Source organism: Vitis riparia, chromosome 18, assembly GCF_004353265.1.
Source record: "Vitis riparia cultivar Riparia Gloire de Montpellier isolate 1030 chromosome 18, EGFV_Vit.rip_1.0, whole genome shotgun sequence".
Lineage (NCBI taxonomy): Eukaryota > Viridiplantae > Streptophyta > Magnoliopsida > Vitales > Vitaceae > Vitis > Vitis riparia.
Window position 1 is genome coordinate 28306548 of NC_048448.1, and position 72089 is coordinate 28378636.

Sequence of the window (72089 nt, forward strand, 5' to 3'; positions counted from 1 at the left end):
ACCAATGGAAGACTATTAACATAATGTACAACAGAGTTTGAAAGTTTTTCATAATCTTCTTTAGGATGGTTTTGTTTAAAAGCATTCCAACTAAAGAGTTCAATAGCTTTCTTGTGATCTAATTTCTTAGTCTCAAATGATGCATCTATTCCAGGTACCTCTAATAGATGCTTATCTCTTGTTGTTACAGTAATTCTACTTCCTAAACCAAACCAATTATGATCTCCAGCTAAGGCTTCCAATTGGTTCAAATCATCAACATTATCAAGCACAAGGACTTTTTTAAAGCAAAGCCTGTCTTTTATCATAAGGACCCTTTCATCAAAATTGCTTATAAAGTTCTTCCTTCTTGGTAAGATATCATTAAGGAGTTGTTTTTGTAAAGGAAGTAGGCCCTGACTTTTGGAATCCTCTCCAACATTAGCAAGAAAGCTAGTAATCATGAACTGTGCGGCAATGAAAGGGGAGAAACAGGAGCTATAGAAAGAGGGCATTTTGCTGAAAGTGGGAGATGTCATCCACCTTCAGTAGTCGATTTAGTAAGCTAAGTGTGCTCTATTTCATGTGAATTGTAGAAGAACAGTATTTTTGTTGTGAAGAACATCCTATGAAGGCAAAATTAAGAACATATATCCTATTTGGATTGGTAAATTGGAAGAACTTTAGTTGTCAAATAAGTGAGTTGAATTTGTATCATGCCAATTTTACTATAGAATTTTTTTTGGAAAATTGGGTAAGTCTTATCGGTTACTAGAATTAATAATTTTAGTTTTGAAATTTTATTATAGTGAAAAAAATAAAAGAAAATATGAGATTGAAATTTTGAATTTTAGAAATTGAGTTTTATTGAAAAATGAGAAATATAGTTTAAAAGAAAATGTAATACTTGCAAGTAGATGATAAAAATAAATAAATAAAAAATAAAATTTTGATTTTGGAAACATTGAAATCTATAGTTAGAGGATTTTTTAAAAAATAAATAAATAAAAAATAATAAAAGGAAGGGGAAATAATTAAAGAAAGAAAAAGAAAAAAGGAGGATTAAAAGTGGTTGAAAGCCACTGCCTGAGAACAAATAAATTTTAAAAAAGAAAACAAAAAGGGGATTGAAGTAGCATGAAAGCTACCGGAGGGTAGGGTTAGAAAGGGAAAAAAATGTGAAAAGAGAAGAAACAGGAGCTATAGAAAGAGGGCATTCTGCTCTGTTTCATGTGAAATTTTAAGAGAACGGTCTTTTTGTTGTGAGGAACATCCCTATGGAGTTCAATTTCAGTTTTAACGGTTAAATTTTTCGGTTTGTTGACTTTTAAAGACAAGATAACAATGCTGATTATAACTTTTAAAGGATGCTTGGATACGGAAAAAAAGGTTACATTTACCGATTCTTTAACCACCATCCGGTGATACTCGCCACCATTGTCAACGCTGCCCTCCACCTCTCTATCTTCCTCCTTCCCTCCTCATGGCCTGCGTTTCTTTCATGATCGGCTAAAGCTTCTCCAAAACTCCGAATCTGTCCTCGCACATGCAATGGATCCACGTGGTAGAAAATCGGAAAAACTAATTTTCCCATTTACTCCCTGGAATCCATGATTTTTGTCAGTTCTTCCAAACACCACCTAGAACGGGCATAGTTTTCCGACAGAATTATGAGGCAAATCCTTGACTCTTCAATAGCTTTTAAAAGTTCTGCTGCAATCTCTTCTCTGTTATATTAATATAAATAAATAAATAAATATATATATATATATATTGTTGGTTAAAAATAAAGTGTAAGAAGAGTTACACTTTTGAAAAATAACTTTTGAAAATAAAGTGTAAGAAGGGTTACACTTTTAATGTGTGAATTAAACACATGATTAAGTTTTGGAATGTTACAAAACTTAAGAGGTATTTACACATATGATTAAGTTTTGAAATGTTACAAAACTTGAAAGGTTAAGGAAGACAATGAGTCTTCTCATCTTTGTAACTTTATAAAACTTAAGAGGTTAAGTGTAAGAGAGTTACACATTTGAGATTAAATCATGTTTAATGTGTGAATTAAACATATGATTTAATTTTTTGAATGTTACAAAGATGAAGAGATTGAGGAAGACAATGGGTTTTTTCTCATCCTTGTAACCTTTTTTCAACCCTAAGAGTGCTTTATATGACTTTTCTTCTTTTTGAAATCTTATGCAGAAAAGTGAAAAGGCTTGATCAATCCCAAGACTATTTCCATTAGTTCCCTAAAGATTTCTGGAGGTGGGAGGAAATAGAGTCTTTGGACAAAGTTCCAAGAACTTGTTTGAGCCTTTCTTGTGTTCTTCTTCTTCTTGTTCTTATTTTGTAACTTTGAGAGTTTTATTGTATCAAAGTGAGTGTTTGAGAGTGTTTCTTTTCTCCATTGTATCCAAATTTTTCAAACAATCAAAGACTCTAATTACAATGGAAGGAGAGACTATCAAGATTATGAACCAAGACCTTGTGAGGTTGGATCGTTTTGATGGTTCCAACTTCACTAGGTGGCAAGACAAGGTGAGATTCCTTCTCACAGCACTCAAGATTTTCTACATCCTTGATCCTACCTTGGCACCGTTACCGGAACCAAAGGAAAATGACACACCTCAAGTGGTGGCGGCAAGGAAGAAGAGGGAGGAGGATGAGCTCATATGTAGGGGTCATATTTTGAACGCCTTATCTGATAGGCTATATGATCTCTACACCAACACCAATTCCGCGAGGGAGATTTGGGATAGGTTACTTCAAAGTGTGGGGGTGTCTTGATTATTGCAAGAAAACGGATCCAAATAAAACAAAATTGGGTCCAAGAGCCATTAAGTGTGCATTTGTAGGCTATGCCTCAAATAGCAAAGCTTATAGGCTATTAGACTTGGAGTCTAATGTGATAATTGAATCAAGAGAGGTAGAGTTCTTTGAGAATTTGTTGAGTGATAGCAATTCTCAAGTACCTACTAGTGTTGGAGAGTCTCAAGAGGAGACACCTTCAAAGGTTGTTGAGCAACCCATTGTGCCTCGGAAAAGCCAAAGAGCTAGAAAAGAGAAAGTGTTGGGATGGGATGAGATTGACTCTCAAAGAATTTCCTTTTACTTAGTAGAAGGAAATAGAGAAGATATTATAAGAAAAATTCCTATAGTACTTCAAATAGAGGAGGATCCCAAAACATACAAAGAAGTTATGGCTTCTAGAGATGTTGCTTTTTGGAAAGAGGCTATCAATGATGAAATGGATTCAATTATGTCCAACCAAACATGGGAATTGGTAGACCTTCCACCAGGATCTAAACCAATAGGGTGCAAGTGGGTATTTCGAAGGAAATATCACACCGATGGCATGATTCAAACCTTTAAGGCTAGATTAGTAGCTAAGGGGTTTAAACAAAGAGAAGGTATTGATTATTGCAAGTGGGTATTTCGAAGGAAATATCACACCGATGGCATGATTCAAACCTTTAAGGCTAGATTAGTAGCTAAGGGGTTTAAACAAAGAGAAGGTATTGATTATTTTGATACCTATGCGCCGGTGGCTAGAACAACATCGATTAGGATATTGTTTGCTTTGGCATCAATTCATAATCTATTTGTTCATCAAATGGATGTCAAAACGGCATTCTTGAATGGGGATCTCAATGAGGAGGTCTACATGGAACAACCGGAAGGTTTTGTTCTACTGGGGAATGAAAACAAAGTGTGTAAGCTTGTCAAATCATTATATGGTTTAAAACAAGCTCCCAAACAATGGCACGAAAAATTTGATCATGCTATTCTTTCGGATGGATTTAGACACAACAATGTGGACAAGTGCTTATATTCTAAGACTTGTGATGACTATGTTGCCATAGTGTGTCTATATGTGGATGACATGAAAGGAATAATAGAAACGAAAAGGTTTCTATCCTCAACCTTCAAGATGAAAGATCTTGGAGAAGTTGATACTATATTGGGTATCAAAGTGAAAAGAAATAGTGGGGGTTATGCTTTGAACCAAACCCACTATATTGAGAAAGTAGTTAGAAAATTTAGTCATCTCAAGATTAAAGATGCTAATACTCCATTTGATTCAAGTATAAAACTTGAAAAGAATGATGGTAGATCGGTGGCTCAACTTGAGTATGCAAGTGCAATTGGAAGTCTTATGTATGCTACTCAGTGTACTAGGGCTGACATTTCATTTGCAGTTAGTAAACTAAGTAGGTTTATTGGCAATCCAAGCGTGGAACATTGGAAAGCTATTGGTAGAGTTCTTGGTTACCTAAAGAATACCAAAGAACTAAGCCTCCAATATTCAAAGTTTCCTGCTATACTTGAAGGGTATTCAGATGCAAGCTGGATATCGAGTGTGGGAGATAATTTATCTACCATAGGTTGGGTGTTTACACTTGGTGGTGGGGCTGTCTCTTGGGGATCCAAGAAACAGACTTGTATATCACACTCAACCATGGAGGCAGAGTTTATAGCTCTAGCTGCAACTGGAAAAAAAGCTGAGTGGCTTAGGGATCTCATGATGGACATCCCTTTTACTGCAAATAATGTATCAACAGTGTCGATACATTGTGACAGTCAAGCCACTCTAGCTCGTGCGTACAGTGGAGTGTACAATGGGAAGTCTAGACATATAAGCATTAGACATGAGTATGTAAGACAATTGATTCAAAATGGAATCATCTCAATCTCATTTGTGAGGTCAAGTGGAAACTTGGCGGATCCTTTTACTAAACCTCTTACAAGAGATTTAGTAAGGATAACATCTAAAGGGATGGGACTAAAACTCCTTAAATAAAATTCACCAATGATGGTAACCCAACTTAATACTAAGAAATGATTAGTCTTAAGTTCAATAGGTAAAAACAAGTCATTGATAAGTGGGTTGTGGCAGCATTAGAACATGTGAGTTCCATCTATGATGATTAATGCTGGTTGTTACCGTTGGAGGGTTAAGCTTAAAGCTTTTAATGAAATTCAATCTATGTGTGACAAGCATCTTAAAGGTAACAAGGATGCTGGAAGAATTTCACCCATGTGAACTTAGGGGTGGTGCCGTCTCTCATGAGAGTTGGAGTTTCTTTCAAGAAAGTTCATGAATGGATTGAGCACATGGCCATAAAAGTGCTAAGCAAGAAAATAATGGGCACTCGTGTGGTTAGTGGAAGTGTGTGTGTTGTTACCAGTTTCGTTACAAGGAATAACTGGTTCAATGCTACAAGCAACCTGGGATTTCAACGGAGCTTTGTGACAATTACACTAAGGTAAAATTCAAATCGAAATATATTTTATTTTATGCATTTTCACCGTTAAGGTTATAAGGGTTGATGTTTATTTTTAACCAAGTGGGGGATTGTTATATTAATATAAATATATATATATATATATATATTGTTGGTTAAAAATAAAGTGTAAGAAGAGTTACACTTTTGAAAAATAACTTTTGAAAATAAAGTATAAGAAGGTTTACACTTTTAATGTGTGAATTAAACACATGATTAAGTTTTGGAATGTTACAAAACTTAAGAGGTATTTACACATATGATTAAGTTTTGAAATGTTACAAAACTTGAAAGGTTAAGGAAGACAATGAGTCTTCTCATCTTTGTAACTTTATAAAACTTAAGAGGTTAAGTGTAAGAGAGTTACACATTTGAGATTAAATCATATTTAATGTGTGAATTAAACATATGATTTAATTTTTTGAATGTTACAAAGATGAAGAGATTGAGGAAGACAATGGGTTTTTTCTCATCCTTGTAACCTTTTTTCAACCCTAAGAGTGTTTTATATGACTTTTCTTCTTTTTGAAATCTTATGCAGAAAAGTGAAAAGGCTTGATCAATCCCAAGACTATTTCCATTAGTTCCCTAAAGATTTCTAGAGGTGGGAGGAAATAGAGTCTTTGGACAAAGTTCCAAGAACTTGTTTGAGTCTTTCTTGTGTTCTTCTTTTTCTTGTTCTTATTTTGTAACTTTGAGAGTTTTATTGTATCAAAGTGAGTGTTTGAGAGTGTTTCTTTTCTCCATTGTATCCAAATTTTCCTAACATTCTCCTCTTGGAAGCTCTTCATCATCCCTAAAGGTACGAATCCCTTTCCGACTCAAAGTTCTATAGAGATGATCTGTAAAATTATGGCAGGTATCTTCACCCATAAAGCTCAAGAAAACATCGTAATTCCATCCACGAATAGAAATGGAAGATGAAGAAGAAGACGCTCTTTGACTTTGAGGATTTGCAAAAGCCATCCGCTCCTACTATGAGGACTCACTTTAACTCAGCTTAAATACATGCAATTTCTTCATAAAAAGTGAAAAGAAATTGCAGGAGAACACAGGTTGGTGGAAAGACTGATGGAATCTCCCTTGCAAGGTGGGGGTTGTGTGTGCTACAAATCTTGTCAAAGGTCTCAACTGGATCCGGACTCTTTTCAGTTGTTTACAGATTAGTCTCCATATATAAAAAATAAAAACGGATTTCAATATTTTTAATTATTATTTTATTTTAAATGTAAGAAAGAGGTTTGACTCCAGCCATCCACCCATCCCACCCATCCACCCACACATGTGATGCCCATAATGATTCAGCATGACACGTCTCCGAGGATCAAGGAAAGTAGATGGAATGCCATGAAAATCATTTAATTTAATTTACATCATTAATGATTGATGTGGGAATGGAGAACGAAATTTCGTGTCATTGACCCAAGAAACATTCAAGCCTTTCCTAACATATGAACACTCATGGGATTTAAATAGTAATGAGGGCATCAACACTATGATACCAAGAAATTTCTTCAAGGGAAATTGACTGATTTTTTAAAGGAAGTCATCGAAGAAGTCCAAAAGTTAAAATAAAGCAGTCTTTAACCACCCAAACAATTCCATTCATAGGATTAGCTCTTTCCACTACAACAAGTACATGTTTTGCCATAAATTATTAATTTAGGTTGTTAAAAGAAAGCATTTTATGATAAATATATTAAATTTTATTGCTATCAATTATCAAGAATATTGAAATAAATTTCATCTGTAATCATTGGTAAACAGAGGCTTGAACAAGCAAATCTTTGATAATCTTTTATTAGAATTCTTTGGACGGTTATCTCTCAACAAATTATAAAAGGGACCAATGTAATTAGAGGATTATTTTAACACATACTCCAAATATGTCTTTATCCTAATGGTTGAAAATTCATGCCCTTAGATTCATTTGAAAGTAAAATAAAGCCATAAAAAATTCCTTGATGGTTGAAAAAAGATTTATGATGGCTTAATCATTATTAGCCCTATTATCAATTAAACATTTACTAAAAACCATACATAGTTGAAAGTTTTTATAAGAATTGACATAAATAAAAATAATTAAATTAAGAAAAATTAAGAAAAAAAAACTTTTCTAGAGAGGTGAGAATAATAATAATAAAAAAAATACAAGTCTAAGATCCACCCATTTTCAATCATTGTCTTTTCATTCGTTCTTGACCTATGAAGTCCACTCACTTGGGTGAATGCTGGCATGCCTGAAAATACCATGCCACTGACTATGGAGCATGGAAGGAAACTATATGACGGGCAAGACTATTAATAGGTATGATGGGACTACAAAGACACCTTGGAGCATGGAATGGCTTGTTTCGCAACTGTTCTGAAATTGTTTTGAAAAGCAATTTTTAAGAATAGTTTTTAAAAATTGTATTTGATATTTTGTAAAACAATAGTCTATTTGAAAACATAAAATATATTTAACATGTTTTTAATATTTTTAAAGATGTTTTAAAAATAATTTTTATGTTTAGTGTATTTTTTTCTAATCATTCTATATATTTGTATAATTATTTTTTAAAATAAACCTCAAAAATAAGTGAAAACCATAGGAAGAGTGTAAATAATTTTTATTTTTATTTTTATTTTTGGAAATTACTTTTAATTTATTTTATTTTATTCTACGAGTCTTATATTTTTGGGAAGTGTTCTATTAAGAATTATTTTTTATTATATTTTATTTTATTCTATTAGTGTTATATTTTTTGGAAGAGTCCTATTGGAATTGTGCTAGTGGAATCTTATTCCTTTTATAAGTAGAATCACCTTCCACTTTGTGTCATCTTCTAATTATAAGTAGATTCTTATTGGGACTGTGCTAGTGGCCTATAAAAGCAGGTCACCCCTCTCTATACAAGAATCCCAATTTTTTCCAGAGAATTTTTCAGAGAGTTTTTAGGGAATATTTCCATATATCTATTTGGAGGAATTTATTCAAAACCCGAGCTATACACATCTCGCTTTCAGAGTACACCCAAGGCGAGATCTGGCTATTGAATCCTGAAGGTAGACCATCGGTACCCTAATGCATCGAGTTCGTCTTCGAGGAGGGTGGATCTATTTCAAGGACAGTGCTTGTCACGCCTTAACCGATAAATTTTTCTTTTTATTCATTCTATTCTTTATTTGTGTCTTTTGGACTTGTCTTTGTTTCCATACCCTTAAAATCCAACAAAAACAATATAAAACAACTAAAAGATGTTATTTGAAAACACCTATTTTGTTCTTAAAAAAACAGTTTTTTTGTTATTAAACGTGTTTTCTTGATTTTTTTTTTAATCCTGGATATGTGCATCATATCGATATCCTACCCATTACCCCATTGGGATTAGCCTTGTCAATAAGAAGAAGTTGTTACATACCTTTATCCAAGCAAAAGGCCATGTGTTATATATACAGTGAAACCTTTGTTGGCGGCATATATATATATATATATATATATATATATATATAGCATATAGCATGTGGATATAGTATGTGGATGTGTTGTAGTTTACCAACAGGTTGTGTTATATATGCAAAGGAAAATGAAGTCATTTTATTTCTATTCATTCAAGACAACCAGATCATACATATTTTTAATGCAAATTTAATAATTAATTAATTTATCACTCTATTTTGTTTTTTTTTCTTTTTTGGAAAGATTGTCAAAATCATTTATATATGGACAAAATCTATTATGCCAAGTTGAATTGTTCCATTCCTTTTCAGTCTCTTATAATTGACTAAATATCATGAACTTGACACATGTGGTATGTGTGCAATGTAAGAAGCCCACCTAAAGCTTCCATTAGTGTTTATTTATATAATATAAAAATGCCTAATGGAGATTGTGAAAAATTGTTACAACTATTCTGACAATCTAATTGAATGCAACAAATATAAGAACTGACCTTCCTTGATAGGTTAGGCTTTAAATAAAGCTAGCATCCGGAAGGCCTCCAACGCAGCAATGGGTTGCCCCCCCTCATTCCGTGAGAGTGAAATTAAGAATAAGGAACCACAATTGATTAGCCATGAGTTGCATAACTATATTTTACTTGTTTAACCGCTAAGTTATTTATCATCTTATGATATGAAAGTGAACTCAATTTTATTTGTTACGCCATAGAAATAAAGCCCCCTTATTCATTTCTCACTCCATTATTGAGTAAAAACTTATGAATAGTTTATTGTTCTCTCTCTATCTCTCTAATAGGAAACCTATCTACCAAACTATTCTTTCTTCTTAACTTTTATCATGATTGATCCCTACTCCATCTCTCCTCAGTTTAGGCCCAACAAGATATGATGAACAAGAGTCCTCCTGCAATACTGCCATGGAAGTGGACATGAACAAGGGGAAGGAAAAGACCTTATCTAGCTCTATTGATGATGAAACTGTGATAGTCGCTCTATATTTAGGGCTTCCGAGTCCTAGTTCTACCGATGGCTGACCGCAATGTATAGAATAGATCAAATAGGACTGTCCAAATTGGTTTCCCTGAACAAACACTTTCTTCCCTATAATTGCTCTGTTTTTTTTGTAATGCCTCTGAATTATTTTAGTTTGATTTCTACAACAGCAAGGAATAGCAAGAAGTACTGAAACTAAAAAAACCTAGGAGAAAAACCAATAAAAAACAAACACAAGCATTCATTTTCCTATAGCTTTCTCAGCCACTAAACATGACCTCAAAATCAACTCTAAAAAGCGAAACAAACAAAATCCAGAAATATGAGAAACAATTTCAAGTCTGGGATTCCATTTGAAAAATGAGAAATTGAATGTTACCTCATGGTTGTTCCTAGTAGTGATCTTGACGCCAAGGAAGAGTAATAGTAGCAATGGAGGTTCAGTAGAGGAGAAGCGAGGTTCAAATGTGGAGAAGCAGTGAGATCATGGAGAGCAATGGAGGTTGTGGGTGTGAAGAAGGTTACCAGGGGAAAATAGGGCAAACTGGTAAAATGGAGATATAAAATTAAGAATTAGTAAATCATTTTAACTTATTACTTAAAGTTGTTTTTAACTTTAAGTTGTTATATTAAGTCATTTTACTAAATATGTTGAATTTACTTAATGACTTACATTAAGTTATTAAGATACTTTAAGTTATTAAGTTGATTTACCAGATACTCACTAATTCTAGAATCAAACCCAATTGGCCAATTTCCCAAATGATATCCCAATTAATACTAGATTAATTCACAAACACATTGGCCATAAACAAGGTAGTTTTCAATAGTGCATAAAGGCAAATTTTATTAAACTATTTAAAAGCGTGATAAAATCTTACCAAAATTTACATAATTCATTTCAAATGTCTAATTTTCAGGGAAAAAAATGGCATAATTAAAAAACACAAGGAAGAATTTAAAATTGAACCAAACAATCCCTGACGACATAATAGAGCCGATGCAGTAGGTGCAAAAATGAAAATTTTTTGCTCCTACTTAGGAATCGATTTTTAACAAAAGATGTGTCTAAACTTAAGTTCAGGAAGTGTAGATTAAAGGAAAAAAATATCAATTAAAATTAAAGAAAATGAAAAATAATTTATTTTTACAAAATTAGTAAAAACCAACTTGGTTCTATTCAAAAAATGATTTTTGGTCAAAACAAAATTCAATTGTCAAATTTAAGAAGTTAGGAACATGTTTCAAGCACAAAATAAATAAATAAATAAATAAATAACCTAAGTAATTTGTTTCCTATTATTCAAATCAGAGGTAAGAAATTTTTAAAATGTAGCAATTATTAAGTTCTTGAAAATTGAAGAAAAATATAGGGCTCTCACCAAGTCCCTATTCGTTGTACATGAATTTAATTCATGTATCCTCAACCTCATATGAACATTTATTAATGAGTTCATCAAAGTCAAGAATCATTCCATGTCTATTTGGATTCATGTGTAAAAAAAGAATTCATTTAAAAAAATAAATAAATAACGAAAAGATGCATACCGATTAACATTGGTTGCATTTTCTTTTCTTTTCAAGAGATTTTTTTAATCCTAAACACCTAAGATGATTTTTCTTCAAGAAAAGTTTAAGAATTGAATTTCCTTTTAAAAAATTAATTTTCCCTAGGCAAAAATACATAAAAGACATCAACAAACAACAACTCCAAGAAATGTAGGGTGACATACAACATGACATCTATAATCACTACCAACAAACATGTATAATCAAGGGGTCTTACTTGAGTGAGAATATCCCCACAAAGAATAAGTTGGAACTCTAATCTTAAAAGGAATTAATCAAAAAATAAAAACATATCAATTTCATACAATTATCATAATTTATAAAATAATAGCAAATTAATGTCTTATTATAAAAAATATTCAAGCTAACAATCAAGATCATCAAAATTAATATCTAAAGGTTTTTTTTTCAAAAAAATAAAAATAAATAACTAGCATGAAATAATCAAAACTAACAACTAAAAATTCAAAGAAATAATGAATTAACATCAAGATCAACAAAATTAACATCTAAAGATATTTAAAAAAATGACTAACATGAAATTATTAAAACTAAGAACTAAGGATTCAAAGAAATAATAAATTAACATCAAAATCAACAAAACTAACATCTAAAGATTTTTTAAAAAATAACTAGCATGAGATTGTCAAAACTAACAACTAAAAAATCAAAGAAATACTAAACTACTATCAAACAACTGGAAAAAAAAAAAAAAAAACTTGGAATCAAATAATTGATAATCAATATAATCAATCAAAAGTTCTTAAATCTAAACACCAATTTTCCCTCTAGAATCTTAAATCAATATAATCTAAAGTCTCCTCTAGAATCTTCCCTTTTCCCTTTCAATTTTTCCTTATAAATGCAAAAAGACTTCTAGACAACTCTTACACCTTCCCTCCAAAAATATCAAAATCTTTCAATTTTCCAAAAATGCCCCTTCTAGAATATTCCCTTAAGTTGTCTTCAAGCTCACATAATCTCACATAAAAAATAAAAAAAAAATGCACTAATGATCAAAATGTAGATCACACAATAAAAAATAAAATAAAAGTTAAAGCTAATCACATGTAAAAATAAATCAAGGTTAATTCACATGCAATTCAAAACTAAAAATCAATCTAATACAACCAAAAAATAAATAAATAAATCAAAATCATACAATTAAAAAAAACAAAAATCAATCTCATGCCCACAAAAATTAAAAATCAATTTCATGAAATTAAAAATTAAAAAGTCAATCACATGCATACCTAAAAAATAAAAAATATCAATCACGTATATCAAAATCAAATACGTACTCAATAATCAAAATTGATCATGTAATAAAATCAAAATCAATTCTCATACTAAAAACTAAAAATTAATCATGCCACAAAAATTCAAAATATAAAAAATTAATCATGCACTAAAAAAAAAAATAAATAAAAACAATGATAAAAAAATCAAGAAAATCCTAGAATTTGAGGTCATTGAAAAATCACACTAGAGATCCCTAACAGTCTTCCAAGATGTCTCCAAAGAAAGTCCAAAGTCAATGATTGAAAGAGTCACAATAGACCACTAATGACGACTTAAAAACACGGCCTAGAAGAGGATATAAGTGTACAACAAGATGACAAAGGATATAGGAAGGTAATCTTGGATAGAATGTGCTAAAAAGACAAAATAGAGGGTCTATAGTGACTTTGGCAGCTTCTCGAGTTAGTTTTTAGGTTAGACTTCGCTTAGATTTTTTTTTTTTTTTTTGGCTAGGGTCACTTAGATCTTTTCTAGGATAGGATCACTTAGAAACTTCACTATGGTTAGTTCACTTAGGTTGGTTTTCTTGAGTTTGATTGCTAAGTTTTAGGTTTAGTTGAGCTCGTGAGTACCCATCTTTATTTGTGTGAGTTTGACGTGTTGATTTTTCTTGTTATCTATTGCATAAAGATTAATATTTGGATTTTGACTGTATATGTTTAATTTCTTTTTCTTTTTTCTTTTTTTATTTATTTATTTTAGAAAATTTATGTGAAATTAATGTTATGACTTTTAATTGCTTGAATTGATGCTTGATCTTAGATATGCATATGATTGACCTTTAATTTTTAATTGCATAATTTTAATTCGTTTAAATTTTCAAATTCATGAGTTTTACTAATTTTGAGCTTTATTTTAATTTTGCATGAGATTTGAATGCTCAAATTAAAGATCCCTTGGCGTACACGACTACCCCCATAATAGGATGGAGATCAAGACACTTTGGAGATCATTTTTTGGTTCATTTTAATTAGTTTAGGTACTTTTATAATTTTAGTTCATTAATAAAATTGGTCCCATCTTTGAAAGTTCATGTTTTTAGTTTGCTTTAATTTAATTAAGTTCATTTTAATTAGTTTAGGTACTCTTATAGTTTTTGTTCATTAATAAAATTGATTATATATTTGAAGGTTCATGTTTCTAGTTTAATTTTATTTAATTTAATTCATCTATTTAGTTCAGATACTTTTATAGTTTCCATTCATTAATAAAATTGCTCTCATGTTTGAAAGTTCATGTTTTTAGTTTAGTTTGATTTAATTTAATTCATCTATTAAGTTTAGTCACTTTTATAATTTTTGGTTCATTAATAAAATTAATCTATGTTCGAAAGTTCATGTTTTTAGTTTGGTTTGATTTAGTATGAATCATTTTAATTAGTTTAGGCACTTCTATAATTTTAGTACGTTGATTAATAAAATTGATCCCATATTTGAAAGTTCATGCTTTTAGTTTGTTTTGATTTAATTTGGTTCATTTTAATTAGTTTAGGTACTTTTATAATTTTAGTTCATTAATAAAATTGATTCTATGTTTGAAAGTTCATGTCTTTAGTTTACTTTGATTTAGTTTAATTCATCTATTTAGTTTAGATACATTTATAGTTTTAGTTCATTGGTAAAAGTACTGGTTACATGTTTGAAAGTTCATGTTTTTAGTTTGCTTTGATTTAATTTGGTTCATTTTAGTTAGTTTAGATATTTTTATAGTTTTAGTTCATTAATAAAATTGATCCCATGTTTGAAAGCTTAAGTTTTTTAGTTTGCTTTGATTTAATGGTTCATTTTAATTAGTTTAGGTACTTTTATAGTTTTAGTTCATTAATAAAATTGATTCTATGTTTGAAAGTTCATGTTTTTAGTTTACTCTAATTCAATTTAATTCATCTATTTAGTTTACATACCTTTTATAATTTTAGCTCATTAACAAAATTGATTCCATGTTTGATTCACTACAAGAAAAAAATGAAATAATGACGCTTTTTAAGCGTCAAGAAAGGTAAAAGATGACGCTTCCCTGAAGCGTCATCTCCACCCCTGTCATTAAATGTTACAATTAACAATGACACTTCCAAGAAGCCCCATTAATGCTTTCAATAGCGCTATAAGAAGTGTTATCCTTGAATAATGTCAACAATGACACTTGTGAGAGTGTCATCTTTGAACATTTTAATTGAAATAATTTTTATAAAATTACCCCTCTTGACACTTATGCGAATGCTATCTTTGATTTAATCTTATTAATGACACTTTTAAAAATGTCTTCTTTGTTTCATGTTAACAATGACGCTTATAAAAGCATCATCTTTGAACAGTTTCTATTAAAAATAATATTTTTGATTCCATTATTAAAACAATTGGTTTCTTATATAATTAAATTAAAAAAACAATTACAACTAATAAAATAAAATCAAATTTTATTAATTAAAATATATCCAAATACTAATACACATGAACCTAGTTTAAACAATTAATGTAACCACCTATATATATTAATTACACATAAACTTGTTAATTATATCAAAATATTTCAATAAGAATTTCTAATTCTAACATAAGAACAAACATTGACACTAAGACTACTAAAATAAACCATAATCTTTAAAAGCATAGTTCAACCTCCTAATGAGTTCACTGATGTAATCTTCAGGGTTTTTGACTTCGTCTTCTTTAACACAATGGTTTCTCTTCTTTTAGCAAACAAGTTTCCTTTGCAACCTGTAAATAAAAATAAGGAAGAGTAGAAAACATCTAAATTATATATACATACAATAAATAAATAAATAATAAGCATAAATGAAATATAACCTTCACAAAATTAATTTAGGTTATCAAGTTTGCTCACATGAATCCCCTTAGCCTCTTACATACATGGATTGTGCTCCTTTCAATTCATTATACGAAAAAAAAAAATTATATTATGAAGTGTTTTCAAAATAAAATATAACAGATTATTTTAATGTAGATAAAAAGCTCTCCATTGTCATCTCTAAAAAGCTCTTCAAAAAAGACCTCATAAAAGAATTCATCAAAGTAAAACTAGACATACAAAACATTTCATTAAGGAGACCAATGAGTTGAAACTAAATTATTGTACTCTATCAACAAAATACCGTGAACTACAATTTCAACTACCATATTATGCTTTCCCCAAAATAAGGAAAAAAAATGTACTTAAAATTTTTTAAAAAGTTTGATTTTTTATTCAACAACATAGAAGAAATAAATTCTATTTTTATGGCAGTGAGTCTCATGTTAAACATTTCTTCTATGGTACGTTGTGGTTGGTCCACTTGATTGATTCCTCATGCTATTATGGTTCATAACAATTTCAAGTTAAGTTCTTGGTTGGATTGGTGTAATAGATTAATACTTTGTCCCAACTTGAATAATAAGCTTAAGAGATGTCAAAAAGCTGAAATTATTAAGCACTTCAACAATCAAACACAATGGCTTTAAAAAATAATGATTCAAGTCATTAAGTTAACACTTATATTGCTTTTCTTTTTTCTACTCTTTTACCCATTGTTTGGTTGCTAAGAAAATAGAGGATAAAAAAAAAGAAAAAAAAAATGGATTCTCACAAATTCTGTTTTTTAAAATTCAATCAAATGGAAATATCAATCCAACTAAGCCAAGTATATGTATGGTGTATATATTATACTCAATTAAAGATTTTGATTTCACTCCTTCGCATATATTTCTCAACAATCAAAACAAAGCCTTATATGAAAATCATAACTTTGAGAGATCTATATATACTCCATCCAAATCTTATATTTCCAAACAAAACAAACGTCAAAACACATTAATCATGACATAATAGTCAGTTTGTCTCCAGGAAAATTTGGAGAAAAAAAAATAATAATAATAAAATTTTTCTTCCTCGGATTTTTCATTGCAACGGAGACTAATAAAACAAGCAGAAGACATAAAGATCGATCCAAAAGCTTCATTTCCTTGTCTTTTTTCTTTTCAGCAACCAAATGCACTAAGTAATCTAAAGATTAATTTTAAAGACAATAACACAATGGATTCAGTCATTAATGGATAAATAACAATTTTCATCAAATCTTGATTCTCATATTTCCCACTCCAACTGTTGTAATACTACCACGTCACTCAAATCAATCAAATAACACAAAACACAAAGATTCAAAATTTTCTTTTAAAAGTAAATGAATTATAAAAAGGAAAAAAATGAGATATACAACCATTGACTGTTCAGATACAATTCCCCATCAAATTTCTAGTCCTAGATTTTTCACTCCAACTGTTCCAATTCCACTACATGACCCAATCAACAAAAAAAATTAAAATAGAAATAATTTTTAAAATTCAAAATTTAAAAACACACACACATTGCCACCACAACTACCAATAACAACAATGAGAAATATATATAGTTAATAAAAATAAAATCAATCCTTTGTCAAATCTCTACATGAAAAAAAATAAAATAAAATAAAATATAAAACACACACACAAAACATAAAACACAAATATTCAAAAATAAATAATAAGTAGCAGAGTCATCGATAGATTAAAAAATTCCCCATAAAATGTCAAGTGTCATATTTTTCAACATCCAACTGCTATAATACTCTATGGAATACTCAATCATGAACAAAAATATGAAACACAAAGATTTACAACTTTCTTTTCTCAGCAACTTAACAATAAAGGAAATCAGAGTTAGAACTCTTCCAGGGATCATGTGGAAGAGTCTGTTACAGTCTCAAAAACCTATTCTTCCCAAGAGTATAGCTTTCTCAATATTTATAGCTACTGTTATAGAAATTAGAATAAAACAAAAAACAGAAGCAATTTCACTGATTTTTTTTCCTGCTAATAAATCAATGAAACCCAATTTCCATGTTCTTCAGGATGGAAAAATTGTACATGTGCTATGTAGATTCTCAGTATAGTAGAGTTGATCTCTGTTTCCAGCTGAATCAGAAAAATGTTCAATCAAATAATTGCTCTGGTAGCTGTAGTGAGAAACAAATTAAAATTGAAACCTTAATAGAACAATATTACATCATCTTGACCCAAAACAAAAACACACAGAAAAATGAAATTTTTTTATTACCAGATAAGAACAAAATTCAGAAAAGTTATGGCTGAACTGACTCTGGTTTTATTGACCATTTGGTGAACTAATAAAAGATTTTTATCAGATGGGAATGTATATAAAAGTTGGAACAAGGGAGAAAGATTACAGTAAATGAACGAGACATCAAATGGCAAGATTCAGCAAATCTATTTTTAGTTCAATGAAATAGGTGTTCTGCTTGCAGCAATGAGAAACAAATTAAAACTAAGTAACTTTACGTAACAATATTGGTCCATCTTGACCAAAAATATACACAGAAGAAAAAGATAATTCTTGATTACCAAATAAGAACAATGAAAAAACGTCATGGCTGAGCATATTCTGACTGCCAAAGTCATGATCAGACATAATTCAATCTCTGCATATTGGTCAATGGCACTGCTAGTTCAACAAAAAAGAAAACTTGTTCACTATTTGATCTACCTTGCAAAATTGTCTTCACTTGGCTATATAGAAGTAGGGAGAATGATTACAGAAAGTGAATCAGACATTAAATGACAAGTCTAAGCTTTCATATAATCTATTTGTCGGTTGTTTGTGTATGTATTATCATCCCAATTAGCAGCCAGCCCCAAAAGCATGCTGAACTTTTCATCTTTGGTGATTCATTTTTTAATGCTAGAAATAATAACTTTATCAATACCACCACTGATTATCAGGCAAATTTCTACTACCCCGCTGGAATAATTTCTGATGGCCACATTAATGGATCGAAAACAATTCTCCATCAACATATTATTCTCACTGCAACTGTATCTAAAATCACTACCTGATCCAAAAAATAAAAAAAACACAAAACATGGAGATTCAAAATTTTCTTATTCTCCCAAATATAAAATACTGAGAAATGCAGTTAATAGTTGATCAATAACAGAACAAAATCAAAACTTAGCATTTCATCATGAAAAAAGAATGAATCATAGAACAAAGGAGACTATTGAGTTACTTTTGAAAGAAGTCTTCATCGACGACAACAGCTATGTCGATGAGAAGGTTGCTCGTGTTCAAGAGAATTCCTTTGTAAGCAATTGGTAGTGAGGAGGTTAAGCTTCTGGCACTCCTTGTCAGGAATGAAGATAGTTTTGGTGCGAGGGTAGTGATGGTGGATTTTCGGGAGTCTCTAATGGATTAGGGTTTCATTTCTAAATATTGTCGATAAAGTCCTTGACTAATGGCTGGTGGTCTGTAGTCGTTTACTGGTGGTCACCAGTTGGTTCCTAGTGGTCGCCCATGTGTTCGTCGGTGAAATAGTCTACAGGTAGCTTTCCTATACAAATAGGGGTTTGTCAGGTTGAGATGGTGTTTGTGAAGATGAAATGCTATTTTAGAGAAGGGAAAATATGGGTTGTGTATATATAACGAGAGACAATGACCCTTGTAAAAAGTGCCAAGGAATGACATTATGTATATGCAGGAGACAATGACACTTGCAACAAGCGCCAAGGATGTTCATATTTTACAATGACACATTTTCAAGCGTCATCTTCAATAAAGCGTCATTATTTTATATACGAAAACGCCAATGTTAATTGAATTTCTTCAAGCACCAATGTAAATATTAAGGAAGTGTCATCGTTTAGAAAGCGCCGTTATTGGTTTAATTCATAGACGCTTTTTAAAAAGGTTAAGAAATTAAGCGTCATTATTTAGTATTTTTGTAGTAGTGAAAGTTCATGTTTTTAGTTTACTTTAATTTACTCAAACTCATTTTAATTAGTTTAGGTATTTCTATAATTTTAGTTCCTTAGCTAAATTGATCCCTTTTTTTTTTGGTTTTTGTTTGAAAATCATTAATGTTAGTTACTAATCATCCTTGTCTTAGTTTATATGCTTTTAAAATCCTAATAGTTAGTTCATGAATCGATATCTTGTTAGTTTGTCAATCTAAAATGCTTTGCTTGCTGCTTTAGTGATCCTTCATTTAATTTGATTTGTTTCTAAGGCCTTTGGAAACTCATGAAGATTGACCTCTACTCTCACCTAGTTTGCTTGGTTGCTAGAAAATATTACTTTCTGATTTTATTTTTTCTTGTTTCACTTGGTTTTTTATCCTTGTGTTTTGTGGTTTAAAAATGAAACTTTTCGCTTTTAAAAAGAAAGTATTTTCTCAAAATGTTCTTTATTAAAATCTCCTTCTATAATCATTTTCTTAAAAAATATGCAACCATGTTTTAATTGGTTTACACCTTTCTTTTATTTTCAATAAAAATTCTAATTTTGAGTGGAATATGAATCCAAGTTTGTGATCACAAATGAACGGGATAATTCTCAAATTTGATGAGTTTATCAATACTCATACAAGGTTGGGAATCCATAGCCAGATTTGTGTATATCAAATGAGGATTTTATGAAACCCTACATAAAATTATTTATCAAAAACCTTTTATTGTCAACTTGTTGGATTTGTTGCATCTCAAGAATAAAATTTTGATTTGGATAATTATGATGCTCTTAAAAATTTTTCCCGTGGTCGCATGATATTGTGAACTTTATGAACTTGATTTTAAAAGTTTGTGTGAATCAAAAATCATATTTCAAATGGAAATTATAAATCTTTTGGTAGGTTTAGTTTTTGCCTAATTCTGGATACCCAAACTGTTTTTTGTATTTTTAAATTATTAGATGACTTTGAAAAATTATTCTGACTTTTGTCCTTAATTCTAGACTTCTTGAAATTTATTTTATACACATACAATATTAAAAAAAATGTTTTGCTAATTAGGAAAAATAATTTTCCTTTGTTGTACCCACTGCATTATCCTAATTTTGAATAGAAAGGTTCTTTAATTATTTTTAAAATTTATTTGTACACTTTCTTGCTTTTTTATTATTTTTCTTGTAAATTAGACATTCTGAATATATTGCATGATTTTTATTTTGATTTTATAGCATTTCTGGGTTGGCCAAAAAAATTGATTTATGCATTCTATTAAATTCTATCATATTCTGAACCTTTTGATATATTTTTGTAAATTGGAACTAATTAGGGCTTCTATATATTATTTGGATAGTTGGATATCAAACTAGACATGTAGGAGATGTTCCCTACAAAAATTTTGTAATTAGATTCACATTCTAGATATATATTTTTTTTTTAGGATTCGTCTGTATGCTGAAATTTTTATATAATGTTTCATTTATTATTTAATCTAGAGTTAATTGATTAATCATCACTTGATCTTGGCGTTGGTATTGTATTATAGACATAATGAGGATGTTGTATGCTTTTTGTTCTATGATAAAATAATACTTTTGGACATTTGTTTAGAGTTTTTCAAGTGAATGCAACTATTCTACCTTTTGCTGCGTGCTTTGTCTTATTATCTAATTTTGGTATTTTTAAGCTATCTTGTACATACTTTATCCATAACAATGAGGAGTATGCATGTCCTAGGTGATAGCTGATATTTCTTTGGATTCCTATCATTTCATTTAAGCTATACATATACCATTTTTATTATGATTCACTATCACAATTATTTATTAGAGTAATTGTTCTAACCACCATCTAGCTTTATGGAAATGCCTTGTAAGTTATTTATGCAATATAAGGACGCCCCTCATACTTTTATCCCTTTAATTTTGTAAATAGATATGTTTTGTATGTCAACATCTTCATATTTGATATAGCTTTGTTATGTGCTATGATTGGTGTTTGATTCCTTGAATGAGATAGAACACATGTTGTATTTTGTATTATTTGTCGAACTAACTTTGATGTTTTCATGAAAGTGCTTTAGGTTGCACTTCAGGTATTTTCTTTTTTCATATGATTGATTTATGTGGTTTGATTGTTTTAATGTGAATAGCATTTTGTTTGACCTTAGATATAATCACCTTTGTTATTTTTAGTATCCACGATTTATTGATTAATTGTCATACTTTCCTCAACCTAGTCAATAGAGACCTATTTTTAGGGTTTAGAGGGGTACTACCTTTATGGTACTTTCCCAATAGGTAATCTAGCCTTGATCCATACTTAGACTTGTTTTTTCAAAGAAGCGCATTTTCAAAATTAAGGAGTCATTTTTTAGGGTTTTATTTCTTATTTTATTCTGTCTTTTAAAAATAAATAAAAATAAGTGGCAACTTCAACTTTATAGAAATCAATTTTTCACTAAGAGAACGAGTTTCGTCATCAAGTGGGGATGTGTAGACCCTCAATTTTGTCATCCTAGCACATGTCCTATTAGGTGTCTGTTCGATACTTTACAGCAATTCCCTAGTGCCCCATCACTACTCATGTACTTATCTTTTTTGAGCCACCTCGGAGACCCTGGTTGAGGGATTTATCTGACCCCTTATTGTGACCATTGGCAGTCTTGATTTAAACTTAGGCTTTTCCTTCCTTTTTAAGGTAGCACTTAGGTGCACTTTAGGTTAGACTCATCTAGGTTCATCTAGGCCCACTTAGGTTCACCTTGGCCCACTTAGATTCACCTAGACACCTTCCAGCTTGCACACATTCACCCTAGGTCACTTAGGCACTTTTTCAGAATAGGTCACTTGGACACTTCTTTTGGCATAGTTCACTTAGCCATGTTCTTGATTTTGGTTACTTATTTTTTTAAGATAAGATGAGTATTGGCTTGACTTTTTATTGCATGAAATGAATTTTTTGATTTTTGATGGTTTGAGTTTGACATTTAAATTATTATAATCCAGTGCATTAATTTAATTTTTTGACATTTTTTGATTGCAAACATCTAATATTTACTTTTATACCTTTACCAATTTATTTGTTTATTTACTTACTTATTTATTCATTTTTTAATTCCATGAATTGGCATCTTGGATTTTGTGGCTATAAGATTTGATTTTTTTTTTTTATCTTATTTTATTCTATTTCAAATTACATGATTTCTTATTTTAATTTTATTTTTAATTTTGTATGAGACTGAAAGCCATCAAGGAGAGGAGATCATGACTGAAGAGGAGCAACTTGCAAGGTGGATGGACCCATATATAGTATGCAGAGAGATAAAGGAGAAAGGAAGAGGAATTAAAGAAAAAAAAAACAAAACACCACATGAGGAGCACTTTTTTGGGAGTACAAGAGGATCGTGTGATGAATTATCCCCATGCATTGACTCTTTGGAGAGCATCACCATCAGCACACTTTCACATGACAACGTCACAAAACAAAAAGTAAGAGATAGCATGCATATCACACTAGAGTAACAGCTGGGATGACATCTCACAAAAAAAAGGCAAGAGAGGAGTAACAACTGGACTTTTCTTCTAGGGATCTAGAGACTTCAAGATTCCGCTACAGAAAGTACATCAAGCATGACAGGATCAGATCACAACCGTTTTGGCATTCTCGAGAGTTCCATTGGGTCTATGTCTCATTGCACTCTCTTGTTAAAGCAGAGAAAGCCAACGCCCTATTAAAGTACCATCGCCTGCGAAACGTCATGAAATTGCTCCATTTTGCAGAACTCTTCTTCGTTCTGATCTTGTTCTTTTAGATTTTCACTCACCTTCCATTCGCCATCCACATCTCTGGCGAGTATTTCTGAAAAATCTCGACAGTTATCGCCAACCTTCTCTTCATTTTCTTATTCCGTAACACAATCATAATCATTCTACTCTTCAAATCCAGCCAATTCTCCGATCGAAACTTGCCCGTTCACAATGCTGAAGCTGATATCTACAAAGAGTTCGTCAAGAAAAGTGAAAATAATCATCCTAATTCTCGATCTAAATATCTTTCTCTATATCAGGAGCTAGAGGTGGTTGTATAGGACAAACAGATGATATGTGCAACAAACATTGTATGTCCTACATGTGAAAAAGTGGTTCCAACAGTCACGAAAAAAAGGGATTCGTATGTGAAAGCTTATTGTCAGAGTCAGTCAGAGAAGCCGAATCTAGACCGTTAGGAGAAATATCGCGGAATACTAACTATGCTTGTGATTGTATTATTTTGGCGATGGTATTGTAGTAAAGGACATAAGGATTTTGTTGAAAATGGATGATCTCGACTCGGTTTCATGAGCTACATGTCGTCTCCCTCAACCCGATTATCGCTGTTGGGATTTTGCGTAGTGGAGGAACATGGGAAAAAAACGGGAGTAGAGATTAGTTGGGAAGTGACTCAAGGATCGACTGATTTCATGCAAAAATTCATATTGAATTCTGGGTTAAAGAAGATGAATATGAGCAGTCCTTCCATGGTTGCTGCATATGTAATTAGAATAACTTTGCCTCTGCCAGGCCCTGCCTTGGGGAATTCCTCGTTCTCGTAAGAAGCCTACTTTGAAATCACAATATTGTTTTCAGGTGAAGGTGATCCTGAGGCAATTGGCCAGGTTAAGGAAGGTGAGAGAACAAAGCTCATCCATGAGAATTCGAATGCTAAAGCCAATTCAGAATTTATAATCCATCTTGAAGAAATGAAACTCCGCTCTAAGGACGACGACAAAGGTGAAGTGGTAATGTTATCGATGGGGCTCACAGCCGGAGGCTCTTTACCCTTGAAACTTCCTAGCAGCTTCCCGAGATCAATTGGATTGAACTCCAATGGCTCTGTCTATCTCGACAGAATTAAACTTGTATTCAAATCAGAGAAGGAAGAATGGGAAAGGGCAAACAAGGTAATTGGTTACGGATTTGATTATACCCAGAAGAAGGTGTTCTTCACAATAGATTCAGAACTAATTCATGTAGTCTATTACAAGTCAGAGGAATTTAGGAGTCCCCTTTATCCAACCCTTGGAGCAAACACAGACGTGGAAGTTATGGTTAATTTTGGACAAACCTGCTCACAGCCACACCCTCCCTTTCATATTTAATTCTTTTGTTGAATCTTTGGAGAAGGGTTTTGTGCAATCCTTGAGGGTTTGGATGTAGGGATTTGAGATATACCAGTGAAGAATGTCGTTTGTAAGAGGGCATTGGAAGCAGATGAAGAAAAAAATCACTGGGAAGTGTCTCAATCAATTCTGGTATGTTCTCTTACCTCTCTATCTGTTTTTGTTCACATCAGCATTGTTCTTTGATTTTTCTGGTTTAAAACAAGGAGTACTCATCAATTTTTCAGCTAGAGCCTCTAAAATTTTTGGTCAAATTTATCTTATAGTATATGAGTGTGTGGGTTAATACATTTATATTCATAATCTTCTTAGTCGATTCAACGATGACCTTCTGGAGGATTGCCATTCCATTAATCAATGGTATCATATATGCGAGTATGTATTCAACTCGGGACTTGGTCCCCAGCTTTCAAATTTTGGAGATGTTGATGATTTTCCAAACAAAAGCTGGTTTGCCACAAACCAGTTCCTTCTAGAAGTGATTTTTCGTACTAGGATGAAAGACTACAAGTGCTTGATTAACGATTTGGCCATGGCTTATGTTGTATATGTGCCATTTTATGCTGGCCTTGAAATCAGCCGACACCTTTGGGGTTTATACACATCAATCAGAGATGTTTCTAATGATCTGATCATGTTTTTGGTAGAGCAGTCCAAGTGGAAACGCATGTGGGATAAGAATCATTTCTTGATTGTGAGCAGGGTTACATGGGATTTCAGGAGAATGCCTCACAATGAATCCTTTTGGGGTAGCAATTTTTTGAGGCTGCCTTAATAAGAGAACATGACTATTCTTGGGATCGAATCCAGCCACAGAGCAGACAATGACTTGGGAATACCCTATCCAACATACTTCCATCCTTCGCATGATAGTGAGGTGTTTGAATGGCAAAATAGGATGAGGAGAAAGAGACAACAGTACTTGTTCTCCTTTGTAGGGTCCGATCGACCTAAAGATGGGGATTTTATTTGGGAAAGATGATGAATCAGTGTCGAGCTTCAAGGGATAAATGCAAGTTGTTGGACTATGCATTTGATAAGAAGAACAACTGCAAGACGATTAATGTGATGTAGATGTTTCAAAACTCTAGCTTCTACTTACAGCCTACAGGGGATTCATTCACTTGGCGATCGATTGTTGATTCCATTTTGACATGGTTGCATCCTTGAGGAAATCTCCAAGTGAGCCACGCATGTATAGACTTCCCATATCCACATGCATTCAGAAAGGAAAAAAAAATATTCCTTAGGAGTGTGCTACCATATAAATAAAATATAAGAACAGAGGAAGATAAAAATGGGAGGAATTTTTCTAAAGAGGATACACGTAGAATTTTTAGGGAGAAGCAGAGGACTTCGGATAGCGGATCGGGTTGCCACTTTGATGCATCAAGAGGATTTTTTTCATAACACGGGTTAATTTTCAATAGAGCATTTTTTTAGCTTAGATTTTTAGTTCATCGGTAAATTTGATTCTTCACGATAAATTTCTTTAATCTCTATTCGCACAATTTTTATTTATCTCCTAGATTAGATGTTTTTTGTAATTTTGGTTCATTAGTTTAAATAATCATAAAGTTTATGTTTTTAGTTTCATGCTAGTTTATTTTTAATCTATCTGTTAGTTTAAACCGTGTTTGTGATTTTAATTCCATAGTTTAATTAATTATTTGTGATAAAGTTGATTTTATTTTTTAATCCCAAATTAGTTTAGTTTTAATCTACCTTTTAGTTTAGGTGTGTTAGTGATTTTAATTCATTAGTTTAAATAATCATGTCAAATAAAGTTTGTGTTTTTAATTCCAGTTAGTTTAGTCTTAATTTATTATTTAGTAAGATTCATTGTTGATTTTAATTCATTAGTCTAATTAATCTTATTAGATAGAGTTTAATTTCAATTTAGTTTAATTTTAATTTATTCTATTAGTTGAATGTGTTTATGATTTTAATTCAATTGTTTGATTAAACCTCTTAAATAAATTTCATGTTTTTTTTTTCTTAATTCCAATTTTAGTTTAGTTTTAATTAGCTGATTTATTTATTTGTTTTAGTTTAAATGTATTTGTAATTTCAATTCGACAGTTTAGCCAATCTTATCAGATGAAGTTGATGTTTTTAATTCCAATTTAATTTAGTATTAATTTATTTTTAGTTTGAATGTGTTTGTGTGTTTCCGATTTTGTTAATTTTGATTTTAATCCATTTATATTCAATTTTGTAGTTGATTATAATTTTAGTTAATTAATTTAGTTAATCACATGTTATTATTTTCATGTTTTAAGTATGGTAATTTTAATTTTGATCAATCAATATTTAGTTTGAGTGTTTTTTGAGTTTTGGTTAATCAATTTAGTCAATCGCATGTTATTATTTTCACGTTTTAAGTATGGTAATTTCGGCTTTGATTCATTAATATTTAGTAAGGGTCTTTTTTTGGAATTTTAGCTAATCAATCTAGTTAATTGCATGTTACTGTTTTCATATTTTCAAATTTTCTAAACTTTGGTTTTTGATTTATCATATTTTGTTAGAGTGTTAATTTACCTTAATTGATTCTATGTTATTATCTCCATATGTTAAGTTTGTTGGTTTTAATCCTTGATTGGTTTTTATCTTAGTTGACGCGCTTCTTGAATTCTAGATGTTAGTCTTGGTCAATATTTTTGTTAGTTTATTCAATTTGAAAGTCATTAGTTTGATGTCTTAGTGAGTGTTGGTCAAATCCCTTTTTTTGTAGGGCCGCTAGAAACCCATGAAGGTTGGCCCTACTCTCACTAGTTTAGTCAGCTTAGTTGTCTAAAATTTTATTTTGTGATTTTGTTTTCCTTTGGGTTGCTTATGTTTGATCCTTGAGTATTGTTGTTTGCAAATAATGTATTTTCTTTTAAAAAAATGAACTTTTTCTCAAAATGTTCCTCAATAAAATCTATTTTAAAAATTCATTTAGAGTCCTTGGAATCAAAATCTCATTTTCTTAAATAATATGCAACCATGTTTTGATCGGTTCGCATCTTTCTCAGTTTTCAATAAAAATTCTGGTTTTGAGTAAAACATGAACCCAAGCTTGTGGTGCCAAATAAATGGGATAATTCTAGCCTAGATTCGTGTATATCAATTGGGGAATTGGTGAAACCCCTACATAAGAAAAATTTTTCAAAACTTATTTTTGCTACCACATTTGCTACTTGTTGTAATCATATTTACATTTATTTTTTTTAGGTATTGTATACAAGATGTGTGTGATAATTGATTATTTCGTATATTCTGATCATTTTTGCTATGCTAATTATATAACAAGCATGATAGGATTTCTTATTTTATTATTTATTATCTAACCCCCCATGTCCTAAGGAAATGTATTATAAGTCATCTATGCTATCCAGGTACGCCCTCTATCACCCACCTTCTAAATTATGTGAATATACTTGTCATTGTGAACTATGCCTATGTTCGATAGTGCTTGGGTGTCTTCATATTTGTTTCATTATTCGATTATTTATGATAAAACGCATGTTGGGTGATATACTAAATCTTCTTTATGATTTGTGATTGATTTTCTTGTTTAGCATGCTATTTTTTGAAATCACCTAGCCTATCTAGGTATCTATAATCAACCAATTAATTGTCACATTTCCCTCAACTTAGTCAGTAGAGACCTTTGTAGGACTTAGAGGGGTGCTACCTTTTAGATGTACCTTCCCAATAGGTAACCTGATCCCCGGATCTAGACTCCGGTTTTTCAAAGGCACACTTTTCCAAAAACTATGGAGTCACTTCTTTAGGGTTTTCTTTCTTGTTTTATTTTCTCTTTAAAATAAAAATAAAATAAGTGGTGACTCCAAATCTTTTTCTAAAAATCAAATTTTCACCAAACAAATAAAAAAGTGAGTCACACCATTGAGTGGGAACGCATCATGAAAAATGCAGGTCCACAAATTGGCGACTCCACAAGGGATTTTGAGGATCAAACTTGAACACTAGTTGAGGAAAATGTGGTGTTTAATTGGTCGATTAGAGGGTACCTCATTTTTTTTAGGCAAGGTGATTTAGTTTGTTTGTTTGATTGGTTTGCTATCTTAAACATGTGTTTAAACTTCTTTATCTTGCATGATCACTTGACTGCTTTGCTCACTTCAGCATGATTCACTCTTACATATGTTAGATATTTATCTGCTTCGCATGACTGCTTGTTGCATGACAACCCTTCCATTTGCCTAATGTATGATTGCTTGTCTATGTTTACCTTCTCACTTTAGATCTTAGGTTTTTTGGATGCACCCACATCCTTTACTGTGCACTTATATTATTCCTGAGTGTTGAGAGATGGGAGAGCCTTTTCCATTAGGAAACCCTCTGCGAAAGCGAGGAAGTGCATGTGTGGAAGTGATGACCACCTTGCATGGAAGCACTCTGTCTCCTTGGAGGCGTGCAGAGGGCTAAGTACCGCCAAAGGGTACAATCGCTTTTGCTAAGGATCATTTAACCCACCCATTTTATCTTATAAAGCCACTTAAACTTTGTAGGCTAGCCTAGATCCAATTAAGATTTCATTTTTTACACGTGGGTGCATCTGTGGACCTTCAGGGTTGCCTTAGTCAAAATTGGGTTCGATTATTCCCTCTGTAGTCTCCTTTTGGTGTGATCATATGTGGGTATCAGATTGAGTACATTTGGGCTATATTTCTGCGCACTTATCAGTTGATTCTGATAGAGTCACCTTCATACTGCACCTTATCCAGTGTTTCCATACATAGGAGGGCTTACCATGACCAATCTGGATTAGCCTTCGTGGATTAGAGTTGGAGGTAGATTGACTAAAGTATCAGATCAGTCAAACCAAAGATCAGATCAGAGGAATATGGACTCACAGATAGTTACTGTTGACCAGTTTGCTAAGGCCGTGGCTTCGATCCAAGAAGCTTTAGCTAGCCTTGGCCAGAAGATAGATGGGCAGTAGGCCCAATAGGTCCCAATTCAGGAGTGTGTCCAATTTGATACTACGGTACCACCACACCCTATACCTCTCACTCTACATAGTTAGATCGAGGTTTCCCCACCTCCTGTCACATTGCCTATCCCAACCTTAGAGGACCCATATGCACGTATGGATAGACTTGAGCAAAGGTAAAGGCAGATGAGGGCTTCAGACGAAGCTATTACTTAGGAGCACCAATGGTCAGTTTACCAGCCAAGTTTAGGATGCCTGAGATGGAGAGACGCATGGGCATAGGTTACCCTCGCATCCATTTGAGGCTCTATTTAATATGGTTAGGAGGGCCCACGGGTTGGATGAGGCCCAAATGGTTATGTTTTTCCCTATGTCCCTAAGTGGTGCAACACAACATTAGTTCGTTTCATTGGATGTATCACGTCATAGGACTTAGGATGATTTGGCCCAAGAGTTCTTGAGACAATTAACATTTAATACCATTATTGATGTTTCAAGAAGAGAGTTAAAGGCTTTGAGACAAAGGCCAAAGAAGTCAGTCATTGCATTTATCTCCCGTTGGAGGGAGAAGATTTCACAAATCATTGATCTTCCTTCAAAGAATGAGCATATTAGTATGATCATGATGAGCTTATAGCCTAAGTTTGCTAAGCACTTGATAGGATTTCCTCATACAGATTTTGGATCCTTGGTACAAGCTTTATATGGTATAAAAGAGGGCATAGCTAGAGGATTATGGCCCGAGTCTTCCCTTACTGGCTCTAAGGGGAAGAAACCTTTTAGAGGACAAAGATCAGGAGATGTTGGTGCTATTAGTTTAGCAGGGATGAGACCTCCTAGAGGCTATCAGACAGTTGGGCATACTTTTGGATTCTACTACCCACCCTCACCTCATGTGTAGTATAAGTCACCTACTCACTCTAGACCCATGACTCCTACTTATCTACCAATCTCATAACCTATTTTTGCTGCACATGTCATAGAGAAACCTCCTACATTATACCCTCGACCCCAAGCCCCATAGACTACTATTCCTTTTGTATAAAGGTCGACACGACAATTCTCCCAACTAGGTATGCCTTTGAGCTGATTGGGTTTTCTAGATGAGTAGCATTTTTGTGCACTTTGAGATTTGCGTTTAGATGAGTCACGATATACACTCGGAGATTTACCTTTTAAGATTCGTAGACAGAGCAACCCTTGAGACATATAGAGTTTTTTCAGTTCAGATTTTTTAGAAGTTCATCATGATGCATCAGTTTCTGACCCATTGATTTCAGCGAATGATTGATTCACTGGTTGTTTCGGTAGTGTGAGAACCCTAGATACTAGGGCATATTTCCCTTCCTAGTTCAGTAGTCCGACCCTTGGCATTTCGAGTATATGGCCTTAAGCCCATTTGCTTTCTATCCTCTTTTGAGTTGGTCTTCTTTATCTTTCCATTTAGAGCCCTACGCTCATGACCCAGAGTCGTTCATTCTATTCATGACCTAGAGTCCTTCATTTTATTCATGACCTAGAGTCATTCTTTCCATTTAGAGCCCAAAGTTCACGACCCAAGTGATTTGAGCCAAAATATGTGCTCTAATGGCACATATTCGATATGATTTGTGCACCAAAGGACATTCAAATCACCCAACTTGACCTAAATCAATGCTAAGGCCCTAGCCATGAGTTTAATCTATACTTTCAAGATTTATCTCAAGTTCAAGGGAAGAAAATTATGCAAATTGAATGACTTTAGATTTTGAAAGATCAAGAAAGGGCTAAATGAGGAAATAAGTGAGTCAAGACTCATTGAATGTAAGAAAAGGCAAAACAAGGATATCATGAGGTTGGAGGATGATAAATGACCATTATGGAGTAAGAAAGAAGGCAAGAAAGCATGGGAAATGAGGCATAAAGCAAGATTGAGCTGCATGGAAATTTAGAACTCAAAAATCTGATGACATTATATACTCTGACTTTGAGGACAAATTTGAAGCACTTTCTGGAGTCCATTATATACATACTATATATCGTTTTGAAGCTCAGGAAGTCAGAAGTCCAACGCTTCAAACGGTTTGCAAATCAGAGCTGAAATGAAGAAGTTATGGCCATTTGAAGACAACTGCACCAAGCTGGAGGGTCATTTCGAAATGATTTCGAAATTCAACTTATGAATTCGAAATCCACTTCGAAATGACACCAATTTTGAATTCACCCACTGCCACTTTGATGTTCCATCTCCTCTACCTCGGGAATTGCATCTAAAGCACTCCATCCGCCCTAGGTGGAACCCACACGACTAGAAATCACCATTTTATTGTTTTTTAATCATTTTTAGGAAATTATTTTGTAATAAGTGGCCAATCAGAGTGTGCCACATGTTAGGTAATTGAGGATATTATATAAACTCTCTCAATTCTAGGTTTTAGGAATCTTGGATTTTTCTGGAGAGTTTGACATTGAAGGTGGAAGAAGACAAGAACTTTGGTTTGTTTTCTTTTTTCTTCTTTATTGAATATATTGTTTTTAGTTTCTTTTGATTCAAATTATGGATTTTTACCCTATTATGGATTGTGAATGTGACATCACCCCCATGAGAGGCTAAGAGCCAACTTAGGGCTTGAAGCATGAAAACCTAAGGGCTAGGAAACCTATAGGGACAATGGGTAAATTACTATAACAATGAGATTAATTATTGATTGGGTGACAATTTATTATTATTTTTTATCCTATCCTTGTGAGTTCGTTTAGGCAATGATACGGTAGGTTATTACTTGATACTAGTGATTCTTGATAATTCTTGATCATTAGTTATCCTCGCCTTACCTACCGTTATTTGCCCCTAAACAAAGCGATAAGGAGTAGGAAGGATTAAAAAGCCAAATCTTAAATTGATAATCAATCTCATTCATTTGATGGTTTTAGGAATTTGTTTGAAAAAGGAAAAATTAGGTTTCGGATGCAATTTTGAGTTATAGAACCCAACTTGATCGCGAGTGGCCAAGGATCCCAAAACCCTAAGATCATATTAGTTAAAATACCCTTGTTTTCTATAATTTCTATACCCTAGGTTAGATTGTGGAAAACCCCAAACTTGAATCAATTGAATTTAAAATCAATATTCATTTTCTCTTATTAATTGAATTTCTTTTACTTGGTTTCACATTATTCACATATTGTTTTTCACTTAAGGATTTAAACAAAAACAATTCATTTATTCTAGTATTGACAATTTTCATAAGCCAGTCCTTGAGAACGATACCCGGAATACTACAAAAGCCGTAGTGACTCTTTCTCTAGTTTTTCTTGACCAGAGTTACTACGTAAAAAGGCTAAGTATTTTGGTACAATAGAGAATTTTCGGTCACCAAGGTTGTTAATTTTATTTATGACCTAGAGTCATTCTTAACATTTAGAGCCCTAAGCTCACGACCCAGAGTCGTTCATTTTATTCATGAAACAAAGTCATTCTTTTCATTTAGAGTCCTGAGCTCACAACCCAGAGTTGTTCATTTTATTCATGACCCAAAGTCATTCCTTCCATTTAGAGCCCTAAGCTCACGACCCAGAGTCGTTATTCTCATTCACGACCTAAAGTCGTTTTTCTTATTTATGACCCAGAGTCATTCTTAGCATTTAGAACCCTGAGCTCACGACCCAGAGTCCTTTTTTCTTATTTATGACCCATAGTCATTATTAGCATTTAGAGCCCTGAGCTCATGACCTAAAGTAGTTCTTGACCCAGAGTCATTCTTAGCATTTAAAGTCCTGAGCTCACAACCTAGAGTCGTTTGTCTTAATTATGACCCAGAGTCATTCTTAGCATTTAAAGCCCTGAGATCACAACCCAGAGTCATTCCTTCCATTTAAAGCCCTAAGCTCATGACCCAGAGTCGTTCTTCTTATTTATGACCTAGAGTCATTCTTAACATTTAGAGCCTTGAGCTCACGACCTAGAGTCGTTTTTCTTATTTATGACCCAAAGTCATTCTTAGCATTTAGAGCCTTGAGCTCACAACACAGAGTTGTTCCTCTCATATATGACTTAGAGTCATTCTTTCAACATAGAGCCTTAAACTCGCGACATAGAGTTGTTCCATTTTGTAATTGTGACCTCATATTCCGAGCTTACTCTTGTTATGTGCTAGGAAAAAATTTCAAGTCCTTTTTTTTTAGTTCTTCGGTATAGTTCGCTTCGTTCCACTCATTATTCGTATTTTTACTCACATCCCTTACACTCATGATCTCTACCGAAGAGGGACATATTTGTAGACCCTCTATTTTGTCCTCCTAGCACATGTCCTATTAGGTGTTTGTTCGGTACTTTATAGCAATTCTCTGGTGGCCCATCACTACTCATGTACTTATCTTTTCTTAGCCACCTCGGAGACTCTGGTTGAGGGATTTATCTAACCCCTTTTTGTGACCATTGGTAGTCTTGATTTAGACTCAGGCTTTTCCTTCCCTTTTAAGGTAACTCTTAGGTGCACTTTAGGTTAGACACATCTAGGTTCACTTAGGCCCACTTAGGTTCACCTTGGCCCACTTAGATTCACCTAGACACCTTCCAGCTTGCACACATTCACCTTAGGTCACTTAGGCACTTTTTCAGAATAGGTCACTTGGACACTTCTTTTGGCATAGTTCACTTAGGAATGTTCTTGATTTTGGTTACTTATTTTTTTTTAGATAAGATGAGTTTTGGCTTGACTTTTTATTGCATGAAATGAATTTTTTTCATTTTTGATGGTTTGAGTTTGACATTTAAATTATTATAATCCAGTGCATTAATTTAATTTCTTGACTTTTTCTAATTGCATACGTCTAACATTTATTTTTATACCTTTTTCAATTTATTTGTTTATTTACTTACTTATTTATTCATTCTTAAATTCCATGAATTGGTATCTTGGATTTTGTGGCTATGAGATTTGATTTTTTTTTTTATCGTATTTTATTCTATTTCCAATTACATGATTTCTTATTTCAATTTTATTTTTAATTTTGCATGAGACTGGGAGCCATCAAGTAGAGGAGATCACGGTTGAAGAGGAGTAGCTTGCAAAGTAGGGGGACCCATATACAATACGTAGGGAGATAGAGGAAAAAGAAGAAGAATTAAAGAAAAAAAAACAAAACACCACATGAGGAGCACTATTTTTGGAGAGCATCACCACTAGCAGAGAGGATCAACACACTTTCACATGACGACATCACATGAGAAAAAGTAAATGATAGCATGCATATCACACCAGAGTAACAGGTGGGATGACATCTCACGAAAGGAAGCAATGGAGGAGTTTAGCTGGACTTTTCTCCTAGGGATCTGGAGACTTCAAGATTCCATTACAGAAAGTACATCAAGCATGACAAGATCAGATTACAACCATTTTAGAATTCTTGAGAGTTCTAATGGGGTTGTGTCTCATTTCACTCTCTTGTTAAAGCAAAGAAAGCCAATGCCATGTTAAAGTATCGTCGCTTGCAAAATGTCACGAAGTTGTTCTGTTTCGCGAAACTCTTCATCATCTTCTTCTAGATTTTCACTCACCTTCCATTCGCCATCCAAATCTCCGACAAGTATTTCCGAAAAATCTCGACAGTTATCACCGGCCTTCTCTTCATTTTCTTATTCTGTAATATAACACTATCACAATCATTCTACTCTTCAAATCCAACCAATTCTCTGACAGGAACTTGCCCGTTCACAATGCCAAACTAATATCTATAAGAGTTCATTAAGAAAAGTGAAAATAATCATCCTAATTCTCGATCCAAAGATCTTTCTCTGGCTTAGGAGCTAGAGGTGGTTGTGTAAGACAAACAAATGATATGTGCAGCAAACATCGTACATTGATTCATGCCCAATTGGTGTCTCAACTGATTCATGTCCAGCTGGTGCTCTTTGATTGAGGGAGTAATTGATTACTACTCAAAAAGTGCTATTTGATAGCTTGTAATTAATCCTTTTAAACACTTTTGAGTAGTAGTTAGTGCCTTTTAACCCAATTAGCATGTTAAGGCCCCTTTCAATCAATTCTAATCAAATTGTGTAAGTTTTGGTGTTTTTGTTAGTATTTTGATCACCAAAGCATTATGAGATTGAGGAGATTTTTATGGAATCCTTGGAAAAGTTTGGGAAGCTTAGAGGCATGAAGAATCAAAGCTTTGAAGCACTTTTTCCATAAGCAAAGTGGAAATGTAAAGGGGAAGCAAAGAGAATCCAGCCATGAAGCATTCTTGATGACAGTCACTGCAGCCACTTTTGGAGCACTTTCTGATGTCCAAATTATGCATACAATATGTCATTTGAAAGCTTAGGAAGTCAACAATCCAATGCTTCAAACCGTGTGCAATTTGGAGCTGAAAAGAGAAAGTTACAACCTTTAGAAGCTGACTGCTCCAAGCTGAAGGAAGGCTTCAGAAAAGTGCTGCGAAATCACCATTTTGTTGCGGAATGATTTCGCAGCCTTTTTGTACAGTACCATGGATTTCCCCTGAAGCTTCACGCCGCAATGGAAGCCAAGCACCACAAGCTGGAAGCCAACTTCGCAAAGGTGTTGAATCAGCCTTTTGCTGCAAAGAAATTTCGCAGCTCTTCTTGTGTACCTGCGAAATTTCGCAGACCTCACTTTTCACCTGCGAAGTGGTCCTTAGTGCTTCCCAATATTTGTAACCGACAATTGGAGATATTTTTCATTAGATTTTTGTTGCCTAAATGCCCAAATTCTCCTTGTAAGTCACCAATGATAGGATTCCTTAGTTTTTAAGTTAGGAATTTGGCTAAAATATCCATGTAATAGTTGATTATGTGATTTTGGTTTAAAGAGAGCCCGAGGAGCCTGTTCTGAGGGTGTTGAACCTTTTGTAAGTTTCAAAGTAATACACAGAGCTTGAGCTCTGCTTTACCTTCTCACTTTGATTGTGTTTTTACTTATTTTACTAAGTTATGCACTCTCTGAGGAGTTTTCCCCAGAGAATGAGTAACTAAACCTTTTAGTTTCTTGGAGTCAAGGTTGCCGGGAAAGGTTCCAAGTGCAAGAATCAGAAGCTTTGTGGTTTCAGCTATGAATGAAGAGTAAGTGTGTCCCGTGAATGGTTTCTAATGTTTTTAGTTAACTTAAAATGCCTTGGAGTCACCTGGGCCAACACTTGGTAAGGCAAGTGATCTCTAACCATGGAGATGCACTAGTTTACCCCTTGCGAGCCTCTGGTAGGTGACTTGAAGGTAGGATTTTCTAGAATAGCCAACACTTGATAAGCTTTTGGACTCTAAGGAGACATCCATTAGTTATCTCTTGCGAGCTTTTGACGGGTAATCCAAGGTTAAAGATCACCTTGAATGGTAAAGGCTAAGTGAGAGGCTTGAACCATTGCAAGTTGCATCAGTGAGAGAATTAAAGCTGAAATCCAATTAAGGGATGCATTTGTGCAGCATCCGTTAGAGAATTGACTTTATGTTAATTCTCTAATGTGAGGAATTGAACCAACTGACCGGAGCTATGCTTTTGCATGTGGAACCTCCCCTGTATACCTGAATCTCCAAGGAATGTTTTTCTTCTTAAGTAATTTTCATCACTTGCTGTGTAGTTAATCTAAGTTCAAACCTTTTTCAACCAAAGTTTGTGTTTTATTCCTTAAGCTAATTTTGAAATAAAACAGCACCAATTCACTTTGAATTGGTATCATTTTCAACTTGAGTACCCTTCCCAGTGGAACGATCCTAGAGCCACTATGCTATAGTAGCTTTGTATTTGCTACCCTAGTTCATGGTGTTATAGGTTATAAATATTGTTGATTACTCTTGCCATCAAGGAGCACCAACTGGACACGAACCAGCTGAGACACCAATTAGGCATGAATCAGTAATCAACAAAATTTATAACCTATATCACCATGCATTAGGATAGCTTTAGCTAATATAGCATAGTGGCTCTAGGATCGTTCTCTGGGAAGGGTTTTCAACTCACAACTGATACCAATTCAAAGTTAAATTGGTGATTTTTCATTTCAAGGTTAGCTTAAGAAATAAAACACAAACTTTGGTTAAACGATGTTCTGTTTCAAGCTAACTAAAAAGAAAGTAATGGAAATTACTTATGAAGAAAAACATTCCTTGGAGGTTTGGGTTCACAAGGGAGGTTCCTTATGCAAAAACAGAGCTCCGGTCATTTGGTTCATTTCCTCACATTACAGAATTAACATATAGTCAATTCTCTAACCGGTGTTGTACAGATGTATCCTTTAAATGGATTTCAGATCTAATTCTCTCTCACTGATGCAACTTGCAATGGCTCGTGCTTCTCACCTAGCATTTTCCATGCAAGGTGATCTTTAACTTTGGACTTCCCTTCTCAAGCTCGCAAGAGATAACTAATGGATGTCTCCTTGGAGTCCAAAAGCTTACCAAGTGTTGGCAATTCTAGAAAATACTACCTTCAAGTCACTTCCCAAAAGCTCGCAAGAGGTAAACTAGTGTATCTCCATGGACGGAGATCACTTGCCTTACCAAGTGTTGGCTCAAGTGAATTGAAGGTGTTTTAAGTTAACTAAAAACATAGAAATCATTAAAGGATCACACTTTCTCTTCATTAATGGTTGAAACCACAAAGCTACTAATTCTTGCACTTGGAACCTTTCCCAGCAACCTTAGCTCCAAGGAACTAAAAGTCTAGCCACTCATTCTCTGAGGAAACTTCCTCAGAGCTTGTTTGGCTAGTAAGAAAAATTATATGAATATAAACAATTAAAACAAGTAGGTAAGGCAGAGCAAAAACTCTCAATTTTACTTATTTCCAAAAACTATACAAAGCGTCTATGTACAAGCCTTGTTTTTCTGTCTGTCCCCTCTCTGAGGAAACTTACAACCTTTTTATATGGGTTTATTTACCCTTTGTTCTTGATTAAAGACTAAGGAATCCTAGGATATGTGGGTTACAAGGAGACTTTGGGGATTTAGACATCAAATATCTAAAGAAAAAAATCTCAAAATGTCGATCGCAAATATCAGGAAGCTTCAGGAGAACACCCGTGCACTGTGCAAAATGGTTGCAAAATTTTCACAGCAAAAGGACAAGATTTTCGCAGCAAAAGGCTAATTTCGCAATCGTGCAAAAATCTTCCTTCAGCTTGGAGTGATCTGCTTGCAATGGCTGTAACTCCTTCGTTTCAACTCCGAATCACACAGCGTTTGAAGCATTGGATTGTTGACTTCCTGAGCTTTGAAACGAAAAATAGAATGTATAAATTGAACTCCAGGAAGTGATCCAAAAGTGGCTGAAATGACTGTCATCAAGAATGCTTCATGGCTGGTTCTTCTTTGCTTCCCCTCCTTGCATTCCGGATTTGATTATGGCAAAGGACTTTAAAGCTTCGGTTCTTCATGTTTCTGAGCTTTCCATTGCTTTGCCAAGGATTCCAAAGAACTCTCCTCAATCTCGGATTGCTTTGGTGATCAAATTACTAACAAAAACACCAAAACTTACACACTTTGATTAGAAATGCTTGCAAAGGTCCTTAATATGTTAATTGGGTTAAAAGGTAATAACTAGTACTCAAAAGTGTTTAAAAGAGTTAATTACAAGCTATGAAATAGCACATTTTGAGTAGTAATCATACATCTTACATGTGAAAAAGTGGATCCAACAGTCACGGAAAAAGAGATTCATAAGTGAAAACTTATTGTCGGAGTTAGTCGAAGAAGCCGAATGAGACCGTTCAGAAAAATCTCGTGGAATACTAACTATGCTTCTGATCGTGTTATTTTGGTGATGGTGTTGTAGTAAAGGACATAAGGATTTTGTTGAAAATGGATGATCTCGATTTGGTTTCACGAGCTACATGTTGTCTCCTTCGACGCAATTATCGCTATTGGGATTATGCATAGTGGAGGAACATGGGAAAAAAACGGGGACAGAGATTAGCTGGGAAGTGTCTCAAGGATCGGTTGATTTCATGCAGAAGATCATATTGAATTTTGGGTTAAAGAAGATGAATATGAGCAGTCCTTCCATGGTTGTTGCATCTGTAATTAAAACAACTTTGCCTCTGCCAAGCCCTCCCTTAGGAAATTCCTTGTTCCCGCAAGAAGCCTACTTCGAAATCACAATATTGTTTTCAAGTGAAGGTGATCCTAAGGTAGTTGGCTAGGTTAAGGAACGTGAGAGAAAAAAACTAGTCCATGAGAATTCCAATGCTAAAGCCAATTCAGAATTTATAATCCATCTTAAAGAAATGAAACTCGGCTCTAAGGATGACGACAAAGGTGAAGTCATAATGCTATCAATGGGGCTCACCATCGAAGACTCTTTTCCTTTGAAACTTCCTGACAACTTCCTAGGATCAATTGGATTTAACTCCAATGGCTTTGTCTATCTCAACAGAATTAAACTTGTATTCGAATCGGAGAAGGAAGAATGGGACAAGGCAAACAAGGTAATTGGTTGCAGATTTGATCCTACCAAGAAGAAGGTGTTCTTCACAATAGATTCAGAACTAATTCATGTAGTCCATTACAAGTCAAAGGAATATGGGAGTCTCTTTTATCCAACCCTTGGAGCAAACATAGACATGGAAGTTCTGGTTAATTTTTGACAAACTTGCTCACAACCACACCCTCCATCTCATATTTAATTCTTTTGTTCGATCTTTGGAGAGGGTTTTATGCAATCCTTCAGGGTTTTGATGTAGGGATTTGAGATATACTAGTGAAGAATGTTGTTTGTAAGAGGGCATTGGAAGCAGATGGAGAAAATAGTCACTGGGAAGTGCCTCAATCAATTCTGGTATGTTATCTTGCCTCTCTGTCTGTTCCTGTTCACATCAGCACTGTTATTTGATTTTTCTGGTTTAAAACAAGGAGTACTCATCAATTTTTCAACCAAAGCCCCTAAAATATTTGGTCAAATTCATCCTATAGTAGATGAGTGTGTGGGTTAATACATTTATGTTCATAATCTTCTTCGTTGATTCAACGATGGCCTTCTAGAGGATTGCCATTCCATTAATCAATGGTATGATATATGCGAGTATCTATCCAACTCAAGACTTGGTCCCCAACTTTCAAGTTCTGAAGATGTTGATGATTTTCCAAATAAGAGTTGGTTTGCCACAGACTAGTTCCTTATAGAAGTGATTTTTCGTACCAGGATGAAGGACTACAAGTGTTTGACTAAAGATTCGACCGTGGATTTTGTTGTATTTGTGCCATTTTATGCTTGCTTGAAATCAGTCGACACCTTTGGGGTTTCAACGCATCAGTCAGAGATGCTGTTTCTAATGATCTAATCAAGTTTTTGGTAGAGCAGCCCAAGTGGAAACACATGTGGGGTAAGGATTATTTCTTGATTGTATAACATTTCCTATCTTTTGGGGTAGTAATTTTTTTAAGCTGCCTGAATAAGAGAACATGACTATTCTCAGGATCGAATCCAGCCACGGAGCAGACAATGACTGGGGAATACCCTATCCAACATACTTCCATATTTCCCATCACTACTACAAAAATAATTTATGATGTCACTATTTATGGTGTCACATTTAAAATAATGACACCATTGAGCTTAAAATTTATAAAGGTGACACATCATATAAAAAATCTTCAATTAAGGTAGTTAGATGATGCTAATTTCAGATTTATGGTGTCATTTTTTGGAAGTGACACCATATGAAATAAAAAATTTTAAATTTTATAACTCAATGGGCCCTTTTTTAAAATAGTGAGTAGGAACAATTTATGAAAAGTCCATTGTTTCCATATATACATTAACTAATATAAAAGATCTTATTGCTTAACCCTAATCATCTTTTTCTTCTCCTTCTCACACCCATGGTCGGCACACCTAAAATTGATATTCTTTGCTTCGTAAAATCTCGAGTTAGTAAGTCAAAATCCCTTATCTATCATCTTCATTTTTTTTTATTAATGCAAAAATATTTGTTAGTACAATTGTTTTATATCTCTTGATTTAGTATATCTATGATGTGGGTTTTGTAAATGTTGTTTTTTATCAAGTTCCAAGGAAGTAAAAACTAGGTTTAACATTCTAACATATTTTTCGTTTCATTGCTAATAAGCCCCAAAACAAATGAAAACAAGAAAAATGAATGATTTTTAAAATTTTTGTCTAATTGAGAATGAGAGATACACTAGTTTTCTTGTATGAAAATAAGAGGATTTATATATATAATAGACATAAAAATAGACTTCTTTGATATTTAATAAACAAGTGAATTTTTCTCTAAAAAAAAAATAAAATAAGAATTTCTCTATATAATAAAATAATTTACATATGAGATAGTTGTCAATAAGAAAGTTTTGAAAATAAATTTGGGATAAAATATTTTTTAGTAAGTTTTGTTTAGATAATTCAAGAATAAAGTTTTTAGTAGTTTATTAACTTTCCTTAAAAAATAATATTCTTCTTTCTTTTTTGAATTGATCAATTTTTTTAGAAATAAAATTGTTAGGTTCTATTCTTTGTAAATGTTTAAGAAATTCTAAAAAATTCTTTAAAAATAAAATGACCTTTCTACCACATTCCTTGTAATAAATAATTGTTTTTTATACATATCGTAAACTAAAAAAAAAAAGTCTTTGTTCAGTTAACCTAAGAAGACATTCCTCTGTGTTGAGAGTCACCTAAATGGAATAAAATATTCAATATCATAGGAGAGTAAAAAGTATTGTAAAAGTGATTTTGTTGAGAGAGTTATCTAAATGGAATAAGATATTGGTAGGTGAATAAAATATTATGGTGATTGTAATAGTTGACTTAGTGAGTGGAGGATAAGTGAATGCTTCTTTGTTTATTCTATAAAAACAATAATTTTAGTAGTTGAAAACGTGTATGAAATGACTTAAATGTTTTCTGAAAAATAAGATAATAATAAATGGATAATAGCTCATTTCCTAAAAATCTTTTGATAAATTAAAATAACTTGTAGTTAAAATATATTCTTGTGAAAGTATTTAAAAATGAACCAATATATTAATAATGGTTATGATTAAAAAATCAATAATGTTAATGAAAAGTTCTTTGATTCTTTCTCATTCTAATTTTTCTCTTAACATTTTTTAATAAAAAAATTAGATTTTTTTTGTCTTATCTGCACAATTTTCATGCTTGTTATAATATCATATCTTATCATATTATATAAAATTTTATTTTATATAATTGAGATGAAATTTAATGGACATTGTTATTTCACAAAATGAACTTTAAAAAATATTGAAATTAAAAAAATCCTTCCAAGAAATATACATACATATATATATATATATATATATATATATATATATATATATATATATATATATATATATATATATTAGATGTTAAAAATGATTTTTAAAAACAAAATGAATTAAAAATAAATAAATAAAAAGTGCAAATTTTAAGTAGAAAATTAGTATTTTTTTTTTAAATTTTAGATTTATATTTTGATTTTGTAGTTTTGATTTATTTTTTATTTTCTTGAATTGTTTTTATTTGAGTTCAAATGTGACTACTTTGTTACAAGATTCATTAAAGAAATAATTGTTGATTTTACAGTTATTGCTTTAAAGGTTTTACTCATTTAATGAATTGTATATAATTTCATACTTCCAATTATTGTGATATTAATGTTATTCTCATTTGATTTCAGTTTGATGACAAAAAAAACATATTCTCAAGTAGAATTTCATGAAATTAGTGAAGAATGGATTACTTTTGTGTTATAACTAATCATGAATCATATTGATGTATCGTGATCATTCATGGTAAGTCCCTTAGTTGTTATATGATTGAATTTTCTAGTGGTATTGTATAACATTACTTATTTTTTATGAATTATTTTTATATCAAAACGAGAAAAAGGAAAAAGAAAAAGAAAACATTAGTACTTAGATTTGTTTATTGTTTATAACATCACATTTTTATTTTCAATAAGAACTCTAAACCTCATCAAACTATGAAATGCAGGTATACACTCTTGGGAGGACAGTATGAAGAATAAAAAGAAAGAAGAAAGAGGCAACAAGATTTAGGTTTTTAGACATGACTCTTATGTCATACATTATTGGACATAAACATTACTTTATTTGGAATTGAGAATTTTGGGTTTTTGGATGCAACTCTTCTGTCATTTTATGGTTAGCCGGTTTTATGCATATGAAATGTAGGTATACATGAATGTTGGGAAGCTTAACATTTCTAAATCATGTTTTAATGTGTATTCACTTTTCTTTTTTAGTTTTGGTGGGTTTGATGTGTTTGATGTACTATTATTTTGTGAACATTTGATATACAAATATTATTGGATGATGTAATGTGTTACAAGTTAATTTATAAGCATTATGAAAATATAAGTTAAATATAATATGATTATTATATTTATGGACAATTTACACAGGTTGGTCTTATTTATTAATAAGCATTACAAAAATCTACAAACTAATCAACAAAAAACAACCATATCTTCCATAATCATTTACAATGATGTGACACCATAAATTAAAGGTGATACATTTAACGTGACACCATAACTCAAAGATGATGCATTTAATATGACACCTTATATATCTCATACAACTCTATATCAAATTAAGCATCACTAAAAATATATGGTGTCACTTCTGAATGTGTCACCATTTTTCTGCTTTGGTGTCGCTTCGAAATATGTCACCAATTGATACCCTCTATGGTGTCAGTGGATAAGGTGACGCTATATTGTAATGACACCCTATGTTTATAGTGACTTATTATAAATGTCACCATATATCTTTTTTCTTGTAGTGCATGACAATGAGGTGTTTGAATGGTAGAATAGGATGAGAAGAAAGAGACGACAATACTTGTTCTCCTTTGCATGGCCCGATCGACCTAAAGATGGGGATTCTATTCGGGGAAAGGTGATGAATCAATGTCGAGCTTCAAGGGATAAATGCAAGTTGTTGGACTGTGCATTTGATAAGAAAAACAACTGCAAGATGATTGATGTGATGCAGATGTTTCAAAACTCTAGCTTCTGCTTACAACCTACAAGGGATTCATCCACTCGACGATCGACTTTTGATTTGATTATGCCATGGTTGCATCCTTGAGGAAATCTCCAAGTGAGCCATGCATGTATACACTTCCTATATCCATGCGCATTAAAAAAGGAAACAAAATATTCCATAGGAGTGTGCTGCCATATAAATAAAATATAAGAACAGAGGAAGAAAAAAGGGGGAGGAATTTTCCCAGAGAGGACACATGCAGAATATTTGGGGAGCAACAGAGGACTTTGGACAGTGGATCGGGTTGCCACTTTGACACATGAAGAAATGATTTTTTTCACAACACAGGTTAGTTTTCAATAGAGCATTTTTTTAGCTTGAATTTTTAGTTCATTGGTTAATTTGATTATTTGCGATAAATTTATTTAATCTCAATTCGCACAATTTTTATTTATCTCATAGATTAGATGTTTTTGTAATTTTGGTTCATTAGTTTAAATAATCGTAAATTTTATGTTTTTAGTTCCATGCTAGTTTATTTTTAATCTATCTGTTAGTTTAAAATGTGTTTGTGATTTTAATTCTAATTCTTTGTGATAAAGTTTATATTATTTTTTAATCCCAAATTAGTTTAGTTTTAATTTACCTTTTAGTTTAAGTGTGTTAGTAATTTAAATTCATTAGTTTAAATAATCATTTCAAATAAAGTTTGTGTTTTTAATTCCAGATAGTTTAGTCTTAATTTATTCTTTAGTTTGATTCGTTGTTGATTTTAATTCATTAGTCTAATTAATCTTATTAGATAGAGTTTAATTTCAATTTAGTTTAATTTTAATTTATTCAATAATTTGAATGTGTTTATGATTTTAATTCAATTGTTTGATTAAACCTCTTAGATAAATTTCATGTTTTTTTTTTCTTAATTCCGATTTTAGTTTAGTTTTAATTTTCTGATTTATTTATTTGTTTTAGTTTAAATGTATTTGTAATTTCAATTCAATAGTTTAGCCAATCTTATTAGATGAAGTTGATGTTTTTAATTTCCAATTTAATTTATTATTAATTTATTTTTAGTTTAAATGTGTTTGTGTGTTTCCGATTTCGTTAATTTTGATTTTAATCCATTTATATTCAATTTTGTAGTTGATTATAATTTTAGTTAATTAATTTAGTTAATCACATGTTATTATTTTTCATGTTTTAAGTATGGTAATTTTAATTTTGATCCATCAATATTTAGTTTGAGTGTTTTTAGAGTTTTGGTTAATCAATTTAGTCAATCGCATGTTATTATTTTCACGTTTTAAGTATGGTAATTTCGACTTTGATTCACTATTATTTAGTATGGGTTTTTTTTTTTTTTTGGAATTTTAGCAAATCAATCTAGTTAATTGCATGTTACTGTTTTCATATTTTCAAGTTTGCTAAACTTTGGTTTTTGATTTATCATATTCTGTTAGAGTGTTAATTTACCTTAATTGATTCCATGTTATTATCTCCATATGTTAAGTTTGTTGGTTTTAATCCTTGATTGGTTTTTATCTTAGTTGACGTACTTCTTGAATTCTAGATGTTAGTCTTGGTTAATATTTTTGTTAGTTTGTTCGATTTGCAAGTCATTAGTTTGATGTCTTGGTGATTGTTGGTCAAATCCCTTTTTTTGTATGGCCGCTATAAACCTATGAAGGTTGGCCCTACTCTCACTACTTTAGTCGGCTTAGTTGTCTAAAATTTTATTTTGTGATTTTGTTTTCCTGTGAGTTGCCTATGTTTGATCCTTGAGTATTGTCGTTTGCAAATAATGTCTTTCCTTTTTTAAAAAAACAAACCTTTTCTCAAAATGTTTCTCATTAAAATCTATTTTAAAAATTCATTTAGAGTCCTTGGAATCAAAATCTCATTTTATTAAATAATATGCAACCATGTTTTGATTGGTTCACATCTTTCTCAGTTTTCAATAAAAATTTTGGTTTTGAGTAAGACATGAACCCAAGCTCGTGGTCCCAAATAAATGGGATAATTCTAGCCTAGATTCGTGTATATCAATTGGGGAATAGGTGAAACCCCTACATAAGAAAAAAATTTCAAAACTTATTTTTGCTACCATATTTGCTACTTGTTGTAATCATATTTACATCTATTTTTTTTAGGAATTGTATACAAGATGTATGCTGATTACTACTCAAAAAGTGTTATTTTATAGCTTGTAATTAACTCTTTTAAACACTTTTGAGTAGTAGTTATTACCTTTTAACTCAATTGGCATGTTAAGGACCCTTGCAATCGTTTCTAATCAAATTGTGTTAAGTTTTGGTGTTTTTGATAGCTTTTGGATCACCAAAGCAATCCAAGAATGAGGGAGATATTTGTATAGTTCATGGCAAAGCAAGTTGAAGCTCAAATTCCTGAAGAAACTAAGCTTTGGAGCTTCATAACCCTTTGCCAAAACCAAACGAGGATGCAAGGAAGAAAAACACAGAAGAAATCAACCATCCAGCAATTTCGCAAGTTGTGGAATCTAACTTGTGAAATTTTTGCAACTTGAGAAATAGGAAGAGGAAAGGAATCGTTGCAAAACGGATAACTGAGTAGTTGTATGACAATTTCGCAACTTGCGAAACCATAATTTCAACTTGCAAAATGAATAATTTCAACTTGAGAAATTTTCGCAAGTTAAGTTTGAACTTGCGAAATCCACCTGTAACCTTTATATATTTTGCACTGACTGCATTAGATTTTTTACCTTAAGATATTTTGTGTAAATTATCTATTCTCTCCTTGTAATTAGTTGAAGATCTTTTAAAGATATTTAAGATATCTAACTAAGGGGTTGAAAATATCTCGCTTTATATATCTTAATATCTCTTTTTGTAATATCTATCTCTCAATCTCAGAATCTCGGAAGACATTCGGGAGGGATCACTTGTACATTTTTTAGTAAGAAATATACAGAGTTTTGCTCTGCCTTACCTACTCATTTTGATTGTATTTTTATCACTAGCCAAACAACCTTTGAGGATGTTTTTTCAGAGGATGAGTGGCTAGACTTTTTGTTTCTTGGAGTGAAGGAAGCTAGGTAAGGTTCCGGATACAAGAGTGGAAGTTTAGTTGTTTCAGTTTTTAATGAAGAGAAAGTGTGACCCGTTAATGGTTTTTATCTTTTTAGTTAACTTAAAATCCTTTAAAATCACCCAGGCCAACACTTGGTAAGGCAAGTGGACTCCGTCCATTGAGTTACACTAGTTTATCTCTTGCGAGCCTCTGAGAGGTGGTTGAAAGGTAGAATTATCTAGAATAGCCAACACTTGGTAAGGCAAGTGGACTCCGTCCATTGAGTTACACTAGTTTATCTCTTGCGAGCCTCTAAGAGGTGGTTTAAAGGTAGGATTATCTAGAATAGCCAACACTTGGTAAGCTTTTAGACTCCCAGGAGACATCCATTAGTTATTTCTTGCGATCTTTTGATGGGTAATCCAAGGTTAAGGATCACCTTGAATGGCAAATGTTAGGTGAGAGGTATGAGCCATTGCAAGATGCATCAGTGATAGGAATTTAGTGCTTGAACCCATTAGAGGGAAACATCTGTACCACACCGATTCGGGAAATAACTATATGTTAAACCCCTATGATTACTACTCAAAAAGTGCTATTTGATAGCTTTTAATTAATCCTTTTAAACACTTTTGAGTAGTAGTTAGTGCCTTTTAACCCAATTAGCATGTTAAGGCCCCTTTCAATCAATTCTAATCAAATTGTGTAAGTTTTGGTGTTTTTGTTAGTATTTTGATCACCAAAGCATTATGAGATTGAGGAGAGTTATATGGAATCCTTGGCAAGCAATGGGAAGCTTAGAGGCATGAAGAACCAAAGCTTTGAAGCACTTTTGCCATAAACAAGTCTAGAATGCAAGGGGAAGCAAAGAGAATCCAGCCATGAAGCATTCTTGATGACAGTCACTGCAGCCACTTTTGGAGCACTTCCTGATGTCCAATTTATGCATGCTATATGTCATTTGAAAGCTTAGGAAGTCAACAATCCAATGCTTCAAACCGTGTGCAATTTGGAGCTGAAATGAGGAAGTTACAGCCTTTGGAAGATAACTGCTCCAAGCTGAAGAAAGGCTTCAGAAAAGTGCTGCGAAATCACCATTTTGTTGCGGAATGGTTTCGCAGCCTTTTTGTACAGTACCATGGATTTCCCCTGAAGCTTCACGCCGCGATGGAAGCCAAGCACCACAAGCTGGAAGCCAACTTCGCAAAGGTATTGAATCAGCCTTTTGCTGCAAAGAAATTTCGCAGCTCTTCTTGTGTACCTGCGAAATTTCGCAGACCTCACTTTTCACCTGCGAAGTGGTCCTTAGTGCTTCCCGATATTTGTAACCGACACTTGGAGATATTTTTCATTAGATTTTTGTTGCCTAAATGCCCAAATTCTCCTTGTAAGTCACCAATGATAGGATTCCTTAGTTTTTAAGTTAGGAATTTGGCTAAAATATCAATGTAATAGTTGATTATGTGATTTTGGTATAAAGAGAGTCTGAGGAGCCTGTTCTGAGGGTGATGAACCTTTTGTAAAGTTTCAAAGGAAGAAATACACGGAGCTTGAGCTCTGCTTTACCTTCTCACTTTGATTGTGTTTTTACTTATTTTACTAAGTTATGCACTCTCTGAGGAGTTTTCCCCAGAGAATGAGTAACTAAATCTTTTAGTTCTTTGGAGTTAAGGTTGCCGGGAAAGGTTCCAAGTGCAAGAATCAGAAGCTTTGTGGTTTCAACTATGAATGAAGAGAGAGTGTGTCCCGTGAATGGTTTCTAATGTTTTTAGTCAACTTAAAACGCCTTGGAGTCACCTGGGCCAACACTTGGTGAGGCAAGTGATCTCTAACCATGGAGATGCACTAGTTTACCCCTTGCGAGCCTCTGGTAGGTGAGTTGAAGGTAGGATTTTCTAGAATAGCCAACACTTGGTAAGCTTTTGGACTCTTAGGAGACATCCATTAGTTACCTCTTGCGAGCTTTTGACGGGTAATCCAAGGTTAAAGATCACCTTGAATGGTAAAGGCTAAGTGAGAGGCTTGAACCATTGCAAGTTGCATCAGTGAGAGAATTAAAGCTGAAATTCAATTAAGGGGTGCATTTGTGCAGCACCTGTTAGAGAATTGACTTTATGTTAATTCTCTAATGTGAGGAATTGAACCAACTGACCGGAGCTATGCTATTGCATGAGGAACCTCCCCTGTATACCTGAATCTCCAAGGAATGCTTTTCTTCTTAAGTTATTTTCATCACTTGTTGTGTTGTTAATCTAAGTCCAAACCTTTTTCAACCAAAGTTTGTGTTTTATTTCTTAAGCTAATCTTGAAATGAAACAGCACCAATTCACTTTGAATTGGTATCATTTTCAACTTGAGTACCCTTCCCAGTGGAACGATCCTAGAGCCACTATGCTATAGTAGCTTTGTATTTGCTACCCTAGTTCATGGTGTTATAGGTTATAAATATTGTTGATTACTCTCGCCATCAAGGAGCACCAGCTGGACACGAACCAGCTGAGACACCAATTAGGCATGAATCAAATGGCGCCGTTGCCGGGGACGGTGTCAAGAATCAGTGATACTATTTCAGTGTACTTGTGATTTTCATCACAAGTGTGCTAAAGTTTCTTTGGCTTTATTAATCCTCATTTTTTTTTACTAACTCATAATCTAAATTTAGCTTTCAAATTCAGCTTAGTTTTATTTTGTTTTGGTAGCCCTGTTTTCTTTTGTTGTCCTCTGTTTTCATTTTAGTTTCAGATAGTTGCTAGTTTTGTATGCCAAAGTGGATACGAGGTAGTGGAGGAAGGCTTGTTAGAAGTGATACACCTCATACTAAGGAATTGGAATTGAGCTTGAATATCATGGAAACTACACCTGAAGATCAGCATAGTCACCAAGTTCGTCAAGACAATCTCAATGAATTTAGATCAATGAGGGACCGTATGCATCCACCTCGTATGAGTGCACCATCATGTATAATACCTCCTACAGAGCAACTAGTGATCAGACCATATATTGTTCCACTTCTACCAACTTTCCATGGAATGGAAAGTGAGAATCCCTATGCACATATTAAGGAATTTGAAGATGTTTGTAATACATTCCAAGAGGGAGGAGCTTCAATTGATTTGATGAGGCTTAAGTTATTTCCTTTTACTTTAAAGGATAAAGCCAAAATTTGGCTTAATTCTTTAAGGCCAAGGAGTATCCGTACTTGGACTGACTTACAAGCTGAATTCCTTAAGAAATTTTTCCCCACTCATAGAACAAATGGCTTGAAAAGGCAAATTTCAAATTTCTCAGCTAAAGAGAATGAGAAATTCTATGAGTGTTGGGAAAGATATATGGAAGCTATTAATGCATGTCCTCACCATGGCTTTGATACTTGGCTATTGGTGAACCATTTTTATGATGGGATGTCATCCTCAATGAAGCAACTCCTGGAGACAATGTGTGGAGGAGATTTCATGAGCAAAAATCCGGAGGAAGCTATGGATTTTTTGAATTATGTAGCTGAAGTTTCAAGGGGATGGGATGAACCGACCAAAGGAGAAGTGGGAAGGATGAAGTCTCAACTGAATGCTTTCAATGCCAAGGCTGGGATGTATACCTTGAAAGAAGAGGATGATACAAAAGCAAAGTTTGCAGCTGTGACAAGAAGATTGGAGGAGCTGGAACTGAAAAAGATTTATGAAGTGCAAGCTGTTGCTGAATCACCAGTGCAAGTGAAGCTTTGTCCTAATTGTCAATCATATGAACACTTAGTGGAGGAATGCCCTACAATTTCAGCTGAAAGGGAAATGTTTGGAGAGCAAGCAAATGTTGTTGGACAATTCAAGCCCAATAACAATGCACCTTATGGAAACACTTACAACTCAAGTTGGAGGAATCATCCAAATTTTTCATGGAAGCCTAGAGCACCTCAGTATCAACAGCCGGATCAACCATCTCAGCAATCTTCAAGTCTTGAACAAGCCATTTTGAATCTCAGCAAGGTAGTGGGAGATTTTGTTGGAGAACAAAAAGCCATCAATACTCAGCTTAATCAAAGAATTGACAGAGTAGAGAATACTCTGAACAAAAGAATGGATGGAATGCAAAATGATATGACTCAAAGATTTGATAATCTCCAGTACTCAATATCAAGGCTCACAAATTTGAATACAGTACAAGAAAAGGGAAGATTTCCTTCTCAACCCCACCAAAATCCCAAGGGTGTCCAAGAAGTGGAAAGCCATGAGGGGGAGTCATCACAGATGAAAGATGTCAAAGCCTTGATCACTCTAAGGAGTGGTAAGAAAATTGAGCAGCCACCACCTAAGCCACCTGTTGAAGAAGACGAGACAATGAAGGAAGGGGAAATGAAAGATAAAGAAGGAGAGATCAGTGAAAAGAAAGAGGACTCTGAGTCAACAATGAATGCAAATCCAGAGAAGGAACTTCTGAAGGAAGAAAGGCTGAAGAAATCAACTTCTCCACCTTTTCCTCAAGCATTGCATGGGAAGAAGGGGGTTAGAAATGCAGCTGAAATTCTTGAAGTATTGAGACAAGTTAAAGTCAACATTCCACTGTTGGATATGATTAAGCAAGTTCCAACCTATGCAAAATTCCTAAAGGACTTGTGTACTATCAAAAGAGGGTTGACTGTAAATAAGAAAGCCTTCTTGACTGAGCAAGTAAGTGCAATCTTACAGTGTAAGTCTCCTTTGAAGTACAAAGATCCGGGGAGTCCTACCATTTCAGTCATGATTGGAGGAAAGGTAGTGGAGAAAGCTTTATTGGACTTGGGAGCAAGTGTGAATTTGCTTCCATATACTGTCTATAAGCAATTGGGGCTTGGTGAGTTGAAGCCAACAGCAATCACTCTGTCTCTAGCAGATAGATCAGTGAAAATTCCCAAAGGAGTAATTGAGGATGTCTTGGTTCAAGTTGATAACTTCTACTATCCAGTGGATTTTATTGTTCTTGACACGGATCCTACTGTTAAGGAAGCTAATTTAGTTCCTATTATCCTGGGAAGGCCATTCCTAGCTACCTCAAATGCAATCATCAACTGTAGGAATGGGCTCATGCAACTCACTTTTGGTAATATGACACTTGATCTCAATATCTTTTATATGTCTAAAAAGCAAATCATTCCGGAAGAAGAAGAGGGTCCAGAAGAAGTGTGTATTATTGATACTTTGGTAGAGGAGCACTGTAATCAGAATATGCAAGATAAGCTGAATGAAAGTTTTGTGGATTGTGAGGAAGGTTTGTCTGAACCTCCTAATGAGCTTGCTACTTTACAAAGTTGGAGGAGGATAGAAGAGATTCTACCTTTGTTCAATAAAGAAGAGGGAGCAGATGCTGAAAAAGAGATCCCAAAACTCAATTTGAAGCCTCTACCTGTGGAGCTGAAATACACATACCTTGAAGAAAACAACCAATGTCCTGTTGTAATATCTTCATCTTTGACCAGTCATCAAGAGGAATGTTTAATGGAAGTTCTCAAGAGGTGTAAGAAAGCTATAGGATGGCAAATATCTTATTTGAAAGGCATTAGTCCTTTAGTCTGCACACATCATATATATATGGAGGAGGAAGCTAAGCCAATTTGTCAATTTCAAAGAAGATTGAATCCTCATTTACAAGAAGTTGTGCGAGCTGAGGTACTGAAGCTACTTCAAGCAGGTATTATCTACCCTATATCTGATAGCTCTTGGGTGAGTCCTACTCAAGTGGTACCAAAGAAGTCAGGGATCACTGTGGTTCAGAATGAAAAAGGGGAAGAAATCACTACACGTCTCACTTCAGGGTGGAGGGTGTGTATTGATTATAGAAAGTTGAATGCAGAAACCAGAAAAGATCATTTTCCATTGCCATTTATTGATCAAGTGTTAGAGAGAGTCTCTGGCCATCCTTTCTATTGTTTCTTGGATGGGTATTCAGGGTATTTTCAGATTGAAATTGCTGTGGAAGATCAGGAAAAGACCACTTTTACATGTCCATTTGGAACCTATGCTTATAGGAGAATGCCTTTTGGTTTATGTAATGCACCTGCAACTTTCCAAAGGTGTATGTTGAGTATCTTCAGTGATATGGTGGAGCGAATTATGGAGGTTTTCATGGATGACATCACCGTATATGGAGGTACATTTGAGGAATGTTTAGTCAATTTGGAAGTAGTTCTTCATAGATGCATGGAAAAAGACTTGGTGCTCAATTGGGAGAAATGCCATTTTATGGTATGTCAAGGAATTGTCCTTGGCCATATTATCTCTGAAAGGGGCATTGAAGTTGATAAAGCAAAGGTGGAGCTTATTTCCAAATTGCCATCCCCAACAACTGTAAAAGGAGTAAGGCAGTTCCTTGGCCATGCTGGTTTCTATAGGAGGTTCATTAAAGACTTTTCAAAGCTTTCAAAACCTCTTTGTGAACTGTTAGCTAAGGATGCTAAGTTTGTATGGGATGAAAGATGTCAAGATAGCTTTGATCAATTGAAGAAATTTTTAACAACAACTCCAATAGTGAGGGCCCCCAACTGGCAACTACTTTTTGAATTAATGTGTGATGCCAGTGACTTTGCTATAGGAGCTGTGCTTGGTCAAAGAGAAGATGGGAAGCCCTATGTGATCTACTATGCAAGCAAAACATTGAATGAAGCCCAAAGGAATTACACAACTACAGAGAAAGAATTACTAGTTGTGGTATTTGCCTTGGACAAATTTCGTGCTTATCTGGTAGGGTCTTTCATTATTGTTTTTACTGACCATTCAGCCTTGAAGTATTTACTGACAAAGCAAGATGCAAAAGCAAGGTTGATAAGATGGATTCTTTTGTTACAAGAATTCGATCTTCAAATCAGAGATAAGAAAGGAGTAGAAAATGTGGTAGCTGACCACCTCTCAAGGTTAGCTATAGCACATAATTCTCATGCCTTGCCTATTAATGATGATTTTCCTGAAGAATCACTTATGTTCCTGGTCAAAACTCCTTGGTATGCTCATATTGCTAATTATTTAGTCACTGGTGAAATTCCAAGTGAGTGGAATGCACAGGACAGGAAGCACTTCTTTGCAAAAGTTCATGCTTATTATTGGGAAGAACCTTTCCTTTTTAAGTATTGTGCAGATCAGATTATAAGGAAGTGTGTGCCTGAGGAAGAGCAAGAGGGAATTCTAAACCATTGTCATGAGAATGCATGTGGAGGCCACTTTGCCTCTCAGAAAACAGCTATGAAGGTGTTGCAATCAGGGTTTACTTGGCCATCTTTGTTCAAAGATGCCCACATCATGTGTAGAAGTTGTGATAGATGCCAACGGCTTGGCAAGCTGACAAAAAGAAATCAAATGCCCATGAACCCTATACTAATAGTTGAACTATTTGATGTATGGGGCATTGACTTCATGAGACCTTTTCCAATGTCTTTTGGTAATTCTTACATCTTGGTGGGGGTGGATTATGTTTCTAAATGGGTTGAGGCAGTCCCCTGTAAACAAAATGATCATAGAGTGGTTCTCAAGTTTCTGAAAGAGAACATTTTTGCAAGATTTGGGGTGCCCAAAGCTATAATCAGTGATGGAGGTTCTCATTTTTGTAATAAGCCTTTTGAAAGTTTGTTAGCCAAGTATGGAGTGAAGCATAAGGTAGCTACACCTTATCATCCACAGACTTCTGGGCAAGTTGAGCTAGCAAACAGGGAGATAAAGAACATACTGATGAAAGTGGTGAGTACAAGCAGGAAAGATTGGTCTGTTAAGCTTCATGACTCATTATGGGCCTATAGAATAGCTTATAAGACTATTCTTGGCATGTCCCCCTATTGTCTTGCTTATGGTAAAGCTTGTCATCTCCCTGTGGAAGTTGAATACAAAGCTTGGTGGGCAATAAAAAAGCTGAATATGGATTTGATTAGGGCCGGGGCAAAAAGGTGCTTAGACCTTAATGAGATGGAGGAATTGAGAAATGATGCTTATATCAACTCCAAAGTTGCAAAACAAAGGATGAAGAAGTGGCATGACCAACTGATTTCTAACAAGGAATTCCAGAAAGGGCAAAGAGTTTTACTCTATGACACAAGACTTCATATCTTCCCTGGAAAGCTTAAGTCTAGGTGGATTGGTCCATTCATTATCCATCAAGTACTTAATCATGGAGTAGTGGAATTATTGAATTCCGATGGCAAGGACACTTTTAAAGTTAATGGATATCGTCTCAAGCCATTCATGGAGCCGTTCAAACCGGACAAGGAGGAGATCAACCTCCTTGAGCCTCAAAAAGCCTAAGCAAATAAGGGTTTGCTGGACTTGGTTTTACCAAAGTCCAAAATTTTTGTAAATTTTGTAAATTTTAAAGTTTTATTTCTACTTTTGATCTTAGTTTTTGATCTTAAATTACGTATTTTTATGTAATTTCATCTGTTTAAATGATCTCAGGTGGGAGAAAATGCAAAGGAAGAAATCGGGAAGAAATCGGAGCGAAAATAGAGCAAAAACAGAGCAAAAACAGGGGAGAAAAGAGCTCTGCGAGATTTCGCAGCCAAGAAGGAATTCTCTGCGAAAATGGCTTTTTGTTGCGAAATCAGTTCGCAACACTTTTGGGTCCTCTGCGAAAGATTTCGCAGCTGCGAATCCAAGTTTGGCACACGAGTGCCACTCCGCAGCACAGGAGCTCCCATTTCGCAGCTGCGAAGTGCTCTGCGAACCACTAAGGCGTAAAAATCCCCATTTCCGCAGTGTTTTCTCCATTGCGAAGGGAGTTCCGCAATTGCGAAACCGTTTTTTGGCACACGAGCGCCATTCCGCAGCATAGTAACTCCAATTTCGCAGCTGCGAAGTGAGCTGCGAAAGCGATTTTCGCTTGCGAAACGCCCAATTTTGCTGCGAAACGGTTTCTTCTGCGAAACCCCAAATGACCGTTCATATTCCATTAGCTGTTATAAATACCGGTCATTTGGGCTGCGAATCCATTTCAGAAAAGGGGAAAAATCGCAGCAGCAGTCCGTTCGTCTCCTCTCCATTGCTCGACGCCGCTCGCACCTCCGGTCGTCCCTTCCAAGCATCACCGCCGTCCTAACCCTCGTCAGTTCGCAATGGCTCGAACCAGAGGCGCGAAGTCTTCTTCTCCGTCCGCCCGAAGGCCAGTGCCGCGCGAGGCGCCTGTGCAAGCTTCCACTTCTGAGCCGCCGCGGCCAGAAGCCATTTCGCCTCCGGCAAAGCCCTCGCCAAAGAAGCGCCAGGCCAAGCCGGCATTGCAAACGCCTCCGGCGAGACGTTACCTTACCAGGTCAGGGGGTCGTCCCCTCCAAAAGCGGGCTAGAGTGGAAAGCTCGGAGCCCATTGACTTGACAGGGCAATCCCCTGTTTCGTCCCCTGTTACATCCTCTGCCGCGTCTCCAATTCCATCTCCGGTGCCATCTCCGGCACTGCCTGCGAAGCTTCAAACAAGCCAGCCGCCGCCTCCTGAGCCCCAAATTCCATCTGAAACAGCTCCTGAAGAGATTCTCAGGCGTCCAATTCTCGCTCAGCCTCCAATTGAAGGCAATTTGGATTGCCGAGCCCGGCCATTCCATTCGGAGCTATGCTTTGACATAGCCGCTTTCCAGTTGTGCCCGAAGCTTGAAGGATCATTCCAATTGCTGCATAGATATCGATTGGAGCAGCTTCTGACCCCGCGGGACTTCTTTTACCCCAGAATAGCAATGGATTTCTATCAATCCATGACTACTCGACAGGTCAGGGATCCTACCTCAATTCATTTCACTATAGATGGTAGGCATGGCATCTTGGGAGCTCGGCATATAGCTGAGGCTTTGCATATTCCGTATGAGCCCAGCCATTTTGATGACTTTAGAGCTTGGACCAATCCATCTCAGCTGGAGATGGTGCATATTCTGTCTGGAGGAGCCTCCAGAAATCCTTATCTGTTGAGGGGGGAACTTCCTCCAAGGATGTTCCTCATTGATGCCCTCTTGAGGCATAACATCTATCCCCTCCAGCATTGGACCCAGAGAAGAGGAATTATGTTGGAGACTTTGTTCAGAATGTCAGAGGGCTACTTTTTTGGCCCTCACCATTTGATCCTGGCTGCCCTTCTCTATTTTGAAGAGAAGGTGCATAAGAAAAAGTTGGCCAGAGCTGATGCCATCCCTCTTCTTTTCCCGAGGCTGCTATGCCAAATTCTTGAGCATCTGGGGTACCCAGCAGAGCCTCAGCAGGAGCGAAAGAGGATTTGTAGGGATGTGTTTACTTTCGAGAAATGGAGCAACATGACAGCTTATAGGATGGAGCAGCCAGAGCTTCCACAGCCAGCTCAGGCTCCAGCTGCCAGGAGAGCATCCCCACGCCTTATACCTGAGGGTATACCTGCTGCCTCTCCCTCCATAGCCAGAGCCTCTCCAGTTCCTCCAGTAGCTCCAGCTTCAGCACAGCCTTCCACATCAGCCGAGCCTAGGATGGCCATCCCTATTTCTGAGTATAGGGATTTATGCCAGGCATTGGAGACATTGACAGCCTCTCAGAGCAGCCTTGCTCAAGAGATGGCATCCTTGAGAGCTCGCCAGGAGCAGATGATGGCCACCCAAGCTCAGCATACTACTATCTTGAGGCAGCTTCAGCATCATTTTGGCCTCCCAGTAGCAGCAGAGCCACACTCTCAGGCACCTCCTGAACCAGCTGAAGAGGCAGAGCCATCTCCATAGGCCATCAGCTTTAGCACTGCCCTCTATCTGAACATACATATGTCTTTTATATATTACTTTTATGTATTTTGTTTTGGTTATTCTTATATGAAATCTCCCACATTTTGGTAGCATATGTGGAGATTCTTTGGATTACTTGTATTACTTTTTTGCCAACTGTACCCAAAATGATTAAAGTAATGCAAAATCTAGTTTTTTTTTTAACTCTTAGCATTAATTTACTCTTATTTCCTTTGCTCACACTTTTTTATTCTTTTTGAAACATGTGGTTTCTCCAATCAGTATTCGAAATTGATATCACTCAGGAGGTACCACTTCCTCCCTTTAATTTTCGATCACCCATATCACATTGAGGACAATGCTCAGCTCGGTTGGGGGGGAGAAATGAGGAAGGAAGTAGGCTAAGTGAAGGAAGTATGCTAAGTTATTTTGATAATTCAGTTGTGCCTAGTAATTTAGTTGTAGTTGTTTGCTTATTACTATAATCTCCATGGATTTTGAGGAAAAAATTTCAAATTAAAATAGGAGAAACTGAACTTTTGCTTTTTATCTAACTTAGAGTTTGGATTATGCTTGCTAAAGTGGTTCAATTGTTGAAATTTCTATTGAAATCAAAGTTTAGTCCTTCCACTTTAAGCTATCCACACACTGTGCACAATACATTCCTTTTATAAGATGAGAAACTATTTCCCCCTTGACTTGGAAAATTTTGGGACTTGGTATCTTTGACCTCATTTTAATAATATTGAGACACCCTATGAAAGGCCAATGAGCCTTTGAAAAAAAAGAAAAGAAAGAAAGCAAAATGTTTGCTTGCCTTGAAACCCGAGCAAGGTCTGAAAGGGTATATGGTGAAAACCTTTGAAACCTGGTGCCCTAAGCCTTCATTGGTTGGGAGTCACCGGCCTCAATGCTCGTTACAAGGGTGGATAGGTGGAGTTAGCATATGGTAGGCACAAGGGTATATGAAAAAGTCCGGGGTGAAATCCGAGGAGTTAGTGGTTGAAAAATCCTTAAAGCTTGATGTCCTAAACCTTGATTGGTTGGGAGTCATCGATGGACCCCCGTTACATGGACAATTCAGAAAAGAATGCCCCTTAAGCCTGCTACCTACCCGAAAAAAAAGAAAAGAAAAAAAAAAAAGAGAAGAGAAGTGTGTTCTCTGTTTATTGAATTTGGTCAGTTTGCTAAGTGTTGAAAAGAGATAGGTTGGGGGGAGAGATTAGTTTAGCATGCTATTTTCGGAAGCTATCATCTTACACTTAGATTTTTGTGGAAGATTAAAGTTTGGTTCTTTGGAAGTGAAAATGATTTTAAAACTTCAATTTGCATAATGCATTCCCTTGATCAATGGTATTTAGCAAAGTTTTTGATAACTCTTATTGAAATTTGAGTTTATATTTCTTTGATGTTCCATGTGAGAGTTTTGTCAGTCATGCCACTTAAATATTTTTTTTTTTTTTTGGAAGTGATTAGCATGATTTGTAAATTATGGTACTTTTGTTTTATTTTTCTCTCCTTCATTGCTAAGGGACTAGCAATATGTCGGTTGGGGGGAGTGATTACTACTCAAAAAGTGCTATTTGATAGCTTTTAATTAATCCTTTTAAACACTTTTGAGTAGTAGTTAGTGCCTTTTAACCCAATTAGCATGTTAAGGCCCCTTTCAATCAATTCTAATCAAATTGTGTAAGTTTTGGTGTTTTTGTTAGTATTTTGATCACCAAAGCATTATGAGATTGAGGAGATTTATATGGAATCCTTGGCAAGCAATGGGAAGCTTAGAGGCATGAACCAAAGCTTTGAAGCACTTTTGCCATAAACAAGTCTGGAATGCAAGGGGAAGCAAAGGGAATCCAGCCATGAAGCATTCTTGATGACAGTCACTGCAGCCACTTTTGGAGCACTTCCTGATGTCCAATTTATGCATGCTATATGTCATTTGAAAGCTTAGGAAGTCAACAATCCAATGCTTCAAACCGTGTGCAATTTGGAGCTGAAATGAGGACGTTACAGCCTTTGGAAGATAACTGCTCCAAGCTGAAGGAAGGCTTCAGAAAAGTGCTGCGAAATCACCATTTTGTTGCGGAATGGTTTCGCAGCCTTTTTGTACAGTACCATGGATTTCCCCTGAAGCTTCACGCCGCGATGGAAGCCAAGCACCACAAGCTGGAAGCCAACTTCGCAAAGGTGTTGAATCAGCCTTTTGTTGCAAAGAAATTTCGCAGCTCTTCTTGTGTACCTGCGAAGTGGTCCTTAGTGCTTCCCGATATTTGTAACCGACACTTGGAGATATTTTTCATTAGATTTTTGTTGCCTAAATGCCCAAATTCTCCTTGTAAGTCACCAATGATAGGATTCCTTAGTTTTTAAGTTAGGAATTTGGCTAAAATATCAATGTAATAGTTGATTATGTGATTTTGGTATAAAGAGAGCCCAAGGAGCCTGTTCTGAGGGTGATGAACCTTTTGTAAAGTTTCAAAGGAAGAAATACACGGAGCTTGAGCTCTGCTTTACCTTCTCACTTTGATTGTGTTTTTACTTATTTTACTAAGTTATGCACTCTCTGAGGAGTTTTCCCCAGAGAATGAGTAACTAAATCTTTTAGTTCTTTGGAGTTAAGGTTGCCGGGAAAGGTTCCAAGTGCAAGAATCAGAAGCTTTGTGGTTTCAACTATGAATGAAGAGAGAGAGTGTCCCGTGAATGGTTTCTAATATTTTTAGTTAACTTAAAACGCCTTGGAGTCACCTGGGCCAACACTCGGTGAGGCAAGTGATCTCTAACCATGGAGATGCACTAGTTTACCCCTTGCGAGCCTCTGGTAGGTGACTTGAAGGTAGGATTTTCTAGAATAGCCAACACTTGGTAAGCTTTTGGACTCTTAGGAGACATCCATTAGTTACCTCTTGCGAGCTTTTGACGGGTAATCCAAGGTTAAAGATCACCTTGAATGGTAAAGGCTAAGTGAGAGGCTTGAACCATTGCAAGTTGCATCAGTGAGAGAATTAAAGCTGAAATTCAATTAAGGGATGCATTTGTGCAACACCTGTTAGAGAATTGACTTTATGTTAATTCTCTAATGTGAGGAATTGAACCAACTGACAGAGCTATGCTATTGCATGAGGAACCTCCCCTGTATACCTGAATCTCCAAGGAATGCTTTTCTTCTTAAGTTATTTTCATCACTTGTTATGTTGTTAATCTAAGTCCAAACCTTTTTCAACCAAAGTTTGTGTTTTATTTCTTAAGCTAATCTTGAAATGAAACAACACCAATTCACTTTGAATTGGTATCATTTTCAACTTGAGTACCCTTCCCAGTGGAACGATCCTAGAGCCACTATGCTATAGTAGCTTTGTATTTGCTACCCTAGTTCATGGTGTTATAGGTTATAAATATTGTTGATTACTCTCGCCATCAAGGAGCACCAGCTGGACACGAACCAGCTGAGACACCAATTAGGCATGAATCACCCTAATGCAAGGAAAAGATTCAAGTGACCGGAATGTCCCTTTTTGTATAAGGAACCTGAGCCTAGTGATCTAAAACTCCAAGAAACACTTTTCGTTGTAAGTAATTTCAATTACTTTATTTTTTGTTTCACTTAAAACCAACCTTTTCAAACATATTTATGTTTTCTTTTAAAGCTAACCTTGAAAAGAAAAAGCACCAATTCAGTTTTTGAACTAGTATTAGTTGTAATTTGAAAACCCATCCCTGTGGACGATCCTAGAGCCACTGTGCTATGCTAGCTAATGCTACCCTAATATATGGTGAAATAGGTTTATAAATTTTGTTGATTGCTCCCATCTAAGGACTGAAATCAGAGTACACCAGTTGATTGAACACTAATCAACAAGGTATACACCTGTCGGGGACGAATCAAATGGCGCCATTGTTGGGGATGGTGCCAACTTTATAATGATATAACCTTTTTCCTAAACACTTGCGATCTTCATCACAAGTTTGGTAATTTTTATTTTCTTTTACTAACTCTTTTTAATTGTTTCTTTTACTTTTTCATATTTTAGCCTATTTTTAAATTTAGTTTTTAGTTAAACTTAGTTTTTTTTTTTTTGTAGTATTGTTTTCTTTGTTTTTGTTACAATTGTTACTAGTTGTGTATGCCATATTGGATACGATACAGTGGAGGAAGACTTGTGAAAATTGAAACACCTCACGAAACAGAGTTGGAATTGTGCTTGAACATCATGGACGCTACACCTGAAGATCAGCATAGTCACCATGATCAACAAGACAATCCCAATGCATTCAGATCAATGAGGGACCGCATGCATCCACGTCATATAAGTGCACCATCATGCATAGTGCCTCCTACAGAGCAACTAGTAATCAAACCGCATATTATGCCACTTCTATATACTTTCCATGGGATGGAAAGTGAGAATTCCTACACACATATTGAAACTAGGTAAGGTTCCGGATACAAGAGTGGAAGTTTCGTTGTTTCAGTTTTTAATGAAGAAAAAGTGTGACCCCTTAATGGTTTTTATCTTTTCAGTTAACTTAAAATCCCTTAAAATCACCTAGGCCAACACTTGGTAAGGCAAGTGGACTCCGTCCATTGAGTTACACTAGTTTATCTCTTGCGAGCCTCTCGGAGGTGGTTTAAAGGTAGGATTGTCTAGAATAACCAACACTTGGTAAGCTTTTGGACTCCCAGGAGACATCCATTAGTTATCTCTTGCGAGCTTTTGACGGGTAATCCAATGTTAAGGATCACCTTGAATGGCAAATGCTAGGTGAGAGGTATGAGCCATTGCAAGATGCATCAGTGACAGGGATTTAGTGTTTGAACCCATTAGAGGGAAGCATCTATACTACACCAATTCGGGAAATAACTATATGTTAAACCCCCAATGTGAGGAAAAGATTCAAGTGACCGGAATGTCCCTTTTTGTATAAGGAACCTGAGCCTAGTGATCTAAAACTCCAAGAAATACTTTTCATTGTAAGTAATTTCAGTTACTTTATTTTTGGTTTCACTTAAAACCAACCTTTTCAAACATATTTATGTTTTCTTCTAAAGCTAACCTTGAAAAGAAAAAGCACCAATTCAGCTTTTGAACTAGTATCAGTTGTAATTTGAAAACCCATCCCTATGGACGATCCTAGAGCCACTATGCTATGCTAGCTAATGCTACCCTAGTATATGGTAAAATAAGTTTATAAATTTTGTTGATTACTCCCGTCTGAGGACTGAAATCAGAGTACACCATTTGATTGAACACCAATCAACAGGGCATACACCAGTTGGGCACGAATCATGTGTGATAATTGATTATTTCGTATATTCTGATCATTTTTGCTATGTTAATTAGATAAAAAACATGCTAGGATTTCTTATTTTATTATTTATTATCTAACCCCCCATGTCTTGAGGAAGCATATTATAAGTCATCTATGCTATCTAGGTACGCCCTTTATCACCCACCTTCTAAATTCTGTGAATATGCTTGTCATTGTGAACTATGCCTATGTTCGATAGTGCTTGGGTGCCTTGATATTTTTTTCATTGTTCCATTATTTATGATAAAACGCATGTTGGGTGATATACTATTTAAACTAACCATTGATGTTTGTAATAATACTTAAGAAGTGGTCCAAGTACGCATCCTAAATCTTCTTTATGATTTGTGATTGGTTTTCTTGTTTAGCATGCTATTTTTCGAAATCACCTAGCCTATCTAGGTATCTATAATCAACTAATTAATTGCCACATTTCCCTCAACTCACACATGGGTAGCATTTGAGATTGGTTGCAGATCACTTAGAGCATTATGGATAAGAAACTATGAGAGGGTTTACACTAAGGCATAACCCTCTCATCGATTATTGATTTTCAATATGATAGCTTACACTAGGGCATAGTCATTTCATTCCCTCTCATGAAGCATGATAGATCTGGAGTCACTCAGATTCATATCAACATATATCCATTTTTGAGATAAGGTATAAAGTTTGATTTTGATTAGACAATTTACACTAGGGCATAGCCATCTTAGGGAGTTTATACTAGGGCGTAGCCCTTTTATTGGTGATTAATTTTTGAGATAATAACTTATATTGAGGCATAGTCACTTCATTCCTTCTCATGGAGCATGATAGATAAGGAGAAACTTGGATTCATATCGAAATATATCCATTTTTTAGATTTGGGATAGAGTTTAATTTTGATTTGACAATTTACACTGAGGCATAGCCACATTAGAGAGTTTATACTAGTGTATAGCCCTCTCATTAATGATTGATTTTTGAGATGATAGCTTATACTAGGGCATAACCAATTTATTCCTTCTCACGAAGCATGATGGATTAGGAGTTGCTTGGATTCATATTGACATATATCTATTTTTGAGATCTAAGATAGAGTTTGATTTTGATTTGACGATGTATACTAAAACATAGCCACCTTAGAGAGTTTATACTAGGGCATAGCCTTCTCATCAATGATTGTTTTTTAGATGATATCTTATACTAGGGCATGCCCTCATTCCCTCTCATGGAGCATGATGGATTAGGAGTCACTTGAATTCATATCGATATATATCCATTTTTTAGATATGGGATGCAATTTGATTTTGATTTGACAATTTATACTAAAGCATGGCCATTATGCTTGATTCCCTGCACTAGGGCATATTCGTCTTCTGGAGGAGATTTGATACTCCCTTCACATTATAGTGTGAAGATACTTTAAGGAGAAGAGGTCTATCTTGATGAGATTGTGTATGTTACAAAATAATCATTCTAGAGATTACCTTGCATCGAGGTTCAACATTTCAAATGTTACCTTATATACTAAGACATACTCCTCTTATTAGTGCTTGATTTTGAAGATGATTAATTTGTTTGGGTCTTACCCATTTTGACTTGATATATTCATGTTAGGGCATAACCCACTCAGTTAGTGATTGATTATTTTTCGAAATGACAATTTATATTGAGCATAACCACTCTATGTGATTGCCTACATTAGGGCATAACATTCTCTTGGAGGTGATCAGAAATTCTTTTCATATTGGAGTATGAGAGATAGTTGAGAAATATCGATTTGATGTCTTTTATATTGGGGCATAGCCATTTGAGGGAGTATTTGTACTGGGGCATGACCATCTTATTGATCTTCTAGGACATTGGAATTCGGCCACTTGATTGAGGGTTTTTATGGGTTATAGAGATGATGATGCTTTGGATTCAATCTTCTCACCATACCTAGTCTGATTTAGATACTCTTCTACATTTATTTCATACCAAAATACTCCCCTTTTGTTATCTTCACACCTATATCTTGTATTCAATCCACCCATCTCATTCCATCATGACATATAAACTTATTTTGATTCCAGATCAGAACGGGATGTAGACCAATCATGAGTTCCCTAGTCAAACTTTCATATGCTTTTTGGATACTAAATTTAACTTCTTCCATGATGGCGAGGCTTAACATATTGTCGATTTTTTGTGATGTTTTTCATTTGATAGTCTACATGTCATGACATCATCTAGTGCATATTTAGACTTAGAGTTTTAGTTAGCTTTGTTTTTGTTCATCATTTGGTTTTATTTTGATAACATGGTCCTAGGACATATAGTCCTATTTAGATTTTCTAATTGAGGATTAGACATTTTCATCTTATTGTCGACGAGTGTATCCTGGAGTACATGGGTTGTTGTATAACATTTCCTATCTTTTGTCTTTTCCCTTTTTAGTCTTATGTTAGTTGTCTTTCAATCTTTGGTATTTTCTTAGCCATCATTTGAACCCTAAGTTGCACCATTAGTTCATCTTTGTCTCACCTTTGCTCAACCTCAAGCCACACTTTTAGGTCATTATTTGGCCCTCAGTTGAACCTTCATGTATCTTTAATTTTTCTCATCTTCTCTTATCTATCTTGTTCACCGATCAACCTAAGCTTTATTGTTAGATCATCTTTTTATCATTTTAGATGAGCCTTAAGCTTTACAATTAAATTCTCTTCTCGAGCACCCTTTAGCCCCGAGCTATGCCTTTAGATCATCATTTAGCTAAGAGCCACATTTTGAGTATTATCCTAGTCACTTTTTCAGTCATCGTTACCATGCCTTACTATCAAAGTTTAACCCATTTTTAAGTTTCTATTAGGGTCACACCTGACTATTTAGCATTTTATGTCTCTATTAGTACCACACCCCAATTGTCCAACATTTTTATGTTTTTCTATTAGCGTCATGCCCCAATTGTCCCACATCTTTTATGTTTTCTTAACACCGCGTCCTAACTATCTGACCTCTTTTTATGTCTCTTGCTAAAGCTACACCCTAACTATTCAACCTTTTTATATTTTTTTTAGTATTGTGCCTTAACTATTTGACATTTTTTATGTATTCTTAGAGTTGCATCATAGTTTTCTAACCTTTATGTCTCTTGTTAGTGTCATGCTATGGCTATTCGACCTTTTTATGTCTCCTATTAAAGTTGTGCCTTGATTGTCTTACCTGTCATGTCTTTTCTTACATTGTGCTTTCAACTGTCCAACTTTTCTATGTATTTTTTTAGTGTCACACACTAACTATCTGACCTTCTTATACTTCTTTCATTGGTGTGCTTCAATTATCAAACCTTTTTTGTCTTTTTTTAGTGTCACATCCTGACTGTCTAACCTTTTTATGTCTTTGTAAATTCTACACCTCAACTGTCTGGCCTTTTATGTCTTTTCTTAGTGACGTGTCCTGACTATTCAACCTTTCTATGTCTTTTTCATGTCACACTTAGATTGTTTGCCCCTTTTATGTTTCTCCCATTGTCGATCGTGCCCTTATTGTCTCGCCTTACTATATCATTTTTAATGTCAAGCCTTGACTGTCCAACCTTCTTATGCTTCTCCTATTATTGCACCCTGAAAATCTGGCTTTCATGTTTTTTTTTTAGTATTTTACCTTGATTGTCCGACCTCATTTTTATGTTCCTCTTAGTGTTGCACTCTAACTGTCCGACTTCTTTATGTTTCTTTTTTAGTGTTGTGCATAAACTGTCAAGCCTTCTTATGTTTCTTCTATTGTCACACCCCAACTGTCCAACATTTCTGTCTTTTTTTAGTGTCACACCCTAACTATTTGATCTTCTTATGCTTCCTTCATTGTTGTGCTCCGATTGTCCAGTCTTTCAATATCTTTTTTTAGTGTTGTGCCCCAACTATTCAAACTTTTTAGGTTTATTTTAGTGTTGACCTTGACTAAAAGACTTCTTTGTGTTTTTGTTTAGTGTCAGACCCTAATTGTTTGGCCTCCTTATGTTTTCTTAGTGTCACACCCTAATCGTCTAACTTTTTTATGTCTTTGTTAGTGTCACACCCTAATCGTCTAACTTTTTTATGTCTCTGTTAGTGTCACACCCTAATCGTCTAACTTTTTTATGTCTTTGTTAGTGTCACACCCTAATTATCCGGCTTTTTTATATTTTCTATTAATGTCATGCCCCAACTATCTAACCTCTTTTATGTTTTTTTTAGTGTCAAACCCGAACTATTCGGCCTCTTTTTGTCTCTATTAGTGTCATGCTTTGATTGTCCAACTTTTTCATGTTTTCCTACAGTTATCTTCACTATCCAACCTTTCAATGTTTTCCTAAAGTCAAACCCTGATTGTCCAACTTCTTTTAGGTTTTCCTAAAGTCGTACCCTGATTGTTGGGTCTTCTTTGTGTTTCCTCTAGTGTCCATGCCCTGATTACCTGACCTCTTTTCACTTTTATTTTATTATCCTTGAGTCTTTTCTCTAATTATTAGTTTCCTCTCTTTTCTTCTTCCCTCTCTTGTTCATCCATTCATTCCCTCCCTTGGATAGCAAGGTACCTAGTGTTTCACATAGATATTGTCACTACCCTATTCAAAAGAGTCTCTCTGAAGATCCATGTAGATATTGCATGTTTCTCTACTAGTAGATCAATGAGCACATTTCATAACCTTAGAGAGTTTGTGTCTTACTAAGATAAATTTGGTGATCTTTCTTGTACTTTAGTAGAGCCCACTTAGTTGGTTTATACAATTACTTCACTTGTGAACTCTTCTGAAAATAGACATATTTGTAGATCCCAAAATTTGGCCCAAGCCCATTCTCACTTTTTATTTTATTTTATTATTTTAATATTATTTATTTATTTGGTTTGATTTGATTTTTACTTTTTTTTTTTTCTTTTTTTCTTTTTCATTTTTTGTTCATTCCTTGTTTTTCACCTTTTTTTTTTCTCCCACTAACATGCAATTGCAGCGCCCCATTTCCCCTTCTTATTTTTCCCTCTTCCTTCTCTTTTCTTTGTTTCTTTCTTTTTCCTTCCTTCTAGTTTTTCTTTTTTTCTCTCTTCTTTCTACCTACTTTCTCTGCCAAACCTATCTCCAACTGTCACCTACCTTCCCCATCTTTTCCTTTTCTCATTTATTCTCCTTATGTTTTTCTTCTTATTACCTATTTTTCTATCTAACCTTGAAGATCCATAACCATGGCTGGCCTATACTCACCACGCCATCGGCGAGCCATTATTAGACTACGATCCTTTTTCTCCCTTTATTCCTTTTTTTTTTCACTTTCTCTCTCTTTCTCTTATCTTACCCATTTTCTTTTATTTATTTATTTGTTATTATTATTATTATTATCTCATTCTTTCCCCTTTATCTCTTGTTCCACATTGCACTCAAGAAATGGGTAAGATGCTCCTTTTCATTTTCTTATTTCTTTAGTCATTTATTTTTTATTCCTATAGTAATTGTTCTTGATTGTTGAGTTTACTTGTTTGGACTTTAGATAATTTCGTTTCGAATTTGCATATTATATGTTGATCTTTTTTTGGATTTTAATAAATTAAGTTATCCAAAAATCTTCTTTTAAAAAAATAAAATACATCCAATAAGACATTTTCATTAAATAAGAAAAATGGACCCAAAAATTTCTTTTAATAAAAATAAGTTTTAGACATCTCTTTTAGATAAAATATTCCAAAATTTTTGTTTTAATAAAAGAAACAATTTATAATTTTAAAATAAATAAATAAATAAAAGGTTTAAAAATCTTTTTCCAAATAAAATAAAATAAAAATAAAACAGCCTAACAATCTTGTTTTAATGAAATAACAGTTCAAAAAATATTTTTTTAATAAAAGAAATTTTTCTAAAATAGAAAGTTTAGATAAATGTTTTTTGAGGAATCTAAATTTTTTTTAAAAAAAAATTAAATTCTTTTTAATAACAAACGGTCTAGAAATTCATTTGTTTAATAAAATTTTCCAAAAAACATTGATTTTTAAATAATATAGTACAAAATTTTAATTTTAATAAAATCATCCAAAAATTGATTTTTAAATAAAATTCTCTTTCCTTGATAAGAATGGGATTAAAAATAATTTTTATAAATAAAGGTCTTAAAGAATTTTTTTTTTAATAAGAATAGGATAAGTAAACCTTTAAATCGAACTGAAAGACTTTTTTTTTTTTAATAAATTGGTAAACTAATATCTTTCTAGATGAAATCCAAAAATTCTTTCTTAATAAAATTGGAATCCTTGGGAATAAATTTGTGAAATTCTTTCTCTAAATAAATTAGTAATAAAGAATCTTTTTCTAGGTATATATATATATATATATATATATATATATATATATATATATTTAATAAATTGGGTTGAAATTCCTTCTTATAAACTTGTAAATATCTTTCTTTAAGTTTGTAGAAATTTTTTTAAAACAAATAAAGATTGAATCAAAACACTTTTTAAAATAAATTAGTAAAATTCACTTCTTCTTCATAAGGAAAACAAAAAATCATTTCTTGTAAATCAAACCAAATCTTTTGTAATAAATTGAAGCGTTGTGAATAAATAAATTCAAATCATTAATTGAAATTGTTGTTAATATAAATGAATTCTTTTAAAAAATTTGGAAATTGTATTATGATATTTGAAATAATAAAACTTTTCTAATAAATTATTTTGTGCATTTCTTATGTATCATTTTTGCATATCCTTATAATTTGCTTTTGCATTATTCCATATATTTATATTATTCTCTCTTTTTTTTAATATCCATGATTAATTAATTAATTGTCATAATTCCCTTTAACAAGCTTAGTAAAAACCTTTTTAAGGCTTAAAAGGGTGTTATTATGCACATTCCCAATAGGTAACCTAACCTCTAAATTCAAATTCAGTTTTTGCTAACATATGTTTTCTTTAAAAATAGAGTTACACTAGGGCTTTATTTCTTATTTTGTTTTCTTTGAAAAATAAACAAATATAAGTGATGACTCCAACTTTTCAAAAAAAAAAAAAAAAAAAATCAGTTTTTTACAATAAAAACAAGTCTCATCGTCAAGTAGGGACGCACATGAAAAATGCGGGTTCACAATTGTATTTCTTAGACTTAAAATTTAAAACAATTACTAAATCAATGAATGTTGTAAGTTTTTAAATCTTTGATCATAAAAGATTCAAAGTACAATGGAACAAATAGTTTTCAAAAGAAAAAAAAAAGTTTAAAATGGAAAATATAATAATAAAGACAATGAAACAAGGTGATATGGTAGGAGTTAAATAGAAAAATCTTTTATTCATCAATATATAGTTTATTTTGTAGAAAATGTTTCAAAAGAAATATTGCATTCATTAATAGATTAAGTAGATAAAAGGGATTTAAGTAATTTGATATTTATGCTTTAGTTAGATAACATCAAATAGAAATCTGATATTATTAGTTTCCATGCTGAATTTAGAAATCTATGAAATGGATGTTAAGATTATCTTTCTTTGAATGGTTATATAAATTAAGAGTATATAGGGCAACCTAATGGATTTATTGTTCTACGACAAGAACACAAAATTAGGGATAGATACATTTAGCTAGGTTGGTTTTTAACCAATTCAAGAATCAAATAGGAGTTGATTGGTTTTAACTAAAGTACAACAAATTTATTTATTTACTCAAACTAATCCAACTTAATATCAGTTTGATTCAGTTTAGTTAACTCAATTTAGACAAAAATATTGAGTCTATATATTTTTTTCTCCACATTGAACATACAACCAAAATGATCAAATTGTTTTAGATAAAAATAATTTTTTTGCAAATAATACAATTAAATTTTTTTTAAATAATGTGTAGGAGTAGACCTGTGGGTTATTTGCTTGTTGGGAGTAAGTCAATGAGTAGTATTATTGACATATTGGGTGCTTGTGACTTGAAATTATCTTATCATCATTATTAACTCCCATGGTCTTAAATTTTTTATCATGCTTATGCCATAAGCAACTTTTAATTTGTAATAAAGTCATAAGAGTTAGGCTCCATGCCTCCAACACCAAACTATAGCCCAGCTAAGTTGGCTTTGGATGAGCATGATTTGACTCACAAAGTTCCAAGATTCTCCACAACACTCCAAAATCCAAGCAATTATATTTGTCACACTCCTCTACTACTTGGGTTTGTTTGCCAGTCCACTTTTGGTAAGTGATCTATGTTGAAGCTTCCATAAGCTAAATACTCAAACTAGTTTGATCTCTAGTTTCACTATACTACCAAAATAGAGTAATTCAAGTAGAAAGAACCAATGGCTCATGCATGACAAGTTTTATTGTCGATAAGGTTTACAAATAGTCTATGGAGATCCTTTTCTAGTATAATTTGGGACAACTACTAGTGGGGTTGCCTATAAACTATTACCCAAGGCTAGTTAGGCTGTTAAACAATGCAAATTGAAGATTTGGGGGCCAAATGAAAGTAACCAAGTTTGAAGTTGATGGAACTACTTATTAGCGCAATACAAACGCATATCTCAAGCACCTTCTCAGTACAATGCTTCAAGTGGATTAACTACATGCATGCACTAAAGACTTCCACAGCAAAGGAAATTTTGCAAGAATAATCTAGAAAGCTACTACAAAAGAGAATAGTCTTGTGAAC

General features: G+C 34.0%; 1 pseudogene; it reads left to right on the top strand.

The window, feature by feature from the left end:
- The first annotated feature begins 23686 nt into the window (after positions 1-23686).
- LOC117905628 lies at positions 23687-24487 on the top strand (annotated as a pseudogene).
- The last annotated feature ends 47602 nt before the right edge of the window (positions 24488-72089 follow it).